The sequence below is a fragment of the Sus scrofa genome, chromosome 11 (genome assembly GCF_000003025.6).
Source record: "Sus scrofa isolate TJ Tabasco breed Duroc chromosome 11, Sscrofa11.1, whole genome shotgun sequence".
In the NCBI taxonomy this organism is placed as follows: domain Eukaryota; kingdom Metazoa; phylum Chordata; class Mammalia; order Artiodactyla; family Suidae; genus Sus; species Sus scrofa.
In genome coordinates, this window is record NC_010453.5 from 41,103,359 (window position 1) to 41,175,447 (window position 72,089).

Sequence of the window (72,089 nt, forward strand, 5' to 3'; positions counted from 1 at the left end):
CCTGCAAAATCAATCAGGCAGTGATGATATCATCAAGTACATCAAAGGTTTTAAAGAAAACACAGTAAACAAGATTTAATTATTGCACTCACCACATAGGGGGTGCACTCTAGGAACCTAAACTATAAGGCAGATTAATTTTCTTTTATTTTTCTTTCCCTGAAGCAATTGCTATAGCAACAAAACTAAATTGCATGTGAGGCCAACATCTTCAAACTTTGAAGGCAAAAATCTGCTACAGCATACTCCCAGTCTGTATTGTGAAAGACAGAAGAGCCATTCAAAGTTTTGAATGATTAGTTCTACAAAAAGTCTGGTTTAATGTGTATTAAAAGATCTTTTATTGTTTTAGAGAGGATCTTGGAAATAGCATCTTTGTTTATGTGCCTGTCATGCAAATCATTGCTAGGGATGACCTTTCTTCTACATAAAATATCACAATAAAACCTTTACAAAGTTAATTAGATTTTGTAGATAGGATTTATTTGGGTAAGGGATTCTCCTTTTATAAAACAGCCTATTCTAGCAAAAATAGAACAATTGAAATTACATTTTTATGATATGGTGTCTTTTGCTTTCTATCATTTTCTATGTATTTGGTGTACAAAATCAATTAAGGGAAGAAAGTTATTTATTTTATGCATTGCAGGATTGTATGTAAAAATAATAGACTATAATAATGATAAAATAGACATGCTGTAACTAGTATGTTTGTAGATGTGAAAAATTAATATTATTGCCATTTTTATTTAATGCAATAGTTTAATTTCTCTTACTCTTATCCTAATAGTTTTTAACATCTAGAAAACATACAATTTTAATCTAAATAAAAATTTCAAGAGAAAATTCAATTTTTATAAGAAAAAGCCTACATCTTTGTGTGTGTGTGAGCTTGTGGGTTAAAACTCATAGGCTTTTGAAACAATGGCTTTGAATGATATAGCTGCTATCCTAGTGAAAGCATTATTTATTTAAAAGATAGCTGCATGTTGAAAAGATCTTTATTAAATATAAATACATAAGAATCTTGCATGCAGTATTTTATTACCTAATTTATCATATTTTGAAAAGATTGTGATTTGTTGTCATAGCCTGATCTATTCATGTTTGCTTTTTAATATTTTCATCTTTCTTTCTTTCTCTCTTTCTTTCTTTCTCTTTCTTTCTTTTTCTTTCTTTCTTTCTAGGACCCTCAGAATTTCTTTCTTTGGAGTAACACCCATATTGTATAATAGTCATATGGTTGGAAGTGACTGAGAAGTGTAATTAGTTGCTTTTCTGGAAGCTGAGGATTAGCACTCTCTCATTTAGTCAGAGATATGTATAGTGAATAGTTGTTAGGGTGGAGAATAAAGCAGAGGTGCTATAGGTAGAGGGGCTGACATGATGGAGACACTGAGTTTAATAAAAAAAATTGGAAGAGCTTCTCTTATTCTGGAAAATGAAAGAAGGAAATTAAGGAGAGAGCCTAGTAAGTAGTAATCCAGAGAGCTGTACCAAATGAAACCTGAGAAACTGCTAGAAGACAGGTCATGTGGGAGACTATGGCTCCCTTAATTGTGTCGCATTTTATTTTAAATCCAGTGCAAATTTACTGAAAGACTTCAAACTGTATGATGCTGATATCCAAGTAATATGAGAACATACATCAGCCTGTTGCTTAAAAAATGCATTTAAAGAGAATGAGAGATGATGCAAAAAAAAAAAAAAAGATACAAAATGAACTTGTTAGAAGGTATTAGGAAAGAGATAAAGGTCTTTAAGACTAACACATTGGTGATAGAAGAAAATTAAATATGTGCATGTATTTGTGTATGTGTATGTGCATAGGTATGTGTAATGAGGATAGAACTAAGGGAATCTGGTGTTTGATTCAATTTGAGATGAGAGAGATGTCAAAATGGATTCACTCTTTCTGCAACTCAGAAGAGGGTTGATCATACTGCTCTTTTCAGAAGTGGAAAATAATGGAGGAAGTTCATAAATGGGGAGTGTAGATTGAGACTTCATGGTTTATTTGAATAAATGTGGGACACCTCAGTCCCATGATCCCCAGAAATGTCAAACAGATATTTGGCTACTCACATGTAGAACACAGAAGAGACATTCTAACTGAAATATAAGTTTGAAAATTGACAGCTTTGGAATTCCCTGCTGGCTCAGTGGATTAAGGACCTGACCTTGTCATTGCTGGGGCACAGGTTTGATCCCTGGCCTGGGAACCTCTGCATCCCATGGGAGTGGCCAATAAAAAAAAATAGTAAATGGACAGCCCTTAGATTATCTATGTAATAAAATCATATGACCCCTTTATCATTACAAAATATCATTTTATTTTTTAAATTAACATTCAATAAAATTGACTTATTATAGAACAGTTCTAGGAATTTTTATAAAGTGTGTATATTTATGTAAGCATCATCACAATTATGACACAGAATTGTTTCATCACCTCCAAAATCTCTCTTTCTTGTTATCCTCCAGTAGTCACAAATTTGCCCCACTCCTAATTTAATTTCTTTGAAAAATGTTCATAGTTTTGTTTTAGAAGGCAATCAAAATGGTTGAACTTGGCCAACCTATCCTGTCATGGCTTCTGTGTGTTTTGATTTGAATATTAGTTAAATTTTCAGACGTTGCCATGATGTTATGACCTGATCCACAGGTGCACAAGCCAGTAGCCACTTTGGGGAACTGAGCAGCATCTGTCTCTCTGTTTTTCATTGAAAGTATTTGATGCTGGAGTTTCTGTTGTGGCTCAGTGGGTTAAGAAATTGACATAGTCTTTGTGAGGATGCAGGTTTGATCCCTGGCCTCATTCAGTGGGTTAAGGATCTGCCATTGCCTTGCAAGTTGCAGACACAGCTCAGATCTGTTGTTGCTATGTCTGTGGCATAGGCTTGCAGCTGCAGCTCCAATTCAACCCTTGAGTTTTCCCCTAGTGCAGAGTTCAATGCTCTACAAGTCCTGCAGGCCAGGCTCTCCCTGCCAGAGGAAACTTCTCCTGTGCATTAAGCCTGAATTAGAGGCTTCTCTTAGCTCTGCATCTGACAGTGCTGATATCCAGTTCTAGCTTTGGAATTGCATAGAGACCAGATTGAGAAATAGCAATGGGGGAAAAAAAAAAAAATAGGAAACTCACTGCTCTCCAGTGTTATTGCAAATTCTGATCTTCTCTATTTGCCTGTTACTATTTACTTTTCAGAGTCCTTACCCAGTTCTCCCATGTGTTATGTTTAGGTTTTATGGTTGCATTTCTTCAGAGAGAAAGGGTGTACTTTGCTTACTTTATCTTCAAGTTTCCTGAACTAGAAACCGACTATTTTCTTTTTACTTCACTGAGACTCCTAGTCTGATATGGGACTCTGTGGTAAGGATTAAAACAAATCAGCCTTAATTATAAATATGCAAACCTCTGGACTTAGCCTACATAATGCAAAGCCCCAAAGACAATTGAATGCTTGCCTGTGAGAGAATATGGACTTAATGAAGGTCTGAACAATGCAGCATCTTGATTCACTTAGGTATGTTCGAGCATCACCAATTTGGAATTGTTTGGAAAATGAGTTTTTAATAGCAGCTATTTCTAATCATGAATATATGTAACATTTAGGATTTAGCCTGAACATAATTCCCCAAACAAATCTGAACCTATCATTATACAGTTAATGGAACACATTTCAGCCAGGGATGAGAATTTAGGATAACAGAATGCCCCTGTACTGCTCAATCTATAAAATGCATGGCAGTTACAGCAAGACTAAAGGTTTAGGAACCATTAAAAACTGTTTGAATAGCTAGAATTCTCCATTGTGGGGATTTAAATGTTAATAGTATTAACATTACTGTACTGATAATATGTTTAAAGAATGAAATAATGGGGGCTATGTTTGCAGTATTAACATTACTGTACTGATAATATGTTTAAAGAATGAAATAATGGGGGCTATGTTTGCCACAATGTAACCACATCCCTATGGCAGTAAAAGATACTCAACTTAACCAAGTATCTATAATTCCCAAGAGTAGTTATTATCTTATGAGAACTATGCACTATATTCACTTTGCTTCTGTAATAAATGTCTGTATTGTGATAGAAAATGTAGCATAATTTTCTAGAAGATAAAATCAGTTTGACAGCAGTCTCAGTTTGTTTCACATGAAATAATCTAACATATAAAATATTTTGTAACCAGTGAGATTATCCCTTTTAACTTTTCTTGTTTCTAAGGCACCCTCACTTTGGACTCTTAGAGACCTGCCAGTGAGATTAATCCATGGGCCCTCTGAACTATCAACCCATAGTTGAACACTCACATTAATGGTTTATGATATGTATCATTTCACAGTTTTATAGTACAATGTGAGCTAGAATAAGCAGAACAACAATTAGCATTTGTCTTTAGGGAATAAAATCAGTCTTTGGTCTTAAAGGTCATACAATTTTGATTTTACTGTAATATTCTATAAAGTTTTTCATTATTTTTGGATTATGTGAGGATTCCTATTTCTAAATTCTTTTTTAAAATAAAGTTTAAATGAATGCACTTTGATATAGAAAAACAGACAGCTTTGGGTATTTCAAACTGCCAGGGATATAATATAGGGAATTAGAGTCTTAAAATAATACCAGAAATGTTGAGGAGAGAAGATCAAAGAATCCATAAATCCTGTTCAAGAAAAGGAAGTGCAGCTATCACTAGGAGCTACTGCAGATAAGATGAGCGGCCCACAGCACCCTGCTGGGGGTTTTGAAAAGGATGCCCATAACTTACAGGAAAACTTCCCATCTATCATCTGTCAAAGCCAATGAGCTTAGTCATCACTGCTGCAGGAACAAACCTGTCTTCTATTTCATTTTCTAAATTTTTGCACATGTGTCTTTTAATGGTAGAATTTAAACTGCAGATGTTCAGATAAGAGAGTATTCCAGTTCCTGTAGCATAGGCAAAGGTTATTTAGGCAGCAATTGTGATTAGCCAACAATAGCCTACTACTCAGCAATAATCTCTCTAAATATGTCTCTTTTCCCTACTCATAGTTAAAAGAAAAATTATATATCATGCCTTTACTGATTGCACTAACTTCATAGGGCTCCTGTGACAAAATCTTACATACTGAGTGACTTAGACAACAGAAATTTATTGTCTCACAATTCTGGAAACCAGAAGTCCAAGATCAAATTTCAACAGGATTCATTCCTTCTGAGAACTGTGAATCTGTGCCATACCACCCTCTTACCACCACCCTATAAATAAAACTTCCACTAAGTCAACAGATGGCATGGTTATCAGAGAATTTTAGCAAAGAATACACAGCTATGTCCAATTGAAGTATCTTCTTCAGTGACACCAATAGCCATCTACTGCTGCCCTGAGAAATAGTATTTTGGACCTTCAGTGTTCTCTGCTTTTGGATATTTTGTTTGTTTGTTTGTTTGTTTTGGTCTTTTTTTTGCTATTTCTTAGGCCGCTCCCACGGCATATGGAGGTTCCCAGGCTAGGGGTCGAATCAGAGCTGTAGCCGCCGGCCTATGCAAGAGCCACAGCAATGTGGGATCCGAGCCGCGTCTGCAACCTACACCACAGCTCCCGGCAACGCCAGATCCTTAACCCACTGAGCAAGAGCAGGGATTGAACCCACCACCTCATGGTTCCTAGTCGGATTCGTTAACCACTGTGCCACGAAGGGAACTCTTGCTTTTGGATATTGAGGTCAGTTTAACCTTGAAAAGTGAAGAATCATGTACTTGAGTAAATATAGATACCTCTATATGTGCCATCATAGTTACCTTATTCATAAGCTTTTTGGAGCATGTGCTAAGATGCTGAGAAAGTGACTGATTGCCGTTCATAGTAAATCATTTTCTCACCTTATTATTAAAGTGAAATGGAACACAAATTTTTTCATATATTGTACCTTTTCTGACAGATCAAATTACATACATTTTCCCCAACGGACACTTATACATTCCTCTGATCTTGTTCCCACCAAGACCTAGTTCATTTAGTCAAGTTATCACACACTTCAGATCAGTGTAGATGTACCCATTGGACCATTTCCTCTTTAGGCAAAATAGACACCAGATGAATATCTCAAGTTCTGTACTTAGGGATAATTTTTTTCTCACTATTTTTAAAAATAATTATTGGGGTACATCAATCCACAATGCTGTATTAGCTTCAGGTATACAGCAAAGTGAATCATGCATACAAAAACTCACACTGTATACACACACATACACACACACATGAAATATCCAAGGATACTATGACAACTGTGAACACATGTATAATGAGAATACAAGGGGGATAAGAAGGAGAAAAATAAGAAATATTTTCAGCAATAAAGACTTAAAATTTCCTCAAAATGTATTTCTAGAATCAAACCATAGAATGGAAGCTCAGAGAATACTTAGTAGGATAGGTGCCCCAAATTATACATAGGTGTATAGTTTTCAAACTATAAAAAATTAATCATAACAAAAAATCCTGAAGAAAGTTAGAGGAAAAAAAAATTAAAAAAAACTTCACCTATAAAAGAACATAGACAAGAATTTCACCTGACTTCTCAGACTACTCAAGCAAGAAGAGAGTGAAGTAAAATATTTTAAAGGTGAATGGAAAAAAAAAAAAAAAAAAAAAAAAAACTTACCAACCTAGAATTCTGTATCCCATGAAATTGTCTGCCAAAAGAGAAAGAAAAATTTAGACAAACAAAAATTGCTGAAATCACTGAAATCTATTGCCAATAGACCTGCCTTGCAAGAAATGTTGAAATAATCACTTATAAAGAAGAAAAATAATATATATATATACATAAATCAGATCTCCCAAGAAAAAAGAGTATCAGAAGGAATAAGTAAATGCAAAATAAAACATTTTCTTCTTCTTTTCTTTCTTTTTTTTTTTTTTTTTTTTTTGCTTTTTAGGGCTTCACCCACCACATATGGAGGGTCCCAGGCTAGAAGTCAAATTGGAGCTACAGCTGCCAACCTATACCACAGCAATAGCAACATTGGATCCAAACTGTGTCTGTGACCTACATCACAGCTCATGGCAATTCTGGAACCCTCACCCACTGAGCGATGCCAGGAATTGAAACTGCAACCTCATGGTTCCAAGTCAGATTCATTTCTGCTGCACCACAAGGGGAACTCTGATTTTTCTTAATCTTAATTTAAGCTACAAATAACAGTTTAAAATAATAGCACAATGGATTAATTTGTTGTGCACCTGAAACTAATATGTTATAAATCAAATATACTTCAATAAAATTTGAAATATAATAGCACAATATACTCAATATATATTATATTTATATATTTGTTTATGTATGTATGCATATGGGAGAGGTATATCAGAGCCATGATAAAAGGGGTAAGAGAGAGCAATGAGATTTTTTTTTTTGTCTTTTTGCCTTTTCTAGGGCTGTTCCCACGGCATATGGAGATTCTCAAGCTAGGGGGCTAATCGGAGCCAGAGCCACTGGCCTATGCCAGAGCCATAGCAATACAGAATCCGAGCCACATCTGTGACCTTCACCACAGCTCACAGCAACACCAGATCCTTAACCCATTGAGCAAGACCAAGGACTGAACCCACAACCTCATGGTTCCTAGTTAGATTCATTAACAACTGAGCCACCATGGGAACTCTGAGAATTATTTTTAATTAAAAGGGATGAATACTCCCTGTGAAGTGGCCAAGTACCATTTAAAATGATCTTGAATTAGTTGTAAATGTATGTTGCAAATGCTAGGGCAAACACCAAAATGTTTTAACAGTAAGTATAACAGATGTGCTAAGACTGGAGGGAAAATGGAATCATGAGATGAGCAATTAAAACCACAAAAATGGAGTCCCTGTTGTGGTGCAGCATAAATGAATCTGACTAGGAACCATGAAATTGAGGGTTTGACCCCTGGCCTCACTCAGTGGGTTAAGAATCCATGTTGCCATGAGCTATGGTGTAGGCCAAAGATGAAGCTTCAATCTGGCATTGCTGTGGTTGTGGCATAGGCCACAGCTGTAGCTCTGATTCAACCCCTCGCCTGGGAACCTACATATGCCATGGGTGCAGCCCTAAAAAGCAAATAAATAAATAAATAAATAAATAAAACTGCCGAGATCAGCTCAGCAGGATGGGGCTGAAGAACGGGTGCTGTGAAACTTAAGGAAAAAAGTTGACATAAAACAAGACACAGAGACATTTATCTTAAGTAAAGTTGGGAACCTGGTGACTCAAGGTCTCAGGGACCAAGAACACCACCTCAAGAATCTGTAGGAGAAACAGTCCCAATAAAAAGTAGAAAGGAGAGACCCTGGCCATGATGACTAAGCAAAGGCCATCCAACTGCCCCTAACCACCCCTCCCCCACACATCTGCTTCTGTAAACTTGTTTCTGCATCTACTACCTTGCCTGAGGTCACTCGGGTCTGACTGGCCAAGCATGGACCTGGAAGAGGTAGCCCAAAAAGCCTTGTGAAACCCTTCTTCAAGGCTCAGACTCCAGAGAGCAATCTCCTCTGAGCCCACCGGCGTAATAAACCTGAATTCTCCAACTCTCCGAGTGCTCACTTGGTTTCTCACTGGGTAAAAAAACTGATACACTGCAGCCACAGAGCTGCTGGAGCTAGTACACTACAGCCACAGGGCTGTCACCAGAGCTGATAGCTTTGGCACAGGGCTACTGGGCAGCTGCCATAACAAAACCACACTGCTTTTATTGTGCTCTTTAGGATGCCATCAAGGGAGGATGAGGTGGTTGTAGGTGCAGGATATAGGTTTAAGTCATTTTAAAAGTCACATAGCTGGTTGCTGATCAAGCTTTTATTCTGACCTTTAGGCATTTAACAATCATTAGCATTTGAGGAAGCTTGGTGACAGCTATCTATACATAGCATCTAGAGCATCACCATTGTGCCTCTGCAGACAGCATGCCTGTCTGCAGCAACCTTGCATGCCTAGGTTTGTACCTCGGTTCTCCTTGCTGATGCATATTCTGCTAATGACCCCTCATAAACCCCTTGGGGCCATGATGCTCCTCTTTCTTTTATTCTTAAGAGGACATATCACTCTGTGCAAATGGCATGCCAATCTGCACAGGTCTGGGGGGGAGGGGTGTGTGGGGGTGCCTAGACCAATGCATTTAAGTCCTCATTCAGCTGACCCTATGAATAGTTTACGCCTTTAGGTCTTTGTTCTTAAGCTTAAGTCATTCACCCTCACTGCGACTGTTTTCCAAGCAGGAAGATGGGGTAAAGTAAAGAAGGACAAGATGGAGTTTTCAGCAAAGATGCTAAGAAAATACTGTAGAAACATGTCTCATGACATAAAACAAAAAGCATAATTTTTTAGGGAACAAAAATATGACAAAGAACAAGGGCAGCAGATTCGGCAGGAAGAAAATCAGTAACAATATATTTCGACTGCTCAACACCATCATTCAAGTGGATGTAAAGGGTATCAATCAGTTTCTTTTCTCACCAAGAGCAGACTACACATTTTTCATACATGGAACATTCACTAAGAAAGTTCATATTCTGGGCTATAAGATACACTTTAAAAATAAGATCATACAATTCTTTCCACAGACCAAAATTAGACTAGAAATAAGTAACAACAAAATCAAAACAAACAAATAAAAAAAAAATGGGCAAAAGACCAGGAATAGCTAACAAGATATTGAAGAAGAAAAATAAAGTTAAACACTACCCAACTTCAAGACACTGCGTATCAATAATAATCAAGATAGGGTATTATTGACCAAAGAATAGACAAATATATCAATGGAGCAGAATAGATCACAGAAATATATCCATATAATTATAATCAATACACATATGACAAAGGAACAAAGGCAATACACTAGCACAGAGATTATCATTTCAACAAATGGTGCTGAGACAATTGGATATCGTCTTATAAATGAATGAATCTATGCACAGATCTTATACCTTCATAAAAATTAAGTAAAAAATGTATCATAGACATAAATGGGAAAAACAAAACTATAAAAGTCACAGAATATAACATAGGAGAAAACCTTGATGACTTTAAGTTGCACGATGGTACAACACTAAAGGCATGACCTATGAAAAAAATAATTGATAAGCTGGCCTTCCTTAAAATTAACCACTTCTGATCTGCAAATCAATGTCAAGAGACTGAAAAAACAAGACACAGAATGGAAGAAAATATTTACAAAAGACAAAAGTGATAAAGAATATTTAGGCAAATATTGGCCCAACTTGTGAAGAGTGCATAAGAAAAGCAGTTTCTCTTGAAGAAATTTGAAGAGTATTGTCCTGGAAATAGCTGTGTGTTTTATAGATTATGGTAGTTGTCTTATTCTATATTTAGAGATTAAAATACATTTGAATGAGACACTTGTAGGCCACTGTATTCCCAGAATCCTCTCTCCTGCTCATGTTGATTAAATCATATTGAGATTTTTGATATTTAAAAATGCATATAAAACAGCAAACACACAAAGAAACATTTTTAAAAAGAGGAAAAAAGAAGAAAGAAAACTTGGTGAGAAGAAAACACAAAATTAGAGGTAGAAACAAAGTCAAATGCATTTTTAATCCTTCCCAAATGTAAATGGATTAGCATGTTAAATTCATAACAGATTTTGGGTTTGTATTATATAACAATATCCATTCATATCTGTTAACAAATTAAAAATTTTAAAGAAATTTAACTACAAGTATGGAAAATCCTATATAAATTCATTTCAATTTTAGTTTATAAAAGTATATATACTGTTCCTTGGTTCATTTTTAAAATTCAGTTATTCATCTTTTTGCTTGGGTTGCAGTAGCTAATTATTAATGCTTTCTCTCAAATAAGGTTTGTAAATATTTTCTTCCACTCCATAGATTTCCTTTTCATTCTGCCAATTGCTTCCTTTGCTGTGCAGAGTTTTTTTAACTTTATGTAGTGGATATAGTGGTATATACCTACATACAATGGAATCTTAGCCATAAAAGGAAGGAAATCCCACCATTTGTGAAAACATGGATGAACAAGAAAGACATTAAGTTGTTCATCTATTCTTTATAAGAATAATCACTCCAATCTATTTTATTACTGTGCCTTTACTATGGATAAATTTATCTTTATTTGGTCTGGAATCAAAGCATTCTCTTCATAGTAATATATCTTGCCTTCTGTTACATTGCTGTATAAAGTGTACACTTCACTATGAGCTTCATTTCAGCTGGCCTATCTATGAATTTAATATTCACAGGAAAATTTATTAGAAATCATAGTTTATTTTAATGTAAAATAGATAAAAATGGTCAGTGTTCTCCTTACTTGCTGTAAGTAATAAACCTTTCCCTATTTCTACTCTAGCTTGGTTGTGTCTTTTGGCTCCACACCCACAAAGAGGTAAGCCCAGTTTGGGGTAATAGCTAGAGATGCATATATGGTATTCCTAGCATACAGATGGTGTTTGAAACAATAAAGCTATTAATGTACAATTAATACTATTGTTCTTATCTTCACTATCTACACATCTCTTAAGGAAGTTAGCATTCATGATATTAATAATGCAAATGATTATACAAATTTTAGTGCTTCATAATTTTACTTTACTCACATTAAAATAATTGACCTAGTTATAATTATACTCCCTTAAAACTAAAATTATAAAAAATCCAGAGAGTTTAATTACTCAGATTGTGTTCTCTACAGAAAATAGAAAACCCAATATATTCAAGCATTTAGCCAGGTTACATGCAATAATCTTTCCAAAGAAACCAAGAAACATTTTACTTGGTAGGCCCAGTAGAGAAAATAAGAATTTCCTCTTCCCAACTATGACTGTAGGATAATTATCTTTCTGATATTATGGTTTTCTTAATTAAAACTGCAAGAATATAAGCTATAAGGCCTAGTCCAGTGAAAGCACATTGAGTGGTCTACCAAAGAAATCTTTGTCAGTATAGTGGGATGAAATGGTCATGAAATGCCTCCCAAAACTATGAACAAACTTATAACCATGAAGGAGCACCATGGACTGATGTTTAGCACTTGCCATCAGACTTTACTCTAGCTGCTGACCTGCAGCACCCCCTGAGCAAAGCTCAAGGTGGATACCAGGAGTGAGCTGCTCTGTTCTTTGGGAAAACTGGAAGAATAGGTCCTGAGATAGTTAGATATTTTAGGAGAAGATTTTATTATTATTATTATTTTGCTTTTTAGGGCCACTTCTGTGGCATGTGGAGATTCCCAGGCTAGGGGTTGAATCAGAGTTGTAGCTGCTGGCCTACAGCACAACCACAGCAATGTAGGATCTGAGCTGCATCTGGCAATGCTGGATCATTAACCCACTGAACAAGGCCAGGGATCAAACCTGCATCCTCATGGATGCTGGTCAGATTTGTTAACCACTAAACCATGACAGGAACTCCTAGGAGAAGATTTTATGAGCCCAATTCTTGCATCTATACAATTACAATGTTTGTGTGTGGAGGGGGGAGGAGGGGTTGGTCCCATACCACCAAGCAATACTCTGACCCCTGCTCTTTGTCCCACAATTCAACTCAATCTAACACTGATGCCAGAAAGATGTTACCAGAATCTGGGTTCTTGTTCATGGAACCTAAGAATGAACTTCAAGAACACAAAGGCAGCAAAGTCTTTATTACAGGAAAGCACACAGCTCCCAGCTCAGATATGGGGAGGGGAAAGGAGAGTCCCCCTCTCTATTGTTCTATAAAGGCTTTATCTTTTAAAGATGGGAGTACCAACATGGAGTCTAGATATAAGTCCTTTTACCCACTGGCCTCACCCAGTTTATCTCTATCAGTCCTTGTCCTTGTCCCATGAGTCTTATAGTTCCTTTGTTCTTTTCCCTAGACTGGGAGTCACCATTTCTTTCATTCCTTTTCTATCAGTGGACAAGTGGGCTAGAGATTAATATCCACCAGATATAAAACAGATACACTCCCTATGGTAAACAAGGCCTGTGGGGATGCTACTCCCTAGAAATTTGAAGTCACAGACATTAATCATTGACCATATCAAAATATATATCAAAGCCCATGATCCTACACTAACTAACTGAATTACTATTCTACCTCAACACTATCTATCTGGAGATGTCCTCAGGTTTCACAGGTTAAGGACTCAGTCTCATAAGACTGCCCTTCCCCACTCCCAACAGACACACACATTCTCTCTCTCTTAAAATCTTCAGATTCCAGTCACAAGCTGCATTTCCCTAATAATCACGGATTGAGCATTTTTTCATGTGCTTGTTGGCCATATGTACATCTTCCTTGGAAAAATGTCTATTCTGGTCTTTTGCCCATTTTTTCCATTGGGTTGTTGGCTTTGTTGCTGTTGAGTTGTATAAGTTGCTTGTATATTCTAGAGGTAAAGCCCTTGTGAGTTGCATCATTTGAAACTATTCTCTCCCATTCTGTAAGTTGTCTTTTTGCTTTCTTTTGGGTTTCCTTTGCTGTGCAAAAGCTTCTCAGTTTGATTAGGTCCCACTGGATTATTTTTGCTTTTATTTCTGTTGCTTTGGGAGACTGACATGAGAAAATATTCATGAGGTTGGGGTCCGAGAATATGTTGCCTATGTTCTCTTCCAAGAGTTTGATGGTGTCTTGCCTTATATTTAAGTCTTTCAGCCATTTTGAGTTTATTTTTGTGCATGGTATGAGGTTATGTTCTAATTTCACTGATTTGCATGCAGCTGTCCAGGTTTCTCAGCAATGCTTGCTGAATAGACTTTCTTTTTCCCATTTCATGTTCTTGCCTCCTTTGTCAAAGATTAATGGACCATAGGTGTCAGGGTTTATTTCATTCTCTATTCTGTTCCATTGGTCTGTGTGTCTGTTTTGGTACCAGTACCACACTTTCTTGATGACTGTGGCTTTGTAATAGTGCCTGAACTCTGGGAGAGCTATGGCTCCTGCTTGGTTTTTGTTCCACAGAATTGCTTTGGCACTTCTGGGCCTTTTGTGGTTCCATACAAATTTTTGGATTGTTTGTTCTAGTTCTGTGAAAAATGTCATGGGAAATTTGAAAGGGATTGCATTGAATCTGTAGATTGCTTTGGGTAGTATGGCCATTCTTACAATATTAATGTTTCCAATCCAGGAGCATGGAGTAACTTTCCATTTATCTACATCTTCTTTAATTTCTTTGATTAAAGTTTTAAAGTTCTCAGCATATAGGCCCTTTACCTCCTTGGTGTATTCCCAGGTATTTGTTTTTTTGGGGTGTGACTTTAAAAGGTATTGTATTTTTTTTTTTTTTTAATTTTCCCACTGTACAGCAAGGGGATCAAGTTATCCTTACATATATACATTACAATTACATTTTTTCCCCCACCCTTTGTTCTGTTGCAACATGAGTATCTACACATAGTTCTCAATGCTACTCAGCAGGATCTCCTTGTAAATCTATTCTAAATTGTGTCTGATAACCCCAAGCTCCCAATCCCTCCCACTCCCTCCCCCTCCCATCAGGCAGCCACAAGTTTTTCCCCAAGTCCATGATTTTCTTTTCTGAGGAGATGTTCATTTGTGCTGGATATTAGATTCCAGTTATAAGTGATATCATATGGTATTTGTCTTTGTCTTTCTGGCTTATTTCACTCAGTATGAGAGTCTCTAGTTCCATCCATGTTGCTATAAATGGCATTATGTCATTTTTTATGGCTGAGTAGTATTCCATTGTGTATATATACCACTTCTTCCTAATCCAATCCTCTGTTGATGGACATTTGGGTTGTTTCCATGTCCTGGCTATTGTGAATAGCGCTGCAATGAACATGAGGGTGCATGTGTCTCTTTCAAGTAGAGTTTTGTCCGGACAGATGCCCAAGAGTGGGATTGTGGGGTCATATGGAAGTTCTATGGATAGATTTCTAAGGTATCTCCAAACTCTTCTCCATAGTGGCTGTACCAGTTTACATTCCCACCAGCAGTGCAGGAGGGTTCCCTTTTCTCCACAGCCCCTCCAGCACTTGCTATTTGTGGATTTATTAATGCTGGCCATTCTGACTGGTGTGAGGTGGTATCTCATGGTAGTTTTGATTTGCATTTCTCTTATAATCAGCGATGTTGAGCATTTTCTCATGTGTTTGCTGGCCATCTGTATATCTTTGGAGAAATGTCTATTCAGGTCTTTTGCCCATTTTTCCATTGCTTGATTGGCTTTTTTGCTGTTGGGTTGTATAAGTTGCTTGTATATTCTAGAGATTAAGCCCTTGTCGGTTGCATCATTTGAAACTATTTTCTCCCATTCTGAAAGTTGTCTTTTTGGTTTCTTTTGGGTTTCCTTTGCTGTGCAAAAGCTTTTCAGTTTGATGAGGTCCCATGGGTTTATTTTTGCTCTAATTTCTATTGCTTTGGGAGAGTGACCTGAGAAAATACTCATGATGTTGATGTCAGAGAGTGTTTTGCCTATGTTTTCTTCTAGGAGTTTGATGGTGTCCTGTCGTATATTTAAGTCTTTCAGCCATTTTGAGTTTATTTATGTGCATGGTGTGAGGGTGTGTCCTAGTTTCATTGCTTTGGATGCAGCTGTCCAGGTTTCCCAGCAATGCTTGCTGAATAGACTTTCTTTTTCCCATTTCATGTTCTTGCCTCCCTTGTCAAAGATTAATTGACCGTAGGTGTCAGGGTTTATTTCTGGGTTCTCTATTCTGTTCCATTGGTCTGTCTGTCTGTTTTAATACCAGTACCACACTGTTTTGATGACTGTGGCTTTGTAGTATTTCTTGAAGTCTGGGAAAGTTATGCTTTCTGCTTGTTTTTTGTTTCTCATGATTGCTTTGGCAATTCTGTTTTTTTTGTGGTTCCATATAAATGTTTGGATTGTTTGTTCTAGTTCTGTGAAAAATGTCATGGGTAATTTGATAGGGATTGCATTGAATCTGTAGATTGCTTTGGGTAGTATGGCCATTCTTAAAATATTGATTTTCCCAATCCAGGAACATGGACTAGCTTTCCATTTCTTTACATCTTCTTTGTTTTCTTTGATTAAAGTTTTATAGTTCTCGGCATATAGGTCCTTTACCTCCTTGGTCAGGTGTATTCCGAGGTATTTGATTTTGTGAGGTGCAATTTTAAAAGTTATTTTATTTTTGTATTCCTTTTCTAATATTTCATTGTTAGTATACAGAAATGCAACTGATTTCTGAATGTTGATCTTATATCCTGCTACCTCTGGATTTGCTGATCAGTTCATGTAGTTTTTGGGTTGAGTCCTTAGGGTTTCTATGTACTTCTATGTAGGGTTTTCATGTCATCTGCATACAGTGACAGTTTGATCTCTTCTCTTCCCATTTGGGTGCCTTTAATTTCTTTTGTTGGTCTGATTGCTGTGGCTAGGACTTCCAAAACTAGGTTGAAGAGCAGTGGTGAGAGTTGGCATCACTGTCTTGTTCCAGATTTTAGTGGGAAGGCTTTCAGGTTTTCTCTATTGAGTATTATTGTATTTGCTGTGGGTTTGTCATAAATGGCTTTGATTATATTAAGGAATGTTCCCTCTATACCCACTTTGGTGAGAGTTTTGATCAAGAATGGATATTGGGCTTTGTCAAATGCTTTTTCTGCATCTATTGAGATGATCATGTGGTTTTTGACTTTTCTTTTGTTAATGTGGTGAATGACGTTAATTGATTTGCATATGTTGAACCATTTTCGTCAACCTAGGATGAATCCCACGTGGTCATGGTGTATGATCTTTTTGATATGTTTTTGGATATGTTGTTGAGAATTTTTGGGTCTACATTCATCAAAGATATTGTTTGATAGTTTTCTCTTTTGGTGATATCTTTGTCTGATTTTGGAATTAGGGTGAAGGTAGCATCATAGAATGTCTGGGAGTGTTCCTTCTTCTTCAAACTTTTTAAAAAATTTAAGGAGAATGGGCACCAGTTCCTCTTTGTATGTTTGGTAGAATTCACTTGTGAAGCCATCTGGTCCTTGACTTTTATTTGTAGGGAGTGTTTTCATGACATATTCAATTTCATTTCTAGTGATCAGTCTGTTCAGTTGGTTTATTTCTTCTTGACTCAGTTTTAGCAGGCTCTAGGGCTCTAGAAAGTTGTCCATTTCTTCCAGATTGTCAAATTTGTTGGCATGTAATTGTTCATAGTATTCTTGCATTTTTTTTTTTTTTTTGTATTTCTGCAGTATATATTGTGATTTTTCATTTCTTATTTTGCTTATTTGGGTACTTTCTCTCCTCTTCTTAATGAGTCTTGCCAGAGGCATGTCGATTTTGTTTACCTTTTCAAAGAACCAGATCTTGGTTATATTCATTTTTGTCTATTTTTTTTAAATCTCTATTTTATTGATTTCCTCTTTGATCTTTATGATTTTCTTCCTTCTGCTGACTTTAGGTTTTGTTTTTTCTTCTTTTTCTAATTCATTTAGGTGGTGGTTTAAGTTGTCAATTTGAGATCTTTCTGCTCTTTTGAGGAAGGCCTGTATTGCTCTGAACTTCCCTCTGAGCATTACTTTTGCAGCATCCCATAGATTTTGGGAGGTTGTGTCTTCATTATCATTTGTCTCCACGTATTTTTAATGTCCTTCTTGATTTCCTCATTGACCCATTGGTTTTTTAGTAGCATGTTGTTTAGTCTCCATGTAGTAGGTTTTTTCTCATTTCTTTCCCTGTGGTTGATTTCTAGTTTCATGCCATTGTGGTTAGAGAAGGTACTTGAAATAAATTCTATACTCTTAAATTTGTTGAGGTTAGCTTTGTGCCCCAATATGTGGTCAGTTCTTGAAAATGTTCCATGCTCACTTGAGAAGACTGTGTATTCTGATTTTTTTGGATGTAATGTCTTGAAGATGTCAGTTAAGTCTAACTCTTCTGTTGTGTCCTTTAGGATCTCTGTTGCTTTATTGATTTTCTGTCTAGAGGATGTGTCCATTGATGTGAGTGTTGTGTTAAAGTCTCCTACTCTGATTGTATTCCCATCAATTTCTCTTTTTATGTCTGTTAGTATTTGTTTTATGTATCTGGGTGCTCCTATATTTGGGGCATACATGTTGATGATTGTAATATCCTCTTCTTGAATGGATCCTTTAACCATTAAATAGTGTCCTTCTTTGTCTATCTTTATGGCCTTCATTTTAAAGGCTATATTGTCTGATATAAGTATTGCAACTCCTGCTTTCCTGTCTTGTCCATTGGCATGAAATACCTTTTCCCATCCCCTCACTTTCAACCTATATGTGTTCTTTGTCCTAAGATGAGTTTCTTGTAGACAGGAGATTGAAGGTTTTTGCTTTTTTGATTGGAGCATTCAGTCCAATGACATTTAAGGTGATTATTGACAGATTTTTTTTATTGTCATTTTAATCCTTGTTTTTCAGTTGACTCTCTGTTTCTCTTCTTTTTTTTGGTGGATGGTTTCTATTTATTTCATACTTGAGTACTTTTCTTTTCAGTTTTTGTGAATGTAATATTTGGCTTTGATTTGTGGTTGCCCTGTTTTTGAAATATGCTAACCCCTTCCTATAATTGTGTGTTTTAGCCTGATAGTCCTATGGCTTCAAACACTTCATTACCATAATAAAATTAAAAAAAAAAGAAAAAAAAGAATCTATTTATTTCCTTATACCCCTTGCCCACATTTTGTGATTTTGATGTCTTTTTTATATTTTTTTATTTTAAAGATCTTCATGATTAGATCTGCATACTAGCTTATTTATGTAACAGCTCTTGCATTGTGGTTTCCTCCTTCCTAGTTCTTCCTTTTTTTTTTCTTTTAATTTAGATAACCCCTTTCATTATTTCTTTTAGAATGGGTTTAGTATTGCTGTAGTGTTTTAGCTTTTGTTTGTTGGAGAAATTCTTTATGTCCCCTTTTATTTTAAATGATGTTCTTGCTGGGTAGAATATTTTAGGTTGCAGAATTTTTCCTTTCAGCACTTTAAATATATCTTGCCACTCCCTTCTGGCCTATAGTGTTCCTGTAGAGAAATCAGCTGATAGCCTTATGTGGGTTCCCTTATAATTAACACTTAGCTTTTCTCTTGCTACTTTTTGAATTCCCTCTTTATCATTAACTTTTGCTATTTTATTATATGTCTTGGTATGGGATTGTTTGGGTTCCACTTGTTTGGGGCCCTCTGTGATTCCTGTATCTTGAACTCAGTATCCTTTAGATTTGGAAAGTTTCCAGCAATAATTTCTTCAAATATATTTTCAATCCTCCCCCCCCTTATGTTTTTTCTTCTCCTTCTGGAATTCCTCTTATGCATAGATTGGCCTGCTTTATATTATCCCATAGGTCTCATATTGTTTTCATGCTTTTTCATTTGGTTTTGTGTCTCCTGTCCTGTTTGGGTGATTTCCATTATTCTATCTTCCAGGTTACTACTTTATTCCTCTGCATTATTTATTCTGGTCTTTATTGCCTTTAGCTCGTTTTGTATCTCTGCAATTGAATTTTCTAGTTTATCTTGGCTCCTCATATTTTCTAGCTCCTTTCTTGGGAGTCTATGTTACTGTTCATATATTCTCTTAGTTTCTTCAGTATTTTCACTATCTCCCTTTTGTACTGCAAGTCTGTCAGACTGCAGTTGTCCATTTCATTTTTGTCTGCCTTAGGTGAATTCTCCTATTCTTTTAACTTGGAATGGTTTCTGAGCTTCTTCATCTTGCTCATGTTTTTCTTTTACATGGTGGAGGTGCACTCCCCATGGCTGGGCAGGGTGTGTGCAGTTGTTTTGTTGTGTAGTGCTTCCTGAGGGTTTCCATGTTGGCTGGCCTTCTTTGAGGAAGCAGGCATTTCCCAAGGGTGGGCTGGGCAAGCCAGGTCACTCACAACAGAGAGTGCTTCCTGTGGATGGGCAGGGCTAGCCCTGTCATTCCATGGCTGAGGGTGCTTCCCAAGGGTGAGCAAGGCTAGCCAAGTCACTCTGAGGCAAAGGAGCATTTCCTGAGGGTGGGTGGATGGGCAGGTGCACACTGCATTGGAAGTGCACTTCCCACGGCTGGGCAATGTTGCCCTGGTGCTCCTGGGCCACAGAGATCTTACTGAGGATGGGCAGTGCTTGCTGGCTTTCTCTGTGGGAGTGGAGTGCTTCTCAAGTGTGGGCAGAGCTAGCTGGCTTGCTCCGCAGGAGTGTGGCGCCTCCTGTGTGTAGACAGGCTGGGCCAGGGAAAGCCGCAGTGGTGGTTGCTTCCTATGCGTGGTGGGGATAGTCCACTAGGATGGCAGGCTGCACGTGGACTAGGGGAGGGGGGATGTACTGGGAAGCTCTGCTCTCTGCTAGCTGGTGGGCAAGCATGCACACTGGAGCCCAAGGAGTATTCTATGGGGGCCCACCCCTCCTCCTCACCTCTCCCCAACACTGGCACCTTGTCCCTCCTATGGGTCCAGAACTTCTTCTAGGTTCCCTCTGTTGTGGCTTACCACTCCCCAGCCCTTAGCATTGCTCCCTCTACCCATGATGCACCACTTCCTAGTCCCTTAGGCTGTCTCCACACTGCCAACCCTAGCCTGCCCCCAGGGACTAATCTCTGGAGCCTAGGTCTCAGTGCCCAGCCCCCACCTGAGTGTCTCAGTCTTTGGTGTCTGTGCCAGTGGTTCAGATGATCTGTGTGCCTCTCACTCTGCTTTTCAGATCTCAGACCTGCTGCTGAGCTTTTCTTTCCATCTGGAGATCCCTCGATTCAGTTGATCTTTCTGTCAGTTAGGTGACTTTCCAGAGTGTGGATTCTCTTTCTCCTTCACAGTTCCCTCTCAGGAATGCCAGTCTGGTCCTGATTCCCCTTCTTTCTCTCTCTCCTCTTTTCTCTTGTTTTACTGAATTATGTCAAGAGATTCTTGCTATTTTGGGAGGCTTAAGTTCTTCCGTCAGCATTCAGTTGCTGTTCTGTGTGAGTTGTTTTATGTGTAGATGTGTTTTTTTCTTGTGTTTGTGGGAGAGGGTGAGCACATCCCCCTACTCTTCCACCATCTTGCCTCACTCTAGAAAATTTACCTATTTAGGAATATTTCTTAAAAAGAAGATATTGGGGACACATTTGTGCCCAGAATACCCACAAATTCCTGATAAGTTACATATTCTTTGCCTGGAGTGACCTACCTCCAGATAGGCTCATGACAACTTAATTATCAGTAAGTTTTTCCCACTAAATTATTACAAATGTCAGCGTTCTCTTTCTGGTACCCCATCTCCATTCTTCCCATTATTTCTTACCATGGTAAGTGCTACCAGTCTTGCTCTGAATTTGATACAATTGAGGCAGAATATTAACTCAGGTAGTCAGTGTAGGAGCATGGGCTTCAATGCAGTCTTTGATATAGCTATTGAATAACATTTATGGTTTAAGGGCTCCAGACAGTAATATTCCCTTGGGCTTTGTTTACTATAGGAAGAGGACCTTCCCCACAGGGTTTGTTTACTACAGGAAGTGTAACTACCTCCATGTGGGCCTTAATCTCTAGCCCACTCCTTACCTGATAGAAACTGAATGAGAGGAATGGTGACTTAGTCTAAGGGAAGAGAAGGACAAAGAAACCATAATATTTATGGGACATTTCCGCCCCTAAAGCCCCTATTGGACAGATGTAGGTAACTGGGAAAGGCCAGTGGGAGAAAACCACATCTTTCTGGGCCACACATTTGTACCCCCCATCTTTAAGAGATAAAAATCTCTATAGGACAATAAAAAGGGGACTCTTCTCCCCTCTCCCAGAAGCCCTGGGAGCTATTTGCTTTCCTGTAATAAAGACTTTGCTTGCTTGCTGCCTGTGTGTTTGCAAAGTTCATTCTTTAGCTGCCCAAACAAGAACCTGGATTCCAGTAAAATCTTTCTGGCATCACCATCACAGTTTCCTCTGTGCCTTTCTCAGTGTAACAAAACACTGGAATGGTGACTGTCTAATAAGTTTATTAAAGTGAAAATACATTTTAAGAGGGGGAGAGAGGACTCACATGCGCACAGGTTAAAAAGAGGGCCCTACTCACCCTTCAATTGTCTTTATACTCCACAATGTCACCTGAGTGGATACACAATTTGATATTCTGATACCTTGGGCAAATACCTTATTGGCATGGGGAAAAGTTTATGTGGTGGAGAGGTGAGTAATGGGCAACATTCCTTCTTTAGCAGGGAGTGAGCAGCCCAGGCTGGTCAAAGTGGGAGAAGGGGTATTGCATTAAGACATGGCCAGAGGCTTTGGGGTTTAATCTCCTTAAAGTGGACTTGAAGCTATAACAAATTTTCCTAATATATTATATTTTAATAAATATATAAATAAATAATTTATTACTGACTTATTTATCCATTCATACCATGTCTGTTTTCTCCTCACTGGATTACATCCCCAGTATTGAAAGAGTGCTTGCACATAAGAACTGATTAATAAACACTTGTTGATAAATTAATGAAAGTAAAATTCTATTCTATTTGAATATGTTTAATTTTCATAATGATATTTGAAATTACTAAAACTTGAATTTCTGGCTACAGATTCAGGTCATGATTTTTTTTTGTTACTTTTTGAATTTTGTTCATAATGCATTTAAATTATTTAAAATACCACTTACAATATTTACTTTGTTTTTAAAACAAGTGCAAGTAGCCATTTTTAAAATATGTGATTCAAAAGACTTTGATTATTATAGCAGTGATAAAAATATTTGAAATCCTATTCCAAATTAATCTACCTGGACCAATTAGTGAAGAGTTAGGAAAACAGTGTCAGCAGAAATTAAAACATGAACTAGAAAAATTTTGGCTGGAACTTGAAAAATATAGCAAAAAGACACTGAGAATATATGTTGGTCATATTACAGGATCACTTAGAGGTATCACTAGCTTCATACTTTGCTCAGTGACTAAAGTGGCTTTAACACTCCCCTCAGCTTAACTAAATTTAATCTTTTTTTTTCCTTACTCTTATGTTCGTGACCTTCCTTTTCTTAGAGCACTTACTTTAGAAAACTGACAATTGTAAATTCTTTCTCTACCTCTTTGAGATGTAAATCTTCTACAATTCAGGAATGTCATTCTCAAGGACCTAGGAGATCCCTTTGAAATGTAATCATCTACAAAAATAGCAACTAAATCCCTGTGGGAGGGTAAGACCTAACTTCTCTAAGAGTCAATTAGCACAAATACTGATGGCCTCATCACATTTGACCAAACTGCCTGGTGCTTTTCCACTACCTAGCCCAGGGTGGAATGCCTGGTTTTTCAAAATGTTAACATTCCAAGTTTACATTGTGTCTAAGAGCATCTGTGCTTTATCTCAACTTGTTTATATTGTGCATCCATCAGCAAGATGTGTCTTAAGGTAACTGCTTCTTCACATAAGTCAGCTTTCAAAAAGTATCATAGAAATGGTCTAGTTTCAATAGTGAAAGAAACCTGTACTTTAATCCCCTCTCATCTTTTGTATCCATTCCTTTGATAAACTTCAATAGAGAAAAAACATAATTTAATTAACTGTTTGATTACTCTGGAGTACAGATCACTTAGAAGTAGAATGAAGGCTTGAGTTTTATATTTCTGTTCAGTACTTTTTAAAAAAAGGAGTTATCTTGGATTACTCAAAGGTGACTTATAGTACCCTCTCAATTATGAACTTTTGTCACTTAAGCATTTTTTTAATGAAAGAATCTGTCAAATTTTCTAATTATTTCTATATGTTGAGACAAGCATAAAGCTTTCTCCTCTAATATAGACAGGTATACTTATATTGTCTGTTGTGCGCTTACCACTTAAAAAAAGTATGTCTGTTCCACTTGCACTTTATCATTTGTTAAAAATAGTTATTTTTTTACTATGACTCTAGTTATCTCTATATCTCTTAGTAAAAAGTCCATCTTTTCTCCTCTGACATTAGTCATTTTTGGAAGGAACTTTATAAATACCTATGCTAGCTTCATAAAAATACCTGATGGCGTTTTTACTGACGCTGCACGCAATTTATAAATTAACCTAGGAAGAACTGACATACTTAAGACATTGAGTTTTGATGCAAGGTCATGTTGTGTCTCTTAAATTATTCAGTCTAACCTTAGCATTTTATAGTTTTGCCATACGTATTTTGGAGATTTCCTGTCAGATTTACAACTCAGCATATTCCTCATGCTTAATGTGTCCTCATTTGCTCTAATACATTGTTTTATCTTCTGTTATATCTAAATGTTTGACTTTTTAAAATTTGTATACAAATGTCTATTGATTTTTGTTTGTTAAATCTATTATTTTACTAAACCAACTAGCTATTGTAATAATTTTGCTATTACTTCCTTGTATTTTTACCAGATAGATATTACTACAAATTGAAAATAGTGTTTTAATTGTTCTGCTTTCAATTGTTCATGCATTTAATTGCTTTCTCCTCTAATTGCATTAATTTAAATATCTAATAATATTTAAGTATTTAAAGTATTTAAGAAACAGTAATGTTTTCTTATTCCTGACTATTTAAAATTATATTTATAGTATATATTACCTATGATTTTACATACTTAGAGATTAAATATACTGTTATATATTATAGATACAGAATGTATATAGACTGTTTTAAATGAAATATGAATCTTAGTTTATCAAATAATTTTTCTATATCTTTGATAAGATTAAGTGATTTCTTCTTAAATCTAAAAATATCAATATTTTAAATAGTTTCTTAATATTGAATCCCATGTGTATTTTTAGAAAAATTCTTTCTAGTTTATAACATGTTGTTTTTAATATCATGTTAGATTTTCTTTGCTAATATTGCATTTAGTATTTTTGCACTGAATTTATAAGTAAGCATTATGTATTATTACCTGTTTTAGTGGACTCACTTTTTGGCCTTTGCTCCTATTTGTTATGTTTGTTTTGTACTATATACATAGTATTCTACTCTCTTCTGACATTCCAAGTTTCTGATGATTAATCTACAAATGTTTTATTCCCTGTTCCTCATATGCAATATTTTATTTTCCTCTGGCTACTTTCAAGATTTTTTCCATATGTTTGGTTTTTAGCAGTTTTAATAAAAAATATATTTAAGTATGGTCTTTGATTTTATTCTATTTGTGGTTTGCTGAGCTTCTTAACTGTGTAAATTTTTGTTCATTAAATTTTGGAGGATTTTTTTGTTAGTTATCTCTTTAAACATTTTTGAAGATTCCTATTATTTTTCTTCTTTTCCTCTGAGCCTTTAATAGTCTGTATGTTAATTTTTTTAATATATTTTCCATAGATTCCTGGGTTTTTTTTAACATTCTTTCTCTGTCTTTCTGAATAAATAATTTCTATTAATCTATCCTCAAACTCATTTCTTAATGTTCACTAATTCTTTTGTCTTCTCCAAATTTATGTACAAGGCATTTTATTTCAGACTGTTTAAAATATTATAATTTCATTAGATTTTTTGTATTAAAAATCTCTCAGAACTTTATCTTTCCATTCATTCTAAATGTTTTCCCCTTACCTCATTGAACGGTTATAATAATTGCTTTAAAATCTGTTTGGTAATGCCAAAATCTGGGTTAGATTTGGGTAAGGTGCCATTATTGTTTTATCCATGGAGATTGGCTAAATGTTACAGGTTGTTTATTGTGTTTGGATCTTATTCAGACTCTAGCTCCTATTAGAATCCTTTGAATAATGTTGTTTTATTTGCTTTTATTATTTTAATAGGCAATCAACCCAGATAAGTTCAGTCTAATGTTTTACCTTCTTTAGACTGTGGCTTAAATATCCTTTCAATTTCAAAGCCTTGCTGCTCCACTGATTTGGATCTGCCATTTTCATACTCATTCAGTAATTCAAAACTTGGGCATTGATTCAAATATCAGTTCAGTTCCCAAGCCTTTATGCAGCTGATTTGGGATTGCTCATGCAATCATGAGGGGATTAATACACAAATTGGTGTTTCCCCTTCTCTGGATATAGCCCTTGTGAATACTTCTGTATGTTTTCCAAATGCCAAAGTCTTTATTAATGTGATGAAAACATAGGATGTTTATGTTATATGTCTGATCAGATGAAAGCATAATGAACTTGATACATCTACCATAGTAATATCAATTTCTGATATACATAAATTAGAAAATAATGCTGTCTCATATATTGCTATGGATCTCAAAATAGAAGCAATTTAATTCAGTTATTTTCTACTATAAAATGCTTTATTAGATATTTTTGATAGATTTCTCATTTATATTCTTTAATGTCTTTATCATTTAACTTCCATATTATCAATACTGAACACTTGGATATCTGAATTAATGTACATCATATTTTAGTCTAAATCTACTTTGAAATACATTGGCTTATAAAAAGCAATAAAACAAATATTTTCTTGAATAACAAGCAAAAATATTTATTATAAAATATACCTACTTTTAAGTCTTTTTTGAGATTTTCTCACATATATATGAAAAATTAAATATCCCTAAAAAATATAAGATAATGTTGAATCATAACATGCCTCTCTATAAAATAAATTATCAAAATGATATAGACATGAAAAATCATACATCAAAATGAACACCTTTTATATATAAATGTGTATAAATATATGTAGATTAACTTGCAATAGACATATAAAATCACACATACATTGAGGATACAAGTATATATGTATATGTGATGTGTACTTTTAAGGAGAAGGCACAAAAAAATAGAGAACTGTCAGTAGGGAAGCAAAGAACTTCCTTTTCTTTATTACTGCAGGAACAGTTTGAATTAAGAAAAAAAGAGAAATGAGCAGCAGTGCAGCTTATTTACCACTAACAGGTAATCAAGGGAGAAAACGTCTCTTTGATTATTATTATTACTATTATTATTATTACTATTATTATTATTATTACTATTACCCTATGATCCAGTAGTTCCCCTCCTGGGTGCACATCCAAAAAAACAAAAACACCCAGGCTTCATACCAGCATTACTTAGAAGAGCCAAGGTATGGAAATGCACTGTGTCCATGTATGGATGAATGGATACAGAAGATGTGGCATAAACACACACACACACACACACACAATGGGATAATATTCAGCCATTTAAAAAAAGAAATTTTACCATTTGCAACAACATGGATGTACCTGAGAGGGTATTAGTTTTAAGTGAAATCGAGAAGGAAAATATCTCATCTTGAAGGAGGGTTTGTCTCAATGCTTCAAGCAGATATTGTGGAAATGAGTCATTTTCCACATATTTGGTTGTTTGTTGGTAGTATCTATAGTCATTGGCACCATATTATTCTACATGAGGAAACACAGTTACCACAGAGCATCAAAAACAAAACCTATGTGAATCATGAAAAATATCCCCTTGGAGGTCCTCAAACATTATTCAGAAGTAATTTAAAGAGGCTCAAGTGTGAGCATAGCCTTTAGAGAGTGAAGTAGATAAATATTTTAGTGCTCTTTTGACATCGTTATTACAGAAAGATGGGTATGGACTAGAGAAACACTATATAATACAAGTTAATGGATTTTTCAAATGGCTGGTAGATGCATAATAATGTGATTTCAAATTATGTTGTCAATGATCTAACTGATTTTACTGGTAAATTATGGTGATTTGTAAATATTTGTATTTTCTAAGCATTAATTATGAATAATAAATTAAGGTGGCAGAAACTGATTTTGCTTTACACCAGCTGCTCAGAATATCAAGGGAAGAGAACTATGAGAACAAATCAGATTTCCCAAAAGTATACAAATAATGAATCTTTTTGTTAAGAATGTCAAGTTTAATTTAACATTGCTGTCGCAGTGTACTACTTTTCAACGTTTATTTATTTGGGGCCTGGTGCCAGCTACCTGGATCTACTCCAGTGCCTACTGAGCTGAAATCTGGCTTGCCTAAGGAATGATTCCAATGTATTCAAATTTGACACACAACATAAACATCCTCCTGAATAGAATTAAACTGTTAAGAGCTATTTGAATGATAAACTTTGGTTCAATTTCTAAGAAGTAATTATGTGCTTTATTTGGGGCTATTGTAAGATTTCAAGTTTCTCTTTTGTCTGCACTGAAATTCCTTGCTCTCCATTGAATATCATCTTTATTCACTCTATAGAAATGACAAACAATGCTTCCAACGTCTGGACCTGTACTACCCGATAAAATACCCAGCACCATCACAAGTTGATTTATTTCCTCTGTGTATATTTGACACTGCTTTCCCCCATCAATTAAAGAGAAAAAACTTTCTGTAGTCATTACAAGTAAATATCATGAACGTTAACTACTAAACTGAATTAGATCCTCATACTCCCTGGGAAAAATTATAGATTTTGCATATGATCACAACATAAATACAAATAAATAATGTAATCAATAATTCCAAATTATTAACACAGAAATTCTGCAACAAGCATAGAATGAGTTTTACAAATTGACATACATTGCAAGTAATGACTTCATAGTATGTTAGTCTATGCAGAATTCTATGCTTGTTATGCTGCAACAAGCATAGAATTCTGCAACAAGCATAGAGTGAGCCTTACAAATTAAGACATACATTGCAAGTAATGAATTCATAGTGTATTATTGTAGATAATGGAAAACCACTCATGTACAATATCTCCTTCATTTTGTTGAAGTTTTATCTAAAATGAAATTATTTTATTAAAATTTCATAAAGCTATTTCTTAGTTCAGTTTTAGTATGGGCCAAATAGACCAGAGACTACAAAATAACTAGATGCTAAAGGACATAAAATCTGTACATAAAAATGTAATAAACAGTAAAATCATTAAAGATAAACTATTAAAAATATAGTTGTACCTCCTTTACTCTTTGCTCCAGACTGATTGACATCAAAACAATTGCTATTGTCAACAAGTATGTATAGAAAGAGGTATATTCATGTTGATTTATACTTTATAGCATATTCTAACAAAAATATTGAATCAACTACTTTAAACCACAGTATTATGAGAAAATAATAGTTTAGTATTTAGCCTAGCAAAATTCTGTTACCATAAACACTTATACATTTGTGCCCTGGATTCTGAAATAACTTTATTTCTTGCTGTGATACAGAGAAAAAGTGGTTGATGATATCGGGTTTCGGGCTCACATTTTATATTGATTTGTCAGAATAAGAAGCAGTAACTACAGGCCTGAGAGACCATGCTACTCTGCCCTTCTGGCTTCAAATAAGCCCAAGATGAGAAGAAAATAGTAATATGAAAAAGCAAAAGACTCAGGGATTATTATTCAGAATATTTACTAGCTCTTCTCTAGTCTAAAATACATGGCTTTCTTTGGAATATTTAAGAAGAAATAAAGAATATGTAAATTAATTTGAATTTATTGAATGTATTTTTCAACATTAGATCTTCTGATACTAATAATGAAAGTCTACAGCAAACAAAAACTCTCCCTGCTATGCCTCATGCCCTGAGAAATGTAATTTCCTGCATAAGTAATCTTAATCCAGTGAAGATTTAATTTGGTCTTTTTACTGTATAAATGTAATTCACTTATTCAATAACATGTTGCTGGGTTTAAACAGCAAGGGATATATCAAAGATGTATTAAAATGTCTTAAATAAGTCTATTTTCTTGAAGCTGCCTTATGAAACATTTTTCAAGTCATAAAGCTAATCTATATACTCCCATACCTGCATAAAATATAAGGATAATGGATTTTTCAATGGTTATTTCATTACCCTAATGACTTCGATAAATCAATAACGTGCCGCCAAGTATTTGCCTTTCTCTAAGAAATATTTTAAACACGTTGTAAAAATAATTTCTCTTAATTTGTAGAAAACTATTATGTTTCATATATTATTGAAAATAAAGTTGGGAGTTCCCGTCGTGGCGCAGTGGTTAACGAATCCGACTAGGAACCATGAGGTTGCGGGTTTGGTCCCTGCCCTTGCTCAGTGGGTTAATGATCCGGCGTTGCTGTGAGCTGTGGTGTAGGTTGCAGACGCGGCTCGGATCCCGCGTTGCTGTGGCTCTGGCGTAGGCCGGTGGCTGCAGCTCCGATTTGACCCCTAGCCTGGGAACCTCCATATGCCGAGGGAGCGGCCCAAGAAATAGCAACAACAACCAAAAAAAAGACAAAAGACAAAAGACAAAAAAAAAAAAAAAAAGAAAGAAAATAAAGTTTATCTGTGGAGTCAATGACAGTGATCATCAATGAGGATTTTTAAATAACAACAGAAATCATGGAAAGGAAATACTTACTCATAAAATTACTGAGAAAAGATTTCTGATGTGATTGACCTTAGTTTCCAGAGCAATATTTCCTGGTCTTCAATGAAAGAACATGAAAAGGGAAGAAAAATGGAAATCTCATTATTTACTACACATTGGCACACCTATCTGCTGAGATATAAAATGACCAGGCATAGAGGTTGTCATCTAAGTGATACATTCATAGATATTAAAACAGAATTATACTCTGTTGAAAATCCTGTACTACAAAACATATAACTTGAGGATTCTATAAATGAACAATATTGGGTATGTTGTAAATTATTACCATTTGTACAATATCTCTACAATGAAAGAGTTAATAAGACCCTTACTTTGGAGTTCTGGTGAATTCTCTGTTTGTCTTTTTTTTTTTGTTTTTTTTTTTTGTCTTTTTGCCTTTTCTAGGGTCGTTCCTGCGGCACATGGAGATTCCTAGGCTAGGGGTCTAATCGGAGCTGCGGCCACTGGCCTACACCAGAGCCACAGCAAGGAGGGATCCGAGCTGCGTCTGCAACCTATGCCACAGCTCATAGCAATGCCAGATCCTTAACCCACTGAGCAAGGCCAGGGATTGAACATGCAACCTGATGGTTCCTAGTAGGATTCGTTAGCCACTGCGCACGATGGGAATTCCTGAATTCTGTTTTTAAAGCCAGTCAGTGCTAATAAGTTTTTTTTGCAGATATATAAAAATAAAGCTGTTAATCTTTAACCTCTGTTAATGAACATATTTCCACAAATACAAAAATCAAAGTAATTAGCAGAATTTGCTGTAGATACACTTAATAGCACAATAAATTGCCATAAGTATGCTTTACACCAGAAATTTAACTTGAACACCTGTATTTAACTCAGTTCATTTTCAGAATATTAAGTGCTGCTTATCTTGGGGTTGAGGGGGAGGGAAGCAAGGCAAAGTAGAACAAAACAAACACACAAAAACACTTCTCCTTGATGACTGGATTATTATTTGTTACAGAAGCAGACTAGAAATAAAGAACAGCAAATCTTAGCCAAGGCTCCAGACCAGAGGCAATATCATATAGAGTTCTTATTCTGAGTGAAAGATTTAAGCACCCCATTTCCAACTCCTGCTTATTTTCCTCACCAAGCCCAGATCATGTCAAACTTTATATAATCACCTCCTCAAAGGGCTAGATAATTAAACATAATTATTCTCTCAGTTTAGATCTTGATGTCAGCCTGCGTGAGCTCAGAACAATGTGTGTGCCACTCTGATGCCACATATCAGCTGGGATGGTCACTGGGGATTTGCCTGATATCAGACTTAAGTTCCTTAAGGTGGTGGACTCTCTGGAGTCTAAGAACTCAGTCCATGGTCTTTCCACAGAATTTTTTTTTTTTTTTGTCTTTTTTTTTGGCCATTACTTGGGCCGCTTCTGTGGCATGTGGAGGTTCCCAGACTAGGGGTTGAATTGGAGCTGTAGCCACCAGCCTACACCAGAGCCACAGCAACGTGGGATCCAAGCCATGTCTGAAAACTATACCACAGCTCACGACAACGCCAGATCCTTAACCCACTGAGCAAGTCCAGGGACCGAACCCGCAACCTCAAGGTTCCTAGTCAGATTTGTTAACCACTGCGCCACGATGGGAACTCCAAAATTGATTTTTTTTTAAACCGAAAGCTTTTTGAGAGCATATAAGAAAGTCAAGATGATCTCACTAGAGATCATTTTATATTTTACTATTATGAACTAGTTTTATGAGATGCCTTCTAAAACAAACAATATTTTTTATTGGTATATATATTCTACAGCATGTCTTTTTGAATAACTACAAAATACTTGGGATACCAAGTATTCCGATAACATCAACAATTAAGAAATGTGATTATTTTGTTCAGCCCTGCATTTCCCAAGCTCATTAACTCTGAACTATTTGTTTTGTATAATTTCTACTAACAACTTAGAGCCCTCACAATTTTGTGAAACATACCTTGAAAAATGTTAAAATATTACAATCAAATGAAAATTTTTGTTAACACATGTCAACTTTAAATTTACAGGAGCAGTTCAGGAAGTTCAGTATCTTAAAAAGAGTTATCTTGTAGTGAGATAATGGAGCAACTTAGAAGGAAAACAAGTCATCCAATTATTATTTATGTAAAGTTCAAACAAAATAAGGACAATATTTTTCAGAATAAAAAATATTATTATGTATTGAGTTATAATACAATTATTTAAAATAGATTTACAAGAAGGCACATCATCGGGTATCAGAATAGTGAGATAAAAGACAAATTCTGCAAACTTCTGGTAAGAAAAAATGATCACAAAAGTAGTATCATGTAAAGAATAAAAATCAGAGTGTCAGAATTACTAAGAATATTGGAAGCTCTGAGATATTGGAACATTGCTCACAAAACCATGAAGGAAAGAAATTTCCCCCATAAAACTTTACACCTGGCCTTACTATTGACTCAATGTGAGAGCAAAAATAAATCCACTTTCACGCATTAAAAAGTTTGAAATTTACTGTTACACTCTCTCCGAGTTTTCTCTGTTTACCATAACGAATCCATAGACTGGCTGACTTAAACAAAAGATATGATTTCTCACTTCTGGAAGATCTCACAGAACATGAAGTCAAGATCAATGTGTGAGCAGGGTCAGTGTCTGGTCAGTTCTCTCTCCTTGGGTTGCAAATGGCCTTCTTGCCTTCTCACTCACATGGCCTTTTCTCTGTGCTCTCCTGAAGGTAGAGGTCTCCTTTCCACCTTTTATAAGGTCATTAATCCTACCGGGAGGACCCCACCTTCATAATCTAATTTAACTGTAATTATCTCCTAAAAGTCCCCTCTCCAAGTGGGGTTTGGGATATCATATTGGGGGTTTGGGCTTCAACATACAAATTTTAGGGAGGACATAAGCATTTGATCCATAACAGGCCCCTAGCTTTATTTTCATTAGATCATCAGAAAGTGCACTGAAAGAAATGAGGACTATCTTTTTTGTATATCCATTATCTTCAGTTGCCACTAGATAATTGATCATATTTGATCTTCCACTATATCCTGAAGATAATGTGTTTATGCCTGAAAGTTATTTGAAAGCGTATTGAATAATAATTGGCTTTATCGTATTTTGGAAGTTCTTGTCAGGTTCCACATTATAACATTTTTTCAGTAATTAATTTTTATTCTGTATGTATACATTTCATTTCTAGGATAGTGATTTAGGGCTAAATGTTCTTACAGTTTAAAAATTCATCAGTAAGATGGAAGATATGATGTTTACTTCCTTTGCTATTTTCCAAATGCATTCCCATTAAAGAGAAAAGATAATCATTTTAATTAATGGAAAAATGTACCTTTCATTTTTTAAATTAAATGAATATCAGACTATGGGATGAGACCCTTAAACTGAGTAGATGAAAATAGAATTATAATTCCTTCTAAATCTCTTATTTAAATATTTTAATCCTCTTTCATCTTTCATCCTGTTCTCCAAATTCTGCTATTTTAGTGACATGTTATGTGGGCATGTGAATACAAATTCCTTGTGTATTGGGGAGTTAACAATGCAAAGAAACAGTGCACAAGAGGCATAGAGAGGTGCAAGAAGCTGACCAAGAAAGACCTTCTACTGTAAGGGTTTAAGGCTGAATACATTTCTCTTGAGTCTGATCATAGTGTGGACAATTCATTATAATCAATATGCTCTTTCCTTAGACACGTCCTAAATATGGTATGAAGTTTATGTCTGTCAATGGAAGACATAGCATATTCTTTTCTATTCTGTTCTCTGCTCAAACAATACAGAAAGATATTTATATTTAAATCAATATGGTTACTTGCTCTAAATAAGGTGATTTGTTAAGCATATGAGATCATTATCTAGCTATCCACTCACTATGTCATAGCATCAAGTTTTTAAAATTTCATAAGCCACAGTTTCCTAACCTGTACAAAGGGAAAGCACTAGAAGTTATCAAGTAGAGATGGATACAGAGCAATTCAGCACAGTATATGACAAATGTTAAGCGTTCAAAAATTGATTTATTTAAAAATAATATGTACAATAACCAAAACATTGTTTATGTAATAAGGCCCATTCAATAGATAGCTAAAAATTATAAAATAATTTAATTAGAAAATGTGTAGTTTTTATATTTCCAACTATGTATTTACCACGGAAATAGCAGTCATATTTAGCTTTCTAGTTTTGTTTTTAAAGCAAACACAGAAGTAACTTACTTTTCTTAATGGAATAAAATATCTTACATTTTTTAATGCTGTTTTGTGTTATCACGGGTTTTTTTTTTATTAGCAATATTAAATACAAAGTCTTTCTATTGGTGTTCTGGAAGGATAATAAGTTTAAGCAGAAAATATTTTAAAACCTTTAGGCAACATTACAACTGATTTTTAAAACATTTTATAAGTACAACTAGACAGACCATGGATTATTTTGTGTATTTCCAAGCAGTAAATGTAGATTGGGGATGTAAAAACTCCTTCTTGGCACTGAAATGCTACTAGAGTTAACTGTCCAAATACTAAAGAAAATGGAGATATGCTCCTGATCTTGTCCTGCTGCTAGAACACTGGAATGCTTGCAGAATTCCCTAATCAAACTTATTTTATCTTTAACCGTAATAGAGACTAGTACCTTGAGTTACTTTGAACTACTTTCATGTCACTAAAAACTTGAAAAGATTTGTGGATAGGGATATTATTGAAATTGAGCCTTAATTGGAACTTAATCTCCATAATTATACATAATTGCCTGTGTTTATTACTCCTACAATGAGGACACATTTTTCTTTAGCTCTCAGGAAGTGTGTATTAAAGCATCACAAACAGCATTAGCTAATATGATTGCATACACTTCACTGACTTTATTTGGTTATACAGTATTATTATTCAAAGAGAGACAAAGAACTTATAAGACAATGGTCTCTGATTTTGCTACGTAACTTCAATAAAATCAAAGATACAATTTCAAAAATAGTATTTAAATATATTTCTAAACTGGACAGAATTAGATTAAAACTGTATAAAACATATTTCTTACTACTATAAGTCTCAGGTCTGAAATGATCAGTAATCCAGGTGTTTAGGGAATAGGGATAAAGTCATACTTAATTACATTTTTACTAAATCAAATAAAATTAGTAAGGATATTAATTTCCCTGAAATATCTGGATACAAGCAGAATAAATGATTAATTTTGAAACTGCTGAAAATTTATGATGACAGTGGTGGCTCACCATTGGCATACCAATTTAAAATGATCAATAGGTGCTTATATACTTTTTCCTGTTTATACTAGGTCAGTCTTTAATTATGATTCTGTGTCTTGTTATCAGTAGCTACAATGTACTAAATGTCTTAGTATGCCTTGGAACTAGGAGTAAATCTAACCATTACAGATAAAAATTTAAGGGAAAGAACGTGAAGAGAAGGAGTTCTTAGATGGTTCAGGGATAGACAACCCAAAGATAAATAATAAAGATAAATGTCAAATGAGCCAAGAAATCATTATCTATCCTTTTGGCATTTTATCAAATAGCCAGGTCAGAGCAGACTTACTTTCTACCTCAATTTTCAAAATATATAGCATGTGTAAATCTGAAATAGATTTTTCTGAAGTGTCATTACTTACAATTTCATATGAATTTGGGTACACATTAAATGTTAATATTTGTTACTTGGTTTCTTTATTTGGTTAGGTATATTTTATTAAGAAAGATTTTAGTTTTATTAATATATATACTTTAAATAGTCCTTATAAAATGGATAATGATTTTTTAGTGTAAAATGCAACTGACTCTTTTTTTCACTGCAGTGTCTGAACTCATTTACTACATAAGTAATTCTTAGCATGGCCTCAATAAATAAAATCTAAGAATCAGTTAAAAAATAACCAATATTCTGATACCATACATTTTCCTATAAGAAGATCTGACCTGATTGTTTTGATGTAGGGGTCTACTTTTCAGGTCATTCTAATATATACCTATGGTTATGAATCATTACAATAGATGATGAGCTTATGATGAGCAGAAACTTATTTGTCCAAATGAGTATCAGAACACAGAGCAGAGATTGTGAGAACAATATATTTCATTGTATGTAGGGACTTTAATTTTCAAGAAAAAGCTTTTTGTAAATAGCTTTATAAGGAATCCAAACAATCTGTGGTAAGTTCCATACTTAAAAACACACTAGTATGACCCCTACTTGATAAAAATTAAAGATGCAATTATTTTTACCAGATGCAATAGAAAAATCACTTTGATTTCTGGTGATATGAGAAGTAGCTAGAATTCAAAGTATGTGAAGTAGTTTTACTTTTCTCATGGACACTGTAGATAATTCACTCCTATCAGATCCAAAATTTTAAAAATAATCAAGCAATATTCAAAATATAAACATCAATCTTTAAAATCTATTGCATGCTAGACAATATACTAATCACTACTCAAATTGTATTTAATCTTAGTCAAAATCCTAAAAATTAAGCAATTTTAAGATGAAGAAACTTAAGATCTAGATACTTGCTATAATTTTCCTAAGCATGCATATTGGCAAGTGACAGAATTAAAATTGAAAACAGGATCAGTTTGAGCTCTTAATAGTAAAAACAAATTACCTACTGTACTTGCTGATATACGTAGAAGATTTTTCCTAATAGAGGAGAGAGTACTGTTTCTGTATAAGTCTCTGTCAAATTGTGGTACATTTAGAAACATGGTTAGAAGAAATTGTTCTAAGTTCTTTGTCTGAGAGCATTTTTGAGAAGGTTCTTTTCAGTTTACAAGCCAAGAATGCCTTTCTCAAGTACCTGGGGTCATCCCTTTGATGTGTAATTATCCAGGAAGATAGTGCTGGGAATCTGGGAAGCTTTTGTGGGAGGATAGAAGCCTAACTTTGGCAAGTACCTTGATCCAGTTGTAAAACCATCTCTTGTCATAAAGATGTGAGAACACTTACTTCTTTTTTAGGCAAAGCCAAAAAGAAAACAAAGATAGTCTGTTATCTCCCTATCTCAGGTCTTAAAAACTTTCCAGTCCTTTGTCTCAAATCAATAGCCTTAAGTAATGTTTTCCGAGCCTATTTAAACATGTATGGCTAAAATTTTTACTTGGATATTGTTTTCATATTTTCACTTTAATTAACTTAAATATGTATTTATTACCTTGACTAGGAACATACCAGAAACAGCAAAAGATATTTTCAGTATTGCATGCATTACTTTTTGTGGCCTTTCAATACCTGACTTGCATTCTGCTAAATACACTTACACAAGATATCATCACCCAAATTATAATTAGTAATATCAGTAGTCATAATAATAATAGTATTTTAAAAATTGAATTTTATTCTATGAAATTAATTTTTATATTCATCATGCTAGACTAGGAGTTAAAAAGCTAAGATGGTGTTTTAGCTTTGACAGTATTTTTAAACTTCAATACATCCAGTTACCTTAGTAAGTCTTGAGAATTTGGGGGGGGTGCATTTATTTCAGACATAGAACCTAATTCCATTTATCAAATGTGTGATTATAAAACTAGAAACATTGGGCATTCCTGTTGTGGCTCAGTGGTAACTGAGGACAGAGGTTTGATCCCTAGCCTCACTCTGTGAGTTAAGGATCCAGCATTGCCATGAGCTGTGGTATAGGTCATAGATGCAGGTTGGATCAGGAGCTGCTGTGGCTATGGCTGACAATTGCAGCTCTGATATGACCCCTAGCCAAGGAACTTCCATATGCCATGGGTGTGGCCCTAAAAAGACAAAAAAAAAAACAAAAACAAAACCAGAAATCTTAGAGACAAGAATTAAGAGTAAGTATAGATAAAAACAATCTACAAAATAATATACAGATCCCAAATTTAATCATTTCTACTATTCTTCACTTAGAGCATACTCACTAGTAGATCTAAGGTTGGAAATTTGTTAATGTTATTAATAGTTTCTCTCTATTAAATTTCTTAAATGCATATGCCTCAAAATTAACAAAAACTAACATTTATTTTGGTTGGGTTTGCATCACTGTCCTCACACATATTTGTACACTTTATGATTCAAAAGTTGCAAAAAAATAGGAGTGTTTTTCTCTTCATATGCCTAAGATTAAAAAAAATAATAACTCCAGCTTTAGTCTTTATCCATTCCTAAGTTCTCTCCTCTATATGGCACCAAATATCAAGTGATTGGTGGGAAGGAGGCTGGTATCAGTGGCTACCTATATTCTCTCAGATTGAATCAAAGAACAAAATACAAATGCTCTTTCTGTGATCTCAGTATTGGTCTCATTGTACATGAATGGCCCTGATTATTGTGACCAGGTTGTATTACACTCCGAGGGGCTAATCATATGCTTAGGTCTAGATCCAGGTGCAGACAACTAGATAACTTGATGAAAGCACATCAACCATGATCTAAGGAGGGCTAGTTGCCAAGAAAAAATTTAGGAATATTTAACCAGAAGTCAAATCCTCTTAATAATTAGTTTAAAAGAGAATCTCATACATAGTATGCAGAGACTAAGAAATGAATTAGATAATTAGTTCAGTGAAAGGTGGTAGAGAAATATTTTCAGTATAGAACCATACACACTTGAAAAGTACATAAATGAAGGGGTGTGTGTGTGTATGTGTGCACGCACAGGAATGAAGATAGTGTATATATCTATGAAGGTGGCATGGATTAGGTGATGGACTATGTATACATTAAATTTACATTTAAGATTAGTTTATTGAAAATAACTTTTTGTTTTAAGTGAGTCAATTTTGTAAAGTTGACATTTCTCTCTAAGTTGGTTTATAAACTGCATCATTTTTGCTTAAAATTCCAATGTTTTTAAAGTTATTTCTAAATTTCATCTTGAAGAAAACTGCTAATAAACTAAGTTTGGTAAGGGAGAAAGAGAGGGAGAAAGAAAGAGAAAGAAGATTTGGGAATGATAAATGACCTGTACATCTAAGTAGCAAGAATCATTATGCTTAAAGTAATTAAAATTGTGCATAAATGACATATCGATAAATAGATCAATGAAATAACATCAAGAAACAGAAGTATACCCACCTATAGATTTTAGATTTGAAAAAAAAAGACCCTTTAAAGAAGGAAAAATAATTCCAACAAATGTGTTAAGAGACTTGGAAGTCTATTAAAATACACACAACTCTAGAGCTCTTTTAAACTGAAAAACAGATTGGAATAATGATTAAAAATAGGCATATGAAAAGAATTTATTGTGTAATCAATGTGCACAAGGCATTCTTCAGAACTCCCCCTCTATATATTTACTGGAGTATTCTTCATGATAATTTGTGAAATTTTATGATAATTTGTGAAATGTAAGAAAACTGAGGATTAGAGAGGTTAAATGACTTGAATGAGACTACATGACTAGTAAGTATTAGAGCTGATATTCAAACTCAGGAAATATGACACCAGTGTCTAACCTTAGATTCTACATAAAACTATACTTAAAATGCATAAAAATTGTTATATTTTTAAGTTGGATGTGGGGAAATAGTTTTAAGGAATGAAATGTAACTTCATAAGATTAAAACAGGAGTTCCCATTGTGTCTCAGAGGTAATAAACCCAACTAGCATCCACAAGGATGAATGAGGGTTTGAGCCCTGGCCTCGTTCAGTGGGTTAAGGATCTGGTGTTGCCATGAGCTGTGGTGTAGGTCACAGATGCACCTCAGATCTGGCATTGCTGTAACTATGGCTGTGGCTGTGCCTGTGACTGGCAGTTGCAGCTCTGATTCGACTATCTTGGAAACTTCTGTATGCCATGGGTGCAGCCCTAAAAAGAAACAACAAAAAAAAAGAAAATACTAAAATGCTTAAAGATTTTAAAAACTTAAAAGAAAAAAATGTATGGCAAACTAAATCCCATAAAGAAAAGTATAAGGTCATTTTGGGAAGGAAGAAGGTATTTTCAATAAAAGTGAGAGAAATGGCTAATATTCACTAGATATACTCAAATGTATATATATATATATATATATATTAAAAAAACCCTTCAAAATAGAATAAATATGAGAAATTGAGACATTCCCCCAAAAGTTTCCATATTGGATCATTAACTTATTTGTTCAAAAAAAAAAAAAAAAAAACCTCTTGAGAGATTACTTTGTGGATGTAATGATGGACAAACATATGCACAGTCTTTATCACAGGAAATATTATAGTCTGCTGACCTACTACAAAGAAGCACAAGAGTGAACATTTTTGGCTTAATTACAGGTGGCTAACTCTTAAGGATTTATTCTTGTACATTTTCTCAAAAAAAATGGTTTACACTACAAGGAAATGTTTGCATTTCCTACAAGGAAATGTGTATTGAAACCTATATAGCATAGAGGTTTGTTAAAAAAAAAAAAAAAATTTCAACTGAGTAAATTTTAAAGCTCTTATTGGCTTTATTTAATGATTCCTGAATTGGGCAGCATACAGTCTAGCTGACAACTGTAGTTAGGATTTTAGGAACTCCAAGGAGCTGTAGAAAATGAAAGATTTTTATAGCCAGAAGGGAGCAGGAAAATGGATGCTGTACTAGGCCAAAACATGGTTTGGTTATTGCAAGGTTACTTTCTTTTAGGAATGTCAGGGGTCAACCCGGCATATTTCCTAAATAGCGCTGATCAGGTGATTCCTGACTGACTCTTTTAAGGTTCCATTTCTGGGAAAGCTGATGCTGCAATTAAGTTGACATTGTTTGGTTACAAGGAGCTTAACATATGTGACTCCATTTGGGGCCTGATGTTTTGTTTTTAACAGTTTACCTGTTTGAAATTAATACAAATTTTTCTCATTCAATTCATGAATTACCTATATTGAGTCTTTGTGCTTGTTTACTGATTCAGTAGAATCAAGAATAGCATAGAAAGTATAGTAAAATCTTGTCACCAAACCATTCTCTCATGCCTCATGTTATTCTAGGCACAGACATCCTTCAAACTAAGAAGGATGAGGACAATTAGAAAACAAAAACAAAAGCTTTTGAAGAAAATCTAATACCCACTACCAAGCTAAAGAATTGTTTGGTTACCTTTAAATTTAATGGGGTGCCGAATTGTAGTGGAAAGAAAATGAATCTCAATGTTATTAGACATGCTTCAGAATGTTTGTCCTTGACATTATTACATAAAATAACAATGCAGAAATCTAAAGTACATTTATGATCAGCAAATAAAAATTGTTGCCAGAGATTGAAATGCCCTGAGGAGTTCTCTTTGACCTTCTCTTATAACTGAAGCATATCAGTAAACAGCAATGATAGATTAAGATAAACAGTATGGTGAACAAAACTAAAGTATGAATTTAAATGTACTTCCTTCAAGTGAAGTCTGTGCAATTTAATTTTGCCATAATTAAATGCTATTTTTGCTAAAAAGTAATTATGATTTTAGTAGCTATTCAAAATTATCTGACCATTTATGTCTTAGTCACAGATTTGTCAGCAGGCTTTCTTTTGTTTTATACCAACATGTCTCCTGGCATTTTCCATTATTCCAGCATAGATATCATGATCAGGATATTATAAGGAACATTATTTTAATATGTTCTTGAAAAAAGGATTATATAATATTTATAGTAATGGCAACTATCTAAGCAATATAAGAAAAAAGGACTCTAGGAAACTGAAGCATTAAACATCTAACAATGCAGGCTTATCCTCCAAGCTACTTATTTTACTGATAGGGACACATTGCCAGAAATTAGAAGAATGTCGTATATAACTTATCTACCTTGGCATAAAGTTAGTATAATAAGATCATTACATTTATTTTTTAAAATTTTCTGATATGCTAAGGGAGGTAAATAAAGAAAAACTATTCTTTGAAAAAGTTGGCTAAGTACATTGTGCTACCTTGGATTGGATCCTGGAAAAGAAGAAAAATGTATGTGTGGTGGGGGGCATTAGTGTAAAAACTTATTGAAATCTGAATTAAGTCTAATATTTATCCAATATATCAATATTAATTTCTTAACATTTTAAATGTACCATGGTATGCAAAATGTTAACAATTAGGGGAAACTGAGGGTGGGACATGCAGAAACACTGTACTTTCTTAGCAAATCTCTGAAAATCTCTCCAAATCTAAAATTATTCAGAAACAAAAATTTTATTTTGGGAAGCTGAAAAGAATTTTTTTTTTTTTTTAGGGCTGTACCTGTGGCATATGGCGGTTCCTGGACTAGGGGTAAAATTGGACATACAGCTGAGGCTTATGCCATAGCCTCAGCAACACCATATCTAAGCCACTTCTGCAACCTATACCACAGCTTGCAGCAATGCCAGATCCTTAACCAGCTGAGTGAGTTCAGGGATATAACCTGCATCCTCACAGAGAAAACATCATGTCCTTAGCACCCTAAGCCACAATGGGAACTCCTGAAAAGAAGAATTTTCATGTAAAAAGCAAAAGGTTAAATGACACTCAACATATGAAGCACATATCTAATATATTTAAACCTAAATGAATGGAAAGAACATTATAAATATTTAGTCAAATGACAGAATGGGTAAAGGGATGTCAACCCAACCTGCTTCTCTTTGGTATACAGATTAGCGATATTCCGTGTAAACGGGATAAGGCACATGCTTCAGTAGATTCTGTAAATGGTTATCATCCAAAAGTTACCAGAGAGAGAACTCCTTGTAAAAGGAAGAATTAGTTAAACACAATTATTTTATCCAATAATAATAGAAACTATGCTTTCATCCTGGAATGATTGATACAGTGTGTGGACTCCCAATAAAAAAATACCTGTCCGGGTGTTCCCGCTGTGGGATGCAGTAGGTTACACGGATACGGCATTGTTTCTGTGGTAGCTCAGGTTTGATCCCTGGCCTAGCACAATGTGTAAGGATCTGGCATGGCCACATAGGTCACTGCAACTTGGATTCAATCCCTGACCTAGGACTTCCATATACCATCGGTGCAGCCATAAAAAATAAATAAAAAGAAAGACTAGTCCAGCTTGTGATTTCGTGGTATAATTCAGAGATTAGGAATCATATGAAGATCAAGTGATGCCAAAAGTGTTGCTTTATTAAATCTCCATAGAACACCGGGGGAGGGGGACTTAATAGACACTTCTTTTTGAGGTATACAGTAGAACCAGGTGAGGGGGAAAGGTATCTTCCCTTTTAGAACTGCTCTGGGAGTGAAGACATTGGATTGGGACCATTACACAGTTCATGAGCATAGAGTAAATCAGCCTACAACTGAAGCAAAGAAAAAAAGCATTGAAGGACATCATGCTTTGGTGGTTTTATGGTAACAACCCAGTAGCTGATGGGTGACTAGCATATTTTGGCAAGACTGAATATTTCAGAACAGAATTGTTGGTTAGGATGGGTCATCTCAACAGACTACATCTGGAGAAGAATCAAATTAAGGATATTCTTGAACTACCTGAGAAGAAAAATTCATGAGCACACAGGAAAATTTCCTGAGGACACCAATAAATATTCAGGAAATTTTAAGAGAAATGGAGACCATGTAATGTATGAAGGAGTGAAGTTATTAAAACATTTATTTTTTCTAACATCATGGCAATTCAAGTAATACTAATGGCTACCTGTACTCTGGAAAAAATTGTGGTATATTTGTAATGGTGCTAGAAATGTAGTATAAGAAATCATACTGTATAAGGGATAATTTCTGAAGTCTTCGGAAGTGTAATACACTAAATAATATATCACTATTCTAAAAGAAATCATCTAAGGATTTTTTTTTTTTTTGTAATGGACATCCATGGAAGAGTAATTACAATTTTTTTTCATTAAAGTTAACTTACTGAATCTTTCAATTTCCTATTTATTTTTTCATTTTCGAAATGATGGGCCTATCAATTACATTTTGTAGAAATATTTCAAAGCAAGTCATCCAAAATGATGTTAATAAAAAGAAACCAAAGAAAAAAACATTTAAAAAGTGAGAAATTAGATAATTAAATTTTAAACTTTTAATAGTTAAATATATGAAGATAGGAATAATATACATACTATTTGAAAATGTATTTATTTTCATGTTAATTTAATTTACAGAAAAACTGAAGTTACTGAATCAGAAATAATTTTTAACATGAGAAACATTTATCTGGGAATTCCCATCGTGGTGCAAAGGTTAATGAATCCGACTAGGAACCATGAGGTTGAGGGTTTGATCCCTAGCCTTGCTCAGTGGGTTAAGGATCCGGCGTTGCCCTGATCTGTGGTGTAGTTCACAGACGTGGCTCGGATCCCGCATTGCTGTGGCTCTGGCGTAGGCTGGCAGCTACAGCTCCAATTAGACCCCTAGCCTGGGAACCTCCCATATGCCATGGGAGCAGCCCAAGAAATAGCAAAAAGACAAAAACAAAAACAAAAACAAAAGAAACATTTATCAATAAATAATCTCTCTAAAATCATCAGCAAAGATCATGAAAATATGGAGATCATGAAAACATGGAGATCGTGGTACTGTCATGATTTTTTTTAATATTTGAGAGGTAATGGCTGAATAGATCAATTGATTGCTTTATTAAAGTGAGTTTGTTAAGGAAGATACTTAAAACATATGGTTCATTTCCACAAAACAATGATTGACAATGTTATTATATTTCAGTCTTTCTTTATTTACGGCGAATTATTAAAACCTAAAGGTGAAAGATATAATGGGCAAGACAGTAGTGATTGTCATGAAATGAACTTTGTTCCCCTCAAATTCATGTTTCAAAATTCTCTCAGTACCTCAGAATGTGACTGTCTTTGGAGATAGAACACTTAACGGTGATTAGGTTTAAATGAGGTCATTTAGGTGGTTTGAAATCCCATAAAACCAATGTCCTTATAAAAAGGGATTATGAAACAGAGAGAAAACACCATGTGAAGGCAAAGGGAGAAGACAGCCATCTACAATTCAATGAGAAAGACCTCAGAGGAAATAAAACTTGCTGTGAGGAATGGTGAGGAAATAAATTTTGTGCGTAAACCACCCAGTCTATGGAGCATTCCCATGGCAACCCTAGCAAACTAAAAGTGATAATTACATCTATCTGGTGGTGATGCAGGAACACACACACCTGTCACAACAATGGTAGAACTTTACAGCCTTTGCCTCTTATACTTAATAAATACAGTGGATCACAAGCCTCACACTGATTTAAAATGTTGTATGAGCATTCCTCAACCATTTATGTTTAAATTCAGAGTTTTCATACTACGCAGATCAATTGTTTTCATCTTTGGTACATCATATTCTATCACTTTGTCTCTTTAACATTTCTAGAAGACATTACTATTTTAAGGCTGGACCTATTGTGTATTCTGTTTTGTAGCCCACTATTATATTCACTCTCAATTTCCTAGAGTCTCCTCTACTTTTCAAAAATATTTCAAACAAACCCAAATTATAGTGTTCTGTCAGGGAGAATTAGTAAAATAATCTTTCTTGCACAATGGCTTAAAATGCCACCAGAGTCACCTGGAAATAAATTTATCCCTTAAATAAAAAAATCTTATAGCAAGTGTTTCTACTTGGACATTCTCCAAACATAAGCATTAAGTTCTGTTGAATGTGTGTGTCATGTTTGTATTATATTTTCCATGAAATAAGTGTAGTAGGAATTATTCAAGTTGGTTAATTATTCACAAATTATCTTAGACAAACACAGAATGAATTACAGCTAAATTTGAATCCATTAACATTAATTTATTAGTAATTTTCACACACAAATAGTTTACCTTCATAATAATATTTTAAAATATGGAAGATTACCAGGTTGCTAGTGATAACAAATATCAAAGGAGAAATTAACCAACCAATAAGCAGTATCTCATTTAAATCTCACAGTAATACTTAAAGTGAAATGCAGGTTTCCTCCACTATCTGAAAGTAGATGTTTCCTATAATCCTTTTGTGAGAAATATTGATATAAAGTGAAGAGACAATTATCTTAGAATGTATCTCACTAACAGATACATGAAATAAATCAAGGTGAAGTTCAGATGCTTACATCCATGGTTCAAACCTGTGGTGGCTTGATGATAAGCTACTGTGTATTTTCAGAGGTGCCAGTCTTCCTGCTTGGGTTGCGTGCTGCCTCTGCAACAACTCCGTACACAACCAACACTGAATGCTATTTTTGCTTTTTGCCTTTTTTCCTACGAGTGAAAATCCTCTTTGGATTTCTTTTGGTTAGGAAAACATGTACTAAAGTAGGTCTTTTACAAAAGTTAATTGTTATAAACTTTTGAAAAGTGAGGGCTACCTGTATTGTGATTGCTGTTTGGTATATATAGAACACCAGTCTTGTAAGAGAACACTTTTTCAAGATAACTTAGTATCTGGTGATACTGAATCTCAAATTCAGTTTTTTTCTAATTCCAAGCCTGTGCCCTTTCTATTACTTAATAGATCCATTCAAAGATATGTTTTGAGTTGAGAGTACTGTGTCAGTCAATTTCCTAGGTGTTTGGCTATACAAGACTGAACAAAAGAGTCAAAATTGCTATCCTCATGATATTCACTTAAAATTGTAGAATACCAATTATAAACAAAAATTTAAAAAGACATCTATACTAAGGTAGATAGCGATAACTAACAAAAATTAAAACAGGAAAGTAAACTAGGGAACAGTGTCAGTGAAGGGTTACTTTTTTACTATGGCGAATAAAGACTCACTAAGAAGATTTCAGAGCAGAGTTTTAAAAGTGGTTACATGAGTATCAGAAAGTAGTACATTACAATTAAGGAAAATGTTACATGTAAAGGCCAGAGTGAGCCTGGAGTATGTGAGGAAAATTAAGGGGGTCAGTATGGACAGAGCAGGGTGATGAGAGGAGGGATGGTATGTGTGTTCAGATAAGTATCCTTGATCAGACAGAGGTACCCTGCCTTGAACTTAGGTAAACGCAATTATTTATGAAATTTCCAAATGTACACAAAAGTATAAATGTAGAAAGTGTAACTGAGCAGGATCCTATGGGGTCATCCCAGAATAGACCCCCACCCATATCCTCCACCTGCCTTTTGTCCATAGAAAAAACTTTAGTCAAAGAATAAATTTAATCAGAAAAATGAGAAAATGCAGAAAGAAAGGAAAACAGTCAAGCAACACAAAATAGTAATAGTTTAGCCATTCAACCAAGTCAGGGACATTTATTGCTTCCTCAAGGACTGTGGATAATAGTCTGAGTGATGTCCTTTGAGCTGTTTTGCATATACTGAAACACCCACCAGGTGAAAGAAGTTAAGTATATGCTGCCCAAATAGACCCAGACCCACTGGAACCAGAAGGTTGATGATACTGATTCCCAGTTACCTCACCACCAACCAAGAATGTCAGAAGAATGTCCATGAGCTTATCATGTCTTGCTTCTTGAAAAGTATAAGACTCCTCACTACCCCTTGCAGGGACACAGCTTTGAGGGCACAGGCCTTCTGTGGCCCCCTTTGCCTGACAATTCAATAAAGCTGTTGTTTTCTACTTCACCCCAAACTTTCTCCGTGATTCAATTCAGTACTTGTAGGAAGAGGCTGAGTTTTGGCCACAAAAGCACATAATGTACATAATCAAATTTTTTTTCACCCATACAGACATGTACTTATGTATACATGTTTGGGTGATAGGAAGGGATATTTATTTATTTATTTATTGGTTTTCAAGAAATTGAAAGCAAATATAAGTTATCAATTCATTCACCCACAAATAATTCAGTACCTGAGGTTACAGTAAAAGAAATACTTTTTCTTTTTTACAAAACTGCAGTATAATGAAACTGCTAATAAACTTTATCATACTTTCCTAACATCATCTATGGATATACTTCAACTTCCCTAATTGTCTTGCAGTTGTCCTCTTACAGTGGGTTTATTTCTATTAGAACCTAAGAATAGCCATAGTTTTGTCACTTTGTTTAGTCTCTTTTAATTTACAATTACTAGACCCCCCAAACACGCACACCTATTTTCTTTCTGGAAATTTTTGCCATTGAACAAAATATGGATATATCTCATATAGAAAATTCCACACTCTAATTATAGCTAATTGTTTCTGGTTTTTTTTCATCATACTCTGAAAAATGATAAATGTAGGGTTCAAAGAAATTCAGGGTCAATTTTGGCAAGCTGGAGAGGAGTAACAGCTCAGAAATATCATTGTCCATATTATGAATGTTAAAACCAATCAGTGTGTTCATTTCTTAACAGCCTGATCTCTTTATTATGAATGGCCTAAATTTTCAGGTAATGGTGATGATTATTGCTTGGATAGTTCACGTCATTCATTTTTTTTACTTCTGTTTTTCCATCTAAGTGTGTTAAAAATAACTTCCCTCAAACTATTCAGTTATATCACAAATAGAAACATATGCAATAATAACAGATGAATGATGTTCATTGAGTATTTTGAATATCATATGACCTAATACATATCTATATATCTGAATGTGTTTCAACCAACTGAACTTATTATTTTGACACTCAGATTGTCTCACTATTCAATGATGAGAATTCAATGAATGGGAATTTCCTCACCTTCAGTAACTTTTTGACATCAAATCAGAAGTCTTTATTTCCTTGTTCTCTGCATCAGCAATATTCCAGGCTCACTCTGGCACCAGCCTGCACCAATTACTGGGAAATAATATTTAGGGATCATGCTCTGGGTGCTGGGTTTATTCATTACTAGGATTTCATTATGATTCTGTTTTTTCACTGTCCAGAACAAGGGAAAAAGTAGTTTTTGGAAAGAAAATATATGTGGCTCTGATGAACTCTCTAATTCAAAGTTAAGGTAATAAACGCTTTTTAACTTTACTTCTTTGATTTGTGCATCTTGTTTTTCTTGTTGAAAACTTTGGTTTCTAAGAAGTTAACACAATTGTGCTTGTGTACAATACTTCAATACTTATATATGGATATAAAATAATAATACAATGTTACATCTTACAGTACTGAACCCAGTTCAAGATTTTCTTGTAGTTTCTTTGCCATTAAGATAGTTACTGGCATTATTATAAAGGGATTGATAGGTGGAGAATATGGGTAAAATCAGAAAGTTGTCCTAACTTTTATCTCTTAAGTGCTTTCCTCTATTTTTGCTCAATGCATAATAAACAAATAAATAAGTGGTTTATCAAGACATAATTGTAGTATTTTGTGAATTCTATCTCCTCTAGATTTCTTAGATTACTTCCTCATTAGTATTTTAATGCATATACTCTTTTTTCTTTGTATTTTTAGGGCCTAATCTGGGGCATATAGAAGTTCACAGGCTAGGGGTTGAATCAGAACTGTAGCTGCTGACCACAGCCACAGCCACAGCAACACCAGATCAAAGCCACATGTGTGACCTATATCAGAGCTCATGGCAATGCTGGATCTTCAACTCACTGAGTTGAGGCCAGGAATCGAACCTGTGTCCTCACAGATACTGATTGTGTTTTTTACCGCTGAGACATGACAGGAACTCCACATGTCCATTGTTTTTAATCCCAGAGGCCTGCTGTGTTCAATTTGAACCTGTTTACCTACTTGACTCAAATTTTGGCATGTTTCTCTTGACAGATTTTATTAAGAGCTATTGAAATCCCTGAAGGCTGAAACTGCCTTTGTACTTTATGATCATCACGTAGTCTCTTAGCATATCCTTGAGGTCATTATTATCTTAATTACTTGTTATTATTACCATAATATTCACTTAAGGTATATTATTAACATTTGCTATGAAGCCTTTTTAGTAATTTTCAAACTTGTTTACCAAGAAGCAAACATTTCTATTTAGGGGATGTTTACATTTGTTTTTATGAATTCTTGAGCTAAGAAGACAGTTGGGAAACTTTGGAATGAACTTGGGCAATTTTATTTATTATACTATAATAAAAAAGAGTTGCAAATATGGAAGTTTTTTTTTTTTTTTTTTTTGCTTTTTATGGCCACAACTGTGGCATAGGGAGGTTTCCAGGCTAGGGGTCTAATCAGAGCCTACACCATAGCCACAGCAACACCGATCTGAGCCATATCTGTGATGTACACCACAACTCATGGCAATGCTGGATCTTTAACCCACTGAGGGAGGTTGGGGATTGAACCCACAACCTCATGGTTTCTAGTTGGATTCATTTCCTCTGTGCCACAATGGGAACTCCATGAGACATCTTAAATTTTTATAAAAGATGCATAATCCAAACTCTACAGTGAATATTTTCAAGAAATCTAAAATTTCTTTCATGTAATGGGCATATGAGATAATGCAAAAAATTGCCATTTCTATCCAAAAAACAATAAAGAAGATTCTAAGTATATAATCTTCTTTACTAGTGAATTTATAATGGTTTGAGAAGACTTATAACTTCCATGGACCACCATTGCTCTTATAGAAGTTAATATATTGATAAAGACACAGTCCCTGGGGACACAGGCATTGTCACTGCTGTGGCAGAGGTTCAGTCCTTGGCCCCAAAATTTCCACATGCTACAGAATGCATGGGCTCATTTAAATTACAATTAACAGCCCATCCTTTTTAAACTCATCCTTTTATAGAGTCCCTATTTTTTTTTTACTTTAGTGTTTACATTCTAACAATCCTATAATTTTATAGAGTTTGTGTTTCATGTCAATTTTTAAATAAAGCATAACAACATACAGCAATGTGCACATATCTTAAGTTTACAGTTCAATTAATTTTCACAAAGTGATCATATTTGTGTGAATATATCCAGAAAAAGAAACAAAAAATACCAGAATCCTAAAAATACTCTAATATTCACAAAAAGAATCAATATCCTGACTTAGAATAGAATAGATTAGTTTTGTATTGTTTTTAACATTTATATTATGATGATGCATAATATGTCATAGTTTGAATATTGCCATAGTTCATTTATTCCTTGTAGTGTTGATGAGTTAAGATTTTTTCAATAAATATAATAATATAAATAAGAATTATTTATTATAGCATATAAGAAGATAATTTATAAAATATAGTTATAAAATTAATCTTATAAATTTCAGGACTTTTATAAAAATTTAGTATCTATTTGCTGGGAATTTATATTTTGTCACTAAGTGTGTTTATACATTCGCTTATATAATTCAGTCCTTGAAATAGAACAGACTTTATCGTAATATCCATTTTTGGGCTGATATAACTATGCCCTGAGAATTTTAATATGTTTTCTTAGAAAGTAAATGAAAGAGATATTATTCAAGCCAGATCCTTTACATTACAGATATTACTCATGTCAACTAAAGAATATTACTTCTAAAAAAAAAAAAGGAAGTTCCCATTGTGCCTTGGCGGTAACAAATCTAGTATCCATGAGGATGTCGGTTCAATCCCTGGCCTTGTTCAGCAGATTAAATAGCTGGTGTTGCCATGAGATGTAGTGTAGGTCACAGATGCAGCTCAAATCTAGCATTGCTATGGCTGTGGCATAGGCTGGCAGCTGTAGCTCTGATTTGACCTTAGCCTGGGAACTTCCATATGCCATGGGTGCAGCCCTAAAAAACAAGGGGTAAAAAAAAGAATAGTATTTGAATGCACAGACATAATTTTTTTTCTGCACAAATTTTGAGTACTCTGATGTTCTTTACAAAACTCCAATATCTATAGTAATTCTTTCTTCACCAAATATAGACACTGTATAAGTCCCTAGGGTAATTATGATACAAAAATCATAGTCCCTGAATTATAGGAGCTCCTAATAAATTGAAGAGAACAAACACTTTGACATCCATTCAATTATATGCATATGGTATTTCACCTGAGACACAATTACATCCCAATCAATTTTGATCAAACTGTATAGTGATAGACAAATTCTTTCCTAGTGACCACCTGGGCATACACTGTGGTAACATCATTTGTGAGTCTTTCCTCTATCTTCCTCCACATCTATTGAGAAACCTCATTTAAATTTGTATTTTAAGTAGCATGTTTTTGAGAGTCTAGGTAAGCTACTCCATAGCATGGCTGTCTTGGGATCCAGGCACTCATTTGTTGGTTTAGCAGCCTGCAGTGGCCTTGGATGACATCACCCCTCCTGCCCGTACATGCCCTAGACAATGCTCACAAGTAAGTATAGGTATCTGATTTGACATGCCCAACATCCCTTGTGGTAAGTGGTTTCCTCTGCTTTCCAAGGTCTTCTTCCTGTGTACCTTTCAGATAAGAAACCTACAGAGATCCCACAGCCCCACTCGTTTTGATTTGAATTGACCAATCTAGCTTCAGCCAGGAAACCTAGAGCACTCCCTCCACCAATCCTAACAAAGACATGTACCAGTGCCCTGCCATGCTCTCTCCCTTCACCCTGCGTTGACCTCTCCACGTGGCTCCTCTAGGCTTGTCTTGTAACACCTCTGGGACCTTTGAAAAATAAATAAACTTCTCAATTTTACTATCTCTTGAAGTCTTTTGTAGAACAATGTCTTATCATTGGATATCCCGTGTCTCTACTTAACAAATATTAATTTAACAAAATTACAAAATTCTGAATCTTTTTAATTTTTCTATGCCCACTTATACTGCCTAATTTAATATCTTATATTTTCCCATCTGATACTTTCACATGTTCATTGGCAATAGAAATCTCTGATAAAAACATGGAGTCCAAATCAAAACAAGCAGTGTGCTAGGAATAAGTAGACATTGTGCTAAGTCACTGTACACTGAAAACAGTGCACAATGTGAGAGTTTTGAGTCAAATTTTTTTTGGGGGGCAAAATGAGGACTATAGCCCAGGAGATGGCATTTCAGATAGCACTGTGAAACTACTCCAAACAGTGGGGAATAAGCAGTATATATGCGATTTTTGTGAAATGGGGGTACATGCAATCAAGTACATATTTTTGCAGAAGGTTGCTGCCAGTTTCATGAAAGTTACTGATAATCACAATGAAGGATTTTAGTGATTTTCTAAATATGAGGAGATGCAAGAATTGGACTCATGAAACACTTTCTTGAAAATATGTAACTATTTGAAGGCCTTTTCTGCCAGTATTTCCCAGAGCATAGAATGCCTCATTCCTGATCTCCACCATGAGCTCCTTTCAAGGGGTATTGAAGGTCAGCAGTCACAGCAGCTTGTGATAAAATCCTTGTAGAAGCAGAGGACCAGTGCCAATTTTTAGTTGACACCACTAACTGCAGAGGTTGTATTTATCTTAAATTATCCGTATAGGCAGTCTTATCCCCTGGCACCTTTACTCTTCCAACTCAGAACAAAGGACAATACAGCGGCACTGCCTACACAGTATACAGCGGCACTGCCTACACAGTCATCACACTTTTATCCATAACATTCTCTTATTCCGTAAAAGCAATGACTTCCTGGGAACAAAGTGACAAATCAATTTTAACAAGGATTATCCTGTGAACTTTGAAAAACACAGGCCCTTTGTTCTTAGCCTTTATTACAAAGAGAATGGGAATAAATATCGTCTTGTCTATGGGCTTTTTTTTTTTTCCTCTGGAGAACTTGAGTATACTGCAGAAGAGAGAGAGTGGGAGAACAGGGAGAACAATTAGGAGTTTACTCAAGAGCACACCTGGGAAAAAGTGAAGAAAAGGATCAGCAGTGAAAGGTAGCTCTGTTGCTAATAATATGATTATGTTAATAAAATACTTAGTTTTATAACTAAATATATCTTTTGAACCCCCAAAAGATCAAAAATAAAAAAAAAACTTAGTTTCAATCTTCCATCATTAACAGCATCAAATTAAAATTAAATTATTAATTAAAATTAAATTAAATTAAAACCTTTAAGAAAGAAAATCATAGTTGATAATTTCATTATTTTAAGTGGTAATTTACATGTTACTTTTAATTATAATTTTAATAATATTTAATATTCATTCTAAATTTGTAATTATTGATAACATTGTAAGTTAAAATATTTGGAATTAAAGTTGGGAACTAATTTTATATTAAAGTATCAGTACCTGTGTTAAGCACTTTATGTATATTGACAAATTTACTGTTCACATCAACCTTTAAGACAGAGTCTATCATTTTCACATTTTAAGATGGAAAAAATTTGGCACAGAGTGGTAAAAACTTGGCCAAGTACTTTGAGCTTGCAAATGACCAAGCCAGGATTTGAGCCAACCAAATATATACTGATGCTCTCATAAATAGTATTTTAATATATTTATGTTAGCAAAGAACTTTGTAAATTTCTATATATATTTTGAAGTTTGAATTAAAACATATTTGAACTACTTCCCCTCAGTAGTTTCTATCCAGTGATCCTACTGTTTTAGGATTAGGGCTATTCTACCTTTTTTCACATTTAACTATTTTTAAAGCAATATTTCTTGCTATGTGATATTGCATGGAATATTTTTTAAAAGATACAAGATGTGACTGAACAACTCAGATACTGAATGACAAAACTACATTTGCAAAAAGGAGAAAGTTATTGTTGCTTTTTTTCTGACATATATTTTGAATTTAAAAATCTTACAAATCCCACTTTTCTTCCTCTGCAGCAATTTTGCATACAAGATATTAAAACTGTATTTTAAATTACATATATATATATATATCACATCACAACTTTGTTATATACAGATATGTAAAATATTTTGTCAACTCCTGCAAGAGGATTAGTCAATTTCTAACAAATAAAAGGGATCATTTCTTCACAAATGGATTATATTCCTTACCTAGCCATCTGGCTAGACAGAAAAGCTGAAAGCAAATGTAAAATGTTTAGTGTTTCCTCCTTAAATTAAACCAGTCAGCCTGTGCTAGTTATCTAAATTCTAACATATAAGAACCTAAAGCTCTGTTGTGGGATTATCCATTCCAGTGGCTAATTGTGATTTTTATGCTTGTCATAGTTAAGCTCTTGATCAGAGATCACCCTATGAAAGTTATGTTCACCATCAAGTTTCTGCGCATTGCCACTAATTTCCTTAGACTGCTGTAAAAATCTCCACAGCCTGGATGGCTTAAAACAGAAATATATCTCAGAGTTCTAGAGTTCAAAAGTCTGAAATCAAGACGTTGGCAGGGTTAGTGACTTCTTAAGGGCTCAAAGGGAGAATCTGTTCCACGGCTCTTTCTTAGCCTCTGGTTATTGCTGGCAATCCTTGATGTTCCTTGGCTTGTGGCCATATAACTCCAACCTTTTCCTTTATTGTCACATGTCATCCTCCTTCTTTATCTACGTCCCTTCTTCTGTTCTCATAAGGACATCAGTGTACTGGATTAGGGCCCATCTTATTCTAGAATGACCTCATCTTCATATAATTACATCTACAGAAGACCCTATTTTCAAATAAGAACACATTCACATGTACTAGAGGGTAGGACTTCAACAAATTTGGAGACAACTATTCTCTATCTCTTTAAAATCCATACCTTTCCAACATACAAAACACATTCATGCCATTCCAGGACCCCCCCCCCCAAATTTTTAGCCCATTAGAGCATCAAATCTAAACCCCAAATCTCATGTATAGATAATCCAATCAGAAGTATCAACTCTCATATTCAAAATAATCCAAATAAAGCATTGGTGAGATGGAATATTTTCCAATCACAGGTAAATTCCTTTCCATCTGTCAACTGTGCAAATTTGAAAACAAGTAATTTGCTCTAAAATACAGTGGTTGGATAGGCATATGTTAGGCATTCCATTCCAAAATGGAGGAAAATAAAGGATAAAAGGGGTTACAGGTCCAAATCAAGTTGAAATTCAGCAGGAAAAAGTCTATTAGCTCTTAAGCCCTTAGAAAAAGACAGGTAGATCAATGATTTGTTTTATGGGCAGAAGGGGCACCAGCTCTACCTCCTCAGCCCTCAATGAAAACCCTGCCTACCAGGCCTGTGGTAGCAGTAGCAACTTGTCATCTATCCACCCTCAAAGTCATCCTTTTCTTTTCTTGGAGGATACCACATGTTCGTAGCTGAGCATGGCTAGTCCTCCTCACCCAGGGGTCCTGCATCCTCAGATTCATTCATGTGGAACAAAACATGGTTAAAATTTAACAGACATTTCCCAAAGGCAAAACTTGAATTTGCTGCATACTGCAATGATTTATAATAGCATTGACATTATATTAAGTATTATAAGTAATCTACAGATGATTCAAAGGATGTACAAAGATTATGTGCAAATACTATCATTTTATAGAAGAGACTTGAGAATCCACGGATTTAGGTATCCATGGAAGACTTGGAAGCAATCACACATGGATAATGAGGAACAACTGTAGTAATAGGGATCATTTGGAACTTGCAAAATCCCCTGAAAAATGATTGTTCCCTATAATTTTGTCATACTGCTGATCCCATCAGTCCAGGTTATAGTCAAATATATCTTAATAAAACTGGAGAAAAAATAGAATCACTATTTTTCTGAAATAAGAAGAGGAAAGTTTTATAAATGCCTACCTGCCAGGTATTTTCTTTGTATGTTTATACAAATATGTGCATAATATGTGGAGTATCTTGGCATAGGCGTATATTATAATTGGCTGATTGATCTTTTTTAATTTAAAATAATTTTATACATTTTAATCTAACTACAAAACATGCTATATTATTACATGAAAATGTCTTTTCTACTTTAAAACATAAAATTATAATTTTTATTTCAATTTTGGTGAGACTTAGTAAGAGATACCCAACATAATTATGTACATAGATATATTTCTGTTGGAATTTTTACACTACAAATGCACTATATATTATTGTGAATTATCTTCACGCCTGGTTCAAAATAAGTGTTGCTATTTCTATTCAGTTTTCAATAACAATATTTTAATGATGAAATTATTTATTTTATTTTTATTTTTTTAGTTATAATTTACAGAATAAAATAATTTTTTATGTGTTTTCCATTCCAGAAAAAAATCTGAATGATCATAGAGTTTTAAAATTATCATAGCTATGTTTTTTTATCAGTTATTAAGTATCAAGAACTGAGCTAAATAATTTATATGTATTCATTTAGTTCATAGAACAACACTGTGTAATAAGTACTACTTGGATTTAGAAATAAAGAAATGGAAGTAAAATACACTATGTAACTTACATAATGTTGTAAGCTAGTAAATGTCCAAACTGAGATTTTAATATAGGAAGACATTCCACATAGAGTGTATATTTTTAAGACCAAGTTATATACTGTTTTCTGATAAATTACAATATAATTAAAGTTATCTATTTTAAGTCTAACTTTTGACTAGTTCTTTACAATTCAACCCCTGTTCACTTTCTACCAAAAGATCTTTGGGATGAACCTATGCCACTTGATGGCAGATAATCATTCTTTATTACATTTTCACTGTTGAATCCCCAGTATTGAAACCAATGCCTAGTTCACTTGTAGTTTCTCTATAAATATATAATGAAATAAATGAGTAGATGAATGATTTTGCTCTCCCCAGTTTTCCTCATGAGAGCAAAAAAAATCAAAATGAAAGAATATAGAACATATTTTACTGTAAGAATTTTGGTCAATGATCTAATAAATTTTGAATAAAAGTTTCAGTGTCTAAAGCAGGGGTTCACAAACAATGAGCCACTGACCAAATTTAGCTTGCTTTCTTTTTTTTTTTTAAATCAAGTTGCAGGGGAACATAGTCACACTCAGTTTTATACATTATCCATGGCTGTTTTTTTTGTTTGTTTGTTTTTGTTTTTGTTTGTTTTGTTTTGTTTTTGCTTCATGGCAAAATAGAGTAGTGATGACAGAGATGACATGGCCTGCAAAGCCCCAAGTGTTTACTATCTGGACTCTTACAGAGGAAGTTTGCAGACTTAAAACATAGATGAAACTCTGGAGGCACAATTTCAGAATGCAGTGAAACATTTTTATTCTTCCTTGGTAACCAGGATCTTGTCAAATACGTGGAGGAAAGTGACACTTTTGATGCAGAAAAGCTGATATGTCAGCTGGGGCCATATATCTTTGTAATGCCCCGTATGTGACTTCTTGGACTACTTCTAAAGAAAAAAGAGAGACAGAGACAGAGACTGAAAGAACAGGGAGCAGGGGGAAACCTGAAAATGCAATATAATTGGGTATCTAAGTGGATTGAATTGTGATGTCAGCAGTAAAATAAGGCTTAACAATGTGAAACAAACAAACATGGAAATGCCACACTGACATTTTACATTATGTAGTAAGGGATATTAAATATAAAATACTTCCATAATTAAAAGCTAACATTATTCATTATATGTTTAATGAGGCAGCAAAAGAAGAAGGCTTCCTATGACCAGATGTTTTCATGAGAGAAGATAGTGCAAAATAGTCATAATAATGAAGATAAATTGCACAGCAGTCATTGGGAAGATAAGGAGAAATGTTGAGAATATACCCACCTTGATAGCAGAGACAGAATAGACCTAGAAGTAGTTCTTTCTATTAAGAAAGATGATGCTTTAACCAGCATCCACAATGCCTCATGATGAGCGGTTTCCAGACTGTGACACCCTCTTGTTTTCTCCCACATTGTGCCAGGGTGTGCCTGATTGTCACTAGTGGGAATGAACGTGTGTCACACATGAAGAAGTGGAGGTATAGACAGGTTGAACCAGTTGCCTGTGGTGTGGAGAGTGAGTGGAGAATCAATCTGAAAATCTTCCTTCAGAACCTGAGTTTTAAACCACTATGATATCAACTTAAAACATGTTAGAAAGCTTTTGATTTTGTAATTGAAATAATATAGATATTTAATTTCATTGCATATATATCTGTGAAAGTATGGGAAAATGAATTCTGGAAATAAATAGAATGATTTTCTTATTGGCTTCTTTTAGTGTGGTCCATTAATTATAAAGAGTTAACTTTCTAAACTTGTATAATTATACAAAATAATGTTGTTATGTATATGCTTATGGACAATTCAGAATAAATATAGGGAAATGAAGTCCTAACTGGTTGGTAATATTCAGAGACTGGTTCACATAATTTACCATTTTGCTCATAATCATGTCAGACATCATAATTTGGCTTCAAGTTTGACTTGCTACAGTAATGGTTTTATTAAAGGTGTTGCTTTATCCTTTGGAAAAGCAGAGATAAATTTTTTAACCAGTAAATATCAACAGAAATGTTGGTATGAATTTTGGGAGAACAGAAATACAAAAAATAAATTTCAAGAAATCCCATCAAAGAAATTAAAGTCATAACACAAACATGGAAACAGAGAGTTAATCTTCAGAAAATAATTTACATAAACTCTGACAATATTTGTAAGCTGTTGAAGTATTTAAAGTTTGTAGTAAATCAGTTTTTTAATTATGAATCAAATTTTGTATGAAGCGCTATCACAGAATAGGTAAATGGAAGCAGTGTCTTGATGGCTTGGCTTTATATGAATGCATGCATTAAAGTATAACATTCAGACAGATTTATTATGAAACAAATTACTGTCACTACAGAACTAAGGCTAGCTTAGAATAAAGACATATCTTTATTACATTGCCATATTTTGGCCCAAAGGTCATGTCATAAATTAAAGTTGAAATTAGTCTAGCAGTGTCCTATTATTTTTTCTCAGCATGAAATTTTAATAATATGACTTAGATTGACCTTATTCCACTATTGTCTCAAGATATCATGTTAATATTCCTCTTTGGCATTATCACTTTCTCTTCAACAAACACTTTTTTTTTCCTCTAAAAGATATACTTCAGCTTCAGCTGCACCTTATTCGGCTTGCCATCTGTTGAACATTTGGATTTCAGCTGTAAATGCTGGCATAGATATCCTGCAGGAAAATTTTGCCAAATGACCATTCTTTCTCTAGTCATTCCTAAGTCTACTGTCATGTGCTTATGCTCTAACTTTTGAGAAAAAAAAATTGTTGTATTCAGAAAATGACTTCAGAGAACAAATAACTTGTGACAATTAAGAATTTACTAAAATAAATCTTTCCATTGACAAAGTATATGTTGAAACTAATATTGTGGTTTTTGTCTGTTCAAATTAAAATCAGAAATAAAATATTCTAGAGAAGCAATATAATATATTCCCTAAAACATCAGTTTTCACAGGACAGAGAACAATTTTCATGCATAAAATGTTTGTTTTCATTTTCTGGTATCAAAAGAAACTTACATAATTTTTTTTTCTCTCCCAATTATGGTTGTACATATATATATACATATATGTATATATACATATATGTATATATGTGTATATATATATATATGTATATATACATAGTAGAGGTTGCAAAATGTAAATTCTAATGAGTATTTGAAAAAATAACTACCATTTATGAATATTTGATTAATAGAAATTTTTAAATTTGATTATGTAGTTTGATATATGTTTGAAAATAATATGGAGCTTTATTTACTGCTATAAAAAGTGAAATTTATAAGTAAATAGATGTCAGTCATTAATTAGCAGCAAAAAAACTCTCCTGAGTCATTTACAATAATTTTATTTATATTTGATAGAATTTTAAATAATTTAACCAGTGAAGTTTAATATATTTCTTCTACATTATTTATCATACTTACCAACAAAATCAAAATCTAAAATTGTTAATAATAAAAGTTTTGTTGTGAAATACAAAGATTTCGATTTGCACACCATGCTTCCCTAAGCATGTAAGTCTGCATTCAATTTGCTAGTTTTTATTTAATAAAAATTTATTGTACAGCAGAATGTATAGAAAATTTTTTTTTTAGATATTAGTTGCCCAAAAATACCAATGCTATTTCTGTTTTCTGTTCCTTGTCTGTCCTATACTGTACAATTAACTTTGACTGTGAAAGCACTAGGTTAAAGGTGAATTTTATTAACTTTGGAAGCCAAAGAAAAGTTCTGTAAAGGGTCTTTATATAAAATTGGCAATAATAGATTATTTTATTTTTAAATAGAAACTGATCACTTATAAGCAACAGTTTATTGTCATACAGATATGATAATTGAGAACTTGTTTTATCATTGTCCTAATTATGTTCCATCCACCAAGAAAAAACTTGAGTACAGCACAAATGATACTGAGCCATTCTGAATGGAAAATGAACCCTGTAAAAAAACTTTTCCTCGAGAAAAATGAAATTTCTCATGACACTTGTGAATAGCACCTGCTACTCTTTTGAAATCCAGTGGAAATTAATAGTTGTGTTAAACAGGAAATCAGCTGGGCAAAATGAGTCCTTAGCTTCTAAAAGCATCAATTAAAAAGTCAGAGAAGTGATGGACTCAGCTATTAAATTCTGACACACACATCATTTAAACACTGGAAGTTAAAAGTGGATTTCTAAATCTATGAAACTGAGAACATTAGGGCGAATAAAAATTGGAATGAATTGCAAGGGAAAAATAGTTTAAAGATGAAAATGAACACCTGTGAATTCTGGACTATTTGGTAAACATATTAGAAAATATTGAACTCACATCCATAAAATTATTAAGAATTTGAGAAATGAAATGTGCTTTCCCCAGGGTCAGAAATTCTGCTGACTATATGGTTTCATGCATGTTTATATATCAAAGATTGACTTATAGGTTAAGGAGAAGAGAATAGACACATTTATTCTACTATTCTTTATACAGAAAATTAAAATACAAATACACACACAGAAATAAAAATTGTGTGCAGATGGTCTATCAGGCAGGAACATTTCCTTCTTTCACCATACTATATAATAGTACATCTACATAGATTTTTACTTAAACACTAGAAAATGTAAAAGCATTTTATTTATTTTTTTATTTTTACTTATTTATTTATTTTTTGTCATTTCTTGGGCTACTCCCGTGGCGTATGGAGGTTCCCGGGCTAGGGGTCTAATTGGAGCTATAGCTGCCGGCCTACGCCACAGCCACAGCAACGCGGGATCCTTAACTCACTGAGCAAGGCCAGGGATCCAACCTGCAACCTCATGGTTCCCAGTAGGGTTTGTTAACCACTGAGCCATGACGGGAACTCCAAAAGCATTTTATTTTTTAACTAGAAGAATTTGTCAATGAAAAACCAGAAATTTTAAAAATTATAATATATATAAATTTTTGGTTTATTTAAGTGAAAGAGATCAATAATAAAGTAATCAAAATATCTGTGTTTATCTTTGTATACAACATCTACAACACAAATTCTAACTTAAAAGGGCTAAATTGTACTAATGAAAATGGAACACATATTTTCCTAGAGATAAAAAAAGAAAGCTTCACTATGAGGATTTAAATTACAGAAAAATAATCATTCATTTTTGATAAGTATTTCTCTGATTGCCTATAAAGATATTTTGTAGTTGCGATGTTTTTAAGTATTAACCACATGATTAGTTTTGACTGAAACATATACACATGCAACTACTTGGTCTTAGAAGATCAAACTATTTTATTTATACACTTTCCAAAAATATGCATAGTGCTAGCTACTATTTCTAAGAAACTCAGAACATCAAAGACATTAATTCTTTTAGAAAAACAGAAAGTATTATTTTTATAAATGACAGATTTTTGCATAACTAATTGGATTTTATTCGTTTACAAGATTTCATATTTGCATTAATTATCAGTGATTATACAAAGGCAGGAAGGTGTGTATCTGCTTATAATTTAAAAGAGGAGAAATAGGGAGTTCTCATTGTGGCTCAGTGGAATGAATCTGACTAGCATCCATGAGGACGCAGGTTCCATCCCTGACCTTGTCAGTGGGTTAAGGATCTAGCATTGCTGTAGGCTGTGTTAAAGGTCACAGATGTGGCTTGGATCCTGTGTTGCTGTGGCTGTGGTGTAAGCCTGCAGCTACAACTCCTATTCGACCTCTAGCTTGGGAAATTCCATTTTCTGTGGGTGTGACCCTAAAAAGACAAAAAAATAAAAATAAAAAAGAGGAAAAATGAAAAACTAGTGCTTATAACACTGAAAATAGGAATATAAAAAAAAGTCTTTAGCAAAAGCACTTCATGAATTTTTATACATTCATATATTTTATTAACAAAAATGTATATGTGTATGTAAAAGCAAGTATACAGAGTATATTAGAAAGTGATCCATAGCTGAGTATATATTTCAACATATATATATGTCCATATATAATGTAAGGATACAGATACTAAAACCCTTTTCTATATGGAACTATGTTTTGAATAATGTATACATGTGTGTATGTATATGTAGGCATATGTGTATATAAGTATACATAGTATATATGTATATACATATGCTCACATACATCTACATGTATGTATGCATGTGCTGACTGTGTAAATGTATGTTTGTATTTGCATATATATGTGTATATAGGGAAGATTATTTTATTTTTAATTTTTTTAATTTTAATTTTTTTGATCTTTTGTCTTTTCAGGGCCACATCCATGGCATATGGAGGTTCCCAGGCTAGGGGTCTAATCAGAGCTGTAGCCTCTGACCTACACCAGAGCCACAGCAATGTGAAATCCGAGAGACGTCTGCAACCTATACCACAGCTCACAGCAATACCAGATCCTTAACCCACTGGATGAGGCCAAGGATCGAACCCACAACCTCATGGTTCCTAGTTGGATTTGTTTCTGCTGTGCCATGATAGGAATCCCCTGGTAAAATAATTTTAAATTATATATGATCACAAGCTAGTGGTTAACAGTAGGGAGAGGGAAGGGAGAAGGGCAAGATGAGGATAGGGAATTTAAGAGTTAGCAAATACTATGTATAAAATAAATAAGCTCCAAGGATATATAGTACAGAAGAGAGAATATAGCCAATATTTTATAATAACAATAAAGAGAATATAACCTTTAAAATTATGAATCACTATGTTGTGTACCTGAAACTTACATAAAAGGTACATCAACTATACATCAATAAAAAAATTAATTACAAATAATCAGCTTTTGGGAAGGGAACCAAAAAATTTGTCTCATTTGCCAATTTTTAAGCCAATCACCATGGCTGATGTCAAGCTAATAACATGATGTCAACTGACTTACATGATTTGTGAACTTTCAATAATCAGTTTTGCACAGCATAAAGTGGTTGTTCTGGTCATCACTATATGTACGATACATATATGAGTGAAAAGAGGAATCTAGCTATTGCCTGTTAGCTTTATTTAAAGCATTTATAATAATCAGTATTGGCACATAAAAAAAATCACCAAGTAAAATATTTTTGTTCAACATAAAAATGAGAATAGTACTCATAACAACATAGAGGCCTTGTAAAATGTTTTGACTCCATGCTGCTTTGCTATTTTTTTAATCCATGTGTTTTTCTTCTAAAATTGTAATTTTCCATATTTTATATTTTTTATGTATTTGTTTTTCATTTCCACTTTCTCCAATATTACATTTTAATTTTTTTCCATTTTAAAAATAAATTTAAAGAACAATCTGGCTATTCAACTTTGGTGAAATACAAAACAGATAAGAAAACCAAAGAAAAAAAAAAAAAAACAACCCTTCATCTTTGCAGTGTTTCTTTTAGTGGTCTCATTAAAACACATTTCCAAAAGCATAATTATTTTATGTGATATAAATAAAAACATGTTCCTATTTTTCAAAAAAGCCAAATTAATTGTTGGAACATTATTCAAATTCAAGATTTTTCACATAATTTTGTCTTACTTCTTTTTTTTTTTTTTTTTGTCTTTTTGCCATTTCTTGGGCTGCTCCTGCGGCATATGGAGGTTCCCGGGCTAGAGGTCGAATCGGAGCTGTAGCTGCCAGCCTACGCCAGAGCCACAGCAACACAGGATCCGAGCCGCGTCTGTGACCTACACCACAGCTCACGGCAACGCCGGAACCTTGACCCACTGAGCAAGGGCAGGGATCGAACCCGCAACCTCATGGTTCCTAGTCGGATTCGTTAACCACTGCGCCACGACGGGAACTCCTTGTCTTACTTCTAACCCATCCTACAGTTGGTCTATTATGCAATTTTGTATCAAACATTTTATTATGAAATGGATGCTTAATATGCCCAAGAATAAACATGATTTCTGATTCCTATGATAATAAATAAAAACATAGATTATTTCTCAAATGATCTTGCTATATCTTATGTTTACTAATATTCACCATCTTCATATGATGCCAAAAGACAGAAGATAAATAAATTTCAGGTCATTCATTGCATTTTTAACTCCCTGAAATATATTTCTCTGGTGAAAGGAAATTTTTTTTCTCCCATGTCTTATTGGGAAAGACTAAAACTCTTGATTATTCAGTAACCATTTTTGTTACTGAATTCTACTTATATATCTTAAAGGAAATAATCCCAAACACATAGCAAACATGTAGCAAGTACAAAAATGAGTGTTCACATGTTGTTCACAAGATTTATACACAAATTATTCTCAGGTTAATTTCTTAATTAAGCTATGCCATTTTCTTTTTCATGATATTATCATCTTTTTAAATTAGGCAGAACATCCAGGAGTTAAAAATAATCTTTAAAATATTTTAAATTTAATATAATTAATATGTAAATAAGGAAAACAATTCAGACAAATTAAATTTTCCAAAGTGATATATACAAAAGTTACTCATATTTAGCAAACCTGGTTAAATTCTCTTATCCATATCCTACAAGAGAAATTTTGCAAAGATTAAGGGTATTCTCTCTGCTGTCTGGATCTAAGATTTAGGGAAAGGATACAATTTCACATACTTTTAAAATTAGATGAAGGTGTTCCCATCTTGGTGCAATGGAAAGGAATCCCACAAGGAACCATGAGGCTGTGGACTCAATACCTGGCCTGGCTCAGTGGATTAAGGATTTGGTGTTGCCATGAGCTGTGGTGTAGGTTGCTGAAATAGCTCGGATCTGGCGTTACTGTGGCCGTTTCATAGACTGGCAGCAACAGCTCCTATTAGATCCCCTAGCCTCTTTGACAAAGGAGGCAAGAACATAAGATGGAAAAAAGACAGTCTTTTCAGTAAGTCTTGCTGGGAAACCTGGACAGCTACATGCAAAGCAAGAAACTAGAACACACCCTCACACCATGCACAAAAAAAAACCCTCAAAATGGCTGAAAGACTTAAATATAAGACAAGACACCATCAAAATCCTAGAAGAGAACATAGGCAAAACATTCTCTGACATCAACCTTACAAATGTTTTCTCAGGTCACTCTCCCAAAGCAACAGAAATAAAAGCTAAATTAAACCAGTGAGACCTAATCAAACTGACAAGTTTTGCACAGCAAAGGAAAGCAAAGAGAAAACAAAAAGACAGAATGGGAGAAAACAGTTTCAAATGATGCAACTGACAAGGGCTTAATCTCTAAAATATACAAGCAATTTATACAACTCAACAGCAAAAAAGCCAACAACCCAATGGAAAAATGGGCAAAAAGCCTGAACAGACATTTCTCCAAGGAAGATGTACAGATGGCCAACAAGCGCATGAAAAAAATGGTCAAAACTTTCCTTAAAAAAGACACATGCACCCGCATGTTCATTGCAGCAGTATTCACAATAGCCAAAACATGGAAATAGCCCAAATATCCATTAACAGATGATTGTATTAGGAAGATGTGGTATATATACACAATGGAATACTACTCAGCCATAAAAAAGAACAAAATAATGCCATTTGCAGCAACATGGATGGAACTAGAGACTCTCATACTGAGTGAAGTAAGTCAGAAAGAGAAAGACAAATACCATATGATATCACATATCTGGAATCTAATATGAGGCACAAATGAACCTTTCCACAGAAAAGAAAATTATGGACTTGGAGAATAGACTTGTGGTTGCCAAGAGGGAGGGAGAAGGAGTGGGATGGATTGGTAGCTCGGTATTAATAGATGCAAACTTTTGTCTTTGGAGTGGATTAGCAATGAGATGCTGCTGTGTAGCACTGGGAACTATGTCTAGTCACTTATGATGAAGGTTGAGAATGTGAGAAAGAAGAACATATGCATGTATGTGTGACAGGGTCACATGCTGTACAGTAGAAAAAAATAACATATTGGGGAAATAAAATAAAATTATAAATAATATATTATTAGATAAATAATATAATTGAGAGTGGTACATGATATCATTTAAGCACATTAGAGAAAGATATTAAATCTTTATGGAAGTGAGATTTAAAATGAAAAATGGCAACAGATGATGTGCTATTTTATCTATATATTTCATATTTGAAAATGGTGTACAAAAATAATGCTTTGGAGACAAAGGAGAAAAGTTGAAAAACAAAGAACAGATAAGATGTAGTTTTTGCACTTTTTTCCTATTCTTCAAGTATATCCACAAACTCTGGAAAATCATAAAACTACTCTAAATGATGGATAGAAGAAAGCATATCACCCTGGATTTGGAACCCAAGGAAAAATAAGTCATTAAGTTCCATTTTGTAGTTGTTGTTTTTGTTGTTGTTCATATATTTTAGTCTAGGTGAAAGAGAAATTAGCAGCCTGGAAATTCCAGCTGGTGCAGATAATAAAGCCACAAGAAAAGTCTGTTTACTTTAGCAAAGGATTAATAAAAAGACAACCTAACAAACAGAAGCTTTTAGACAATAGCTGTCCAATTCTAGTCAAAGCCAAATTTCTCTCCCTCATGATAAGGGAATTCAACCAGTTTTATAAAATATGAATAACTTCTGGCTGTGTGATTTTTAAATTACTTAATCAGTCTGAATTTTGTTTTCTTATTTACATATTAACCAATGAACTTCTCAATAAAATATGGGCCAAAGAGAGAATGTGATGGGAAATAAAATATGTAATGTATTGAATGAAATTAAAATACAATATATCAAAATTTGTAGGGCATAGAAAAGTAGTGCTGAGATAAGTAAACACACTGTTTACCATAATTCAGAAAAGAGGAAAATTCTCAAATCAATAATTAAGCTCTCCTCTCAAGAAACTAGAAAAACAAGAGCAAAATGAACCGAAAGTGAGAAGAAAGAAGCACACTATGGTTGAAGAGGGAAAGAAAACATATTTAAATAGAAAATAAAAGAAAAATCAATGCAAGAAATATCTGGTTCTTCAAAAATAAAATTAATGAAAATTGCAAAACTGCTAGTAAAACTCACAATTACTGTTAAAGTAACTAAATACATAAATAAACTGCAAGATTCATCAAAATTAGGGATGAAAAAAGGAATATCACAACAGATCATGCACGATTAAAAGGATATACTATAAAAATAAATAAAATAAGAGGAAATAGTATAAAAAATTTTACAGACATACTTCTAAGATATTGTGATTTCATTTCCAGACTATTTCATATTTTTTGGTAAAGCAAGTCACACAATATTTTTGGTTTCACAGTACATATAAAAGTTATGTTTTTAGAGGTCCTACTATGGTGCAGCAGATTAGGAATCTGAGCAACTTAGGTCACTGTGGAGGATCAGGTCCAATCTTCAGCCCAGTATTGTGGGTTTAAGGATCTGACACTGCCTCAGCTATGGTGTAAGTTGCAGCTGTAGCTTGGATTCAATCCTGTGAAATTCAAAATGCAGTGGGTGTAGCCATTGAAAAAAAGAAAAGTTATGTTTATACTATACAGTAGTCTATTAAGTGTGCAGTAGCATATTGTCTAAAAAGCAAATATACTTAACTTGGAGCTCTTGTTGTGGCTCAGTGTCTTCAGAACACAACTAGTATCCATGAATAGGTGGGTTGGATCTCTTGCCTCATTCAGTGGGTTAAGGAACTGGCATTGCCTCAAGCTGTGGCATAGGTCACAGATGCAACTCAGATCTGGTATTGCTGTGGTGGTGGTGTAGGCCTGCAGCTGCAGCTCTGATTTAACCCCTAGCCTGGGAACTTCCATATGCCACAGGTACAGCCTTAAAAAAAAAAAAAAGATAAAAAAGATAAAAACAAATGTACCTACCATAATTTAAAAATACTTTATTGCAAAAATTAAAAAAATACAAATCTTCACCTGATATTTTGTAGATTTAAACAAGATTATTCTAAAATTTATATGGAAACATATAGGAACTAGCATAATTAAAACAATTTTGACAAAGCATAACAAAATGGGAAGGATCACTGTACACTTTCCCAGGACTTAACATATATTACTCAAGACTGTGATATTGAAGGACAATAGACACATAGATCAAAGGAATAGAATAGAGAAACCAGAAATAAATCCACACGGAGGGCCAAGGGATTTTTGACAAAGGTGCTAAAGGAATTCAATGGAAGGAAGATGTTCATTTCAACAAGTGATGCTGAGAAAATGGCTCTCCAGGGGATAGAATATAAAAATCTCAAATGAAATCTCACACTTTATGAAAATTATAAATGAATCATATTTGTACTTATAAAATTATAAAACTTTTAGAAGGAACCATAGAAGATAATCTTCATGACCTCATATTTAGTGAAGAGTTATTACATACGACACCAAAAGCATGATCCATAAAAGAAAAAGAAAAAAACACTACTTGTTTTTCCTATGATCCATAGGAGTTTCTTAAATATTTCAATACTGAACCACTGTGGTTTACTAATCTAATTAGAACTTACCATGCTGAACACTTTTGATTCACATTTTAAAAATATTCTGTATACATAATTAGTTTACTTAAATAAATACATTGTCCCGTCCCAATATTGTCTATAAATACATACACAAATGCACACAAAAATAAAAAGAAGGGATCACATTTTAAATAAGTGGTACAAATCCCAGATACTTCTCCCAACAAGTGTTACTTTGCATTTATATTTTGTTTCCTCTAAATTCCATTCCACTTTCTTTTAAACAGTTGAAGTTTCAGATACATATTCCATTTTTTGTTTGTTTACTTCTATAAGGAGGTCCGATGCATTTTCCTCTTTTTTCCTGAATTCTGGAATGAATCAAGAAAAAAATCTCAAAAGCGATCCATGGAAGCAAAAGGTACATACTGTCTTATTGATAAAATCTAAACCATGGTTTGTACAGTTTGTATATTAATGCAAATACCATTTATCCACCTGGTACCAGTAATGATAAATTGGGGATGATGTCAAGCTCTCTTACAAGGCCTACACAGCTACCACTTCAAGTAGACAGAGAGATAACATGCAGCCTATGGACAGCTCATTTTAAGAGAAGGTCCAATAAAAAACTCAGCTTATTCTTCCCAGATTTGTCAACCAAATAATTCATATGACTTCCTCTGGTTCAGAGTGAATAAAGCTCCAGAGATGACTCCAAGTATTATAGTAATTACAGTATGTCTATACAGGAGAAAATGTCAGAATGAGAAATTGTTTATCCTAAAGAGCAATCATTAGAAAGTAATTATTGTAGTAGATATTGTGATTAACCACACAGATATCCTTTCTGGGTAGAGATATTAAATTTCCCAACCACCAAGAAAGAGTATTCACTGTTTCTTTCTCGGGTAATCACCCCTGTCTAAAGGATGCTTTCTTACCAATGTTGGGTCTTCTCTCTGAGGACATTATGAATCCAGAGCAGAGCCAATTCAGGAGCATAAAGACTCATACCCCTTCCCTCAGGTTAATGGTCTTGAAGATAATTAAGGAAAACCATTGATTACAGGCAGTTTTTTGTAGGACCATCCTCTTCCAAATCATGCTCTCCTTGTTCCTCAAAGGTGTTCCCAAGAATATATGCCAATAACTACTGCAAGCTGATCTCAGAGTTTCAGAGTATGTTTATCAGGGATTCAGACTGTGACTACATCTCAGTTATTCAGTATATGGAGATCTGTCTCTCTTTCTGCCTCTGTCACTCTCTTTCTCTTTGTATGTATATGTGTATATGTATATTACATACATGTATATGTCTATATGTACTCACATATATACATATGTGTTTTGTGTGTATGGATATGAAATATATCTACTGAGTGACACTGGCATTCTTTTGATTACTACTGTACTTATGGAAAATATTCAGCAGAAACATTTCACAATTATTTTACTGCTTTCTGCCCAATGTCTTGAACTACTTTCATGTATTTTGTCTGTTCTATTTTTTTTTCTTTCGAGCGTGTGTGTGTGGGGGCGGGGGTTGGGGAGGAGGGGGCTTAGTCCTTGTTCCCATCTTGGCCAAAAAATAAAAGCATCACCTAGAGTGTTGATGCTGTATCTTCATGTTTCCTATTTTTTTAAGAATGTGGAAATTGTGAGTATAACTTCTCAGTCTTTTTCTCCATAGTTTAAAAACTAGATATAGGATTTCCCATCATGGCTCAGTGAAAACAAATCTGACTAATATCCATGAAGATGCAGGTTTGATCCCTGGCCTCACTCAGTGGGTTAAGGATCTGGCATTGCTGTGAGCTGTGGTATAGGTGGCAGATGTAGCTTGGATCTGCCATTGCTATGGCTGTAGCATAGGCCAGTTGCTACAGGTGTTATTGGACCCTGGGAACCTCTGTATGCAGCATGTGTGCCCCCCCCCGCCAAAAAAGACAAAAAAACTACTGATATGATATGATGCTACCTATTGCAATTTCAATATATTTCTCAACTATTTCTTTAGTATTATCTTTCAGTATCTACAACAGGATTTTCTGAAAATTAAGTCTTTGCCAGCTCTCAGTAATTAAACCGTATTATAATTAATGGGATTTTCCTTCAGAAATAGGTAAGAGAAAATAAATTATATAAATTTTTTCATAAAAATAAAAAAGATTGTTTATATATGATCTTAGCACTTTCAATAATATAACTAACTCTGAAAAAAAAATCAAAGTAAGAAATGATAAAGATAAGAAGCTGGAAAGTAATGTAAACAATCTGAGCTGAGCAGAAAATCATATCACTAAGGAAATTAGAATTATAATTTTTAAACCTTAATCCTCACTTAATGCTTTATATCTTGACTCCTTGAATAAGAAAGAGTACCACTTCTAAAATTTGTGGAATAGCTCTCCTGTTTCAAGTAGCCACAAATGTATAATTATTATTATTGCTAATATTATTGAGTCCGTCCCCACAATTGTGGATCATATTTACAGTGTAAGCAAATTG